This window comes from Dendrobates tinctorius, unplaced genomic scaffold (assembly GCF_039654945.1).
Source record: "Dendrobates tinctorius isolate UK_male_01 unplaced genomic scaffold, ASM3965494v1 ptg000019l, whole genome shotgun sequence".
Classification (NCBI taxonomy): Eukaryota; Metazoa; Chordata; class Amphibia; order Anura; family Dendrobatidae; genus Dendrobates; species Dendrobates tinctorius.
In genome coordinates, this window is record NW_027361687.1 from 15052393 (window position 1) to 15124481 (window position 72089).

Here is a 72089-nt window from a genome sequence, read left to right on the forward strand (position 1 = left end):
ATGTCATAATCATTGGATGATGTCATAATCATTTTGTTGATGTCATAATCATTTGATGTCATAATCATTGGATGATGTCATAATCATTTTGTTGATGTCATAATCATTTGATGATGTCATAATCATTTGATGTCATAATCATTGGATGATGTCATAATCATTTTGTTGATGTCATAATCATTTGATGATGTCATAATCATTAGATGATGTCATAATCATTTTGTTGATGTCATAATCATTTGATGATGTCATAATCATTAGATGATGTCATAATCATTTTGTGATGTCATAATCATTTGATGATGTCATAATCATTTGATGTCATAATCATTGGATGATGTCATAATCATTTTGTTGATGTCATAATCATTTGATAATGTCATAATCATTAGATGATGTCATAATCATTTTGTTGATGTCATAATCATTTTGTTGATGTCATAATCATTTGATGATGTCATAATCATTTTGGTGATGTCATAATTATTTGATGATGTCATAATCATTTGATGTCATAATCATTGGATGATGTCATAATCATTTTGTTGATGTCATAATGATTTGATGATGTCATAATCATTGGATGATGTCATAATCATTGGATGATGTCATAATCATTTTGTTGATGTCATAATCATTTGATGATGTCATAATCATTAGATGATGTCATAATCATTTTGTGATGTCATAATCATTTGATGATGTCATAATCATTAGATGATGTCATAATCATTTTGTTGATGTCATAATGATTTGATGATGTCATAATCATTGGATGATGTCATAATCATTGGATGATGTCATCATCATTTTGTTGATGTCATAATCATTTGATGATGTCATAATCATTTGATGTCATAATCATTTGATGATGTCATAATCATTTTGTTGATGTCATAATCATTTTGTTGATGTCATAATGATTTGATGATGTCAAAATCATTGGATGATGTCATAATCATTTTGTTGATGTCATAATCATTTGATGATGTCATAATCATTTGATGTCATAATCATCGGATGATGTCATAATCATTTTGTTGATGTCATAATCATTTGATGATGTCATAATCATTAGATGATGTCATAATCATTTTGTTGATGTCATAATGATTTGATGATGTCATAATCATTTGATGTCATAATCATTGGATGATGTCATAATCATTTTGTTAATGTCATAATCATTTGATGATGTCATAAACATTTGATGTCATAATCATTGGATGATGTCATAATCATTTTGTTGATGTCATAATCATTTGATGATGTCATAATCATTTGACGTCATAATCATTGTATGATGTCATAATCATTTTGTTGATGTCATAATCATTTGATGATGTCATAACCATTAGATGATGTCATAATCATTTTGTTGATGTCATAATGATTTGATGATGTCATAATCATTGGATGATGTCATAATCATTGGATGATGTCATCATCATTTTGTTGATGTCATAATCATTTGATGATGTCATAATCATTTGATGTCATAATCATTTGATGATGTCATAATCATTTTGTTGATGTCATAATGATTTGATGATGTCAAAATCATTGGATGATGTCATAATCATTTTGATGATGTCATAATCATTGGATGATGTCATAATTATTTTGTTGATGTCATAATCATTTTGTTGATGTCATAATCATTTGATGATGTCATAATCATTTGATGTCATAATCATTGGATGATGTCATAATCATTTTGTTGATGTCATAATCATTTGATGATGTCATAATCATTAGATGATGTCATAATCATTTTGTTGATGTCATAATCATTTGATGATGTCATAATCATTAGATGATGTCATAATCATTTTGTGATGTCATAATCATTTGATGATGTCATAATCATTAGATGATGTCATAATCATTTTGTTGATGTCATAATGATTTGATGATGTCATAATCATTGGATGATGTCATCATCATTTTGTTGATGTCATAATCATTTGATGATGTCATAATCATTTGATGTCATAATCATTTGATGATGTCATAATCTTTTTGTTGATGTCATAATCATTTTGTTGATGTCATAATGATTTGATGATGTCAAAATCATTGGATGATGTCATAATCATTTTGTTGATGTCATAATCATTTGATGTCATAATCATTGGATGATGTCATAATCATTTTGTTGATGTCATAATCATTTGATGATGTCATAATCATTTGATGTCATAATCATTGGATGATGTCATAATCATTTTGTTGATGTCATAATCATTTGATAATGTCATAATCATTAGATGATGTCATAATCATTTTGTTGATGTCATAATCATTTTGTTGATGTCATAATCATTTTATGATGTCATAATCATTTTGTTGATGTCATAATGATTTGATGATGTCATAATCATTTGATGTCATAATCATTGGATGATGTCATAATCATTTTGTTGATGTCATAATCATTTGATGATGCCATAATCATTTTGTTGATGTCGTAATCATTTGATGATGTCATAATCATTTGATATCATAATCATTGGATGATGTCATAATCATTTTGTTGATGTCATAATCATTTGATGATGTCATAATCATTAGATGATGTCATAATCATTTTGTTGATGTCATAATGATTTGATGATGTCATAATCATTTGATGTCATAATCATTTGATGATGTCATAATCATTTTTTTATGTCATAATCATTTGATGATGTCATAATCATTAGATGATGTCATAATCATTTTGTTGATGTCATAATGATTTGATGATGTCATAATCATTGGATGATGTCATAATCATTGGATGATGTCATCATCATTTTGTTGATGTCATAATCATTTGATGATGTCATAATCATTTGATGTCATAATCATTTGATGATGTCATAATCATTTTGTTGATGTCATAATCATTTTGTTGATGTCATAATGATTTGATGATGTCAAAATCATTGGATGATGTCATAATCATTTTGTTGATGTCATAATCATTTGATGTCATAATCATTGGATGATGTCATAATCATTTTGTTGATGTCATAATCAATTGATGATGTCATAATCATTTGATGTCATAATCATTGGATGATGTCATAATCATTTTGTTGATGTCATAATCATTTGATGATGTCATAATCATTAGATGATGTCATAATCATTTTGTTGATGTCATAATCATTTGATGATGTCATAATCATTAGATGATGTCATAATCATTTTGTGATGTCATAATCATTTGATGATGTCATAATCATTTGATGTCATAATAATTGGATGATGTCATAATCATTTTGTTGATGTCATAATCATTTGATAATGTCATAATCATTAGATGATGTCATAATCATTTTGTTGATGTCATAATCATTTTGTTGATGTCATAATCATTTGATGATGTCATAATCATTTTGGTGATGTCATAATCATTTGATGATGTCATAATCATTTGATGTCATAATCATTGGATGATGTCATAATCATTTTGTTGATGTCATAATCATTTGATGATGTCATAATCATTAGATGATGTCATAATCATTTTGTTGATGTCATAATGATTTGATGATGTCATAATCATTTGATGTCATAATCATTGAATGAAGTCATAATCATTTTGTTGATGTCATAATCATTTGATGATGTCATAAACGTTTGATGTCATAATCATTGGATGATGTCATAATCATTTTGTTGATGTCATAATCATTGGATGATGTCATAATCATTTGATGTCATAATCATTGGATGATGTCATAATCATTTTGTTGATGTCATAATAATTTGATGATGTCATAATCATTTGATGTCATAATCATTGGATGATGTCATAATCATTTTGTTGATGTCATAATCATTTGATGATGTCATAATCATTAGATGATGTCATAATCATTTTGTTGATGTCATAATGATTTGATGATGTCATAATCATTGGATGATGTCATAATCATTGGATGATGTCATCATCATTTTGTTGATGTCATAATCATTTGATGATGTCATAATCATTTGATGTCATAATCATTTGATGATGTCATAATCATTTTGTTGATGTCATAATCATTTTGTTGATGTCATAATGATTTGATGATGTCAAAATCATTGGATGATGTCATAATCATTTTGTTGATGTCATAATCATTTGATGTCATAATCATTGGATGATGTCATAATCATTTTGTTGATGTCATAATCATTTGATGATGTCATAATCATTTGATGTCATAATAATTGGATGATGTCATAATCATTTTGTTGATGTCATAATCATTTGATGATGTCATAATCATTAGATGATGTCATAATCATTTTGTGATGTCATAATCATTTGATGATGTCATAATCATTAGATGATGTCATAATCGTTTTGTTGATGTCATAATGATTTGATGATGTCATAATCATTGGATGATGTCATAATCTTTGGATGATGTCATCATCATTTTGTTGATGTCATAATCATTTGATGATGTCATAATAATTTGATGTCATAATCATTTGATGATGTCATAATCATTTTGTTGATGTCATAATCATTTTGTTGATGTCATAATGATTTGATGATGTCAAAATCATTGGATGATGTCATAATCATTTTGTTGATGTCATAATCATTTGATGTCATAATCATTGGATGATGTCATAATCATTTTGTTGATGTCATAATCATTTGATGATGTCATAATCATTGGATGATGTCATAATCATTTTGTTGATGTCATAATCATTTGATGATGTCATAATCATTTGATGTCATAATCATTTGATGATGTCATAATCATTTTGTTGATGTCATAATCATTTTGTTGATGTCATAATCATTTGATGATGTCATAATCATTTTGGTGATGTCATAATCATTTGATGATGTCATTATCATTTGATGTCATAATCATTGGATGATGTCATAATCATTTTGTTGATGTCATAATCATTTGATGATGTCATAATCATTAGATGATGTCATAATCATTTTGTTGATGTCATAATGATTTGATGATGTCATAATCATTGGATGATGTCATAATCATTGGATGATGTCATAATCATTTTGTTGATGTCATAATCATTTGATGATGTCATAATCATTAGATGATGTCATAATCATTTTGTTGATGTCATAATGATTTGATGATGTCATAATCATTTGATGTCATAATCATTGGATGATGTCATAATCATTTTGTTGATGTCATAATCATTGGATGATGTCATAATCATTTGATGTCATAATCATTGGATGATGTCATAATCATTTTGTTGATGTCATAATCATTTGATGATGTCATAATCATTTGATGTCATAATCATTGGATGATGTCATAATCATTTTGTTGATGTCATAATCATTTGATGATGTCATAATCATTAGATGATGTCATAATAATTTTGTTGATGTCATAATGATTTGATGATGTCATAATCATTGGATGATGTCATAATCATTGGATGATGTCATCATCATTTTGTTGATGTCATAATCATTTGATGATGTCATAATCATTTGATGTCATAATCATTGGATGATGTCATAATCATTAGATGATGTCATAATCATTTGATGATGTCATAATCATTAGATGATGTCATAATCATTTGATGATGTCATAATCATTAGATGATGTCATAATCATTTTGTGATGTCATAATCATTTGATGATGTCATAATCATTAGATGATGTCATAATCGTTTTGTTGATGTCATAATGATTTGAAGATGTCATAATCATTGGATGATGTCATAATCATTGGATGATGTCATCATCATTTTGTTGATGTCATAATCATTTGATGATGTCATAATCATTTGATGTCAAAATCATTTGATAATGTCATAATCATTTTGTTGATGTCATAATCATTTTGTTGATGTCATAATGATTTGATGATGTCAAAATCATTGGATGATGTCATAATCATTTTGTTGATGTCATAATCATTTGATGATGTCATAATCATTGGATGATGTCATAATCATTTTGTTGATGTCATAATCATTTGATGATGTCATAATCATTGGATGATGTCATAATCATTTTGTTGATGTCATAATCATTTGATGATGTCATAATCATTAGATGATGTCATAATCATTTTGTGATGTCATAATCATTTGATGATGTCATAATCATTAGATGATGTCATAATCATTTTGTTGATGTCATAATGATTTGATGATGTCATAATCATTGGATGATGTCATAATCACTGGATGATGTCATCATAATTTTGTTGATGTCATAATCATTTGATGATGTCATAATCATTTGATGTCATAATCATTGGATGATGTCATAATCATTTTGTTGATGTCATAATCATTTGATGTCATAATCATTGGATGATGTCATAATCATTTTGTTGATGTCATAATCATTTGATGATGTCATAATCATTTGATGTCATAATCATTGGATGATGTCATAATCATTTTGTTGATGTCATAATCATTTGATGATGTCATAATCATTAGATGATGTCATAATCATTTTGTTGATGTCATAATCATTTGATGATGTCATAATCATTAGATGATGTCATAATCATTTTGTGATGTCATAATCATTTGATGATGTCGTAATCATTTGATGTCATAATCATTGGATGATGTCATAATCATTTTGTTGATGTCATAATCATTTGATAATGTCATAATCATTAGATGATGTCATAATCATTTTGTTGATGTCATAATCATTTTGTTGATGTCATAATCATTTGATGATGTCATAATCATTTTGGTGATGTCATAATTATTTGATGATGTCATAATCATTTGATGTCATAATCATTGGATGATGTCATAATCATTTTGTTGATGTCATAATCATTTGATGATGTCATAATCATTAGATGATGTCATAATCATTTTGTTGATGTCATAATGATTTGATGATGTCATAATCATTGGATGATGTCATAATCATTGGATGATGTCATAATCATTTTGTTGATGTCATAATCATTTGATGATGTCATAATCATTAGATGATGTCATAATCATTTTGTGATGTCATAATCATTTGATGATGTCATAATCATTAGATGATGTCATAATCATTTTGTTGATGTCATAATGATTTGATGATGTCATAATCATTGGATGATGTCATAATCATTGGATGATGTCATCATCATTTTGTTGATGTCATAATCATTTGATGATGTCATAATCATTTGATGTCATAATCATTTGATGATGTCATAATCATTTTGTTGATGTCATAATCATTTTGTTGATGTCATAATGATTTGATGATGTCAAAATCATTGGATGATGTCATAATCATTTTGTTGATGTCATAATCATTTGATGATGTCATAATCATTTGATGTCATAATCATCGGATGATGTCATAATCATTTTGTTGATGTCATAATCATTTGATGATGTCATAATCATTAGATGATGTCATAATCATTTTGTTGATGTCATAATGATTTGATGATGTCATAATCATTTGATGTCATAATCATTGGATGATGTCATAATCATTTTGTTGATGTCATAATCATTTGATGATGTCATAAACATTTGATGTCATAATCATTGGATGATGTCATAATCATTTTGTTGATGTCATAATCATTTGATGATGTCAAAATGATTTGACGTCATAATCATTGTATGATGTCATAATCATTTTGTTGATGTCATAATCATTTGATGATGTCATAATCATTAGATGATGTCATAATCATTTTGTTGATGTCATAATGATTTGATGATGTCATAATCATTGGATGATGTCATAATCATTGGATGATGTCATCATCATTTTGTTGATGTCATAATCATTTGATGATGTCATAATCATTTGATGTCATAATCATTTGATGATGTCATAATCATTTTGTTGATGTCATAATGATTTGATGATGTCAAAATCATTGGATGATGTCATAATCATTTTGTTGATGTCATAATCATTGGATGATGTCATAATCATTTTGTTGATGTCATAATCATTTTGTTGATGTCATAATCATTTGATGATGTCATAATCATTTGATGTCATAATCATTGGATGATGTCATAATCATTTTGTTGATGTCATAATCATTTGATGATGTCATAATCATTAGATGATGTCATAATCATTTTGTTGATGTCATAATCATTTGATGATGTCATAATCATTAGATGATGTCATAATCATTTTGTTGATGTCATAATCATTTGATGATGTCATAATCATTAGATGATGTCATAATCATTTTGTGATGTCATAATCATTTGATGATGTCATAATCATTAGATGATGTCATAATCATTTGATGATGTCATAATCATTAGATGATGTCATAATCATTTTGTTGATGTCATAATGATTTGATGATGTCATAATCATTGGATGATGTCATCATCATTTTGTTGATGTCATAATCATTTGATGATGTCATAATCATTTGATGTCATAATCATTTGATGATGTCATAATCATTTTGTTGATGTCATAATCATTTTGTTGATGTCATAATGATTTGATGATGTCAAAATCATTGGATGATGTCATAATCATTTTGTTGATGTCATAATCATTTGATGTCATAATCATTGGATGATGTCATAATCATTTTGTTGATGTCATAATCATTTGATGATGTCATAATCATTTGATGTCATAATCATTTGATGTCATAATCATTTTGTTGATGTCATAATCATTTGATAATGTCATAATCATTAGATGATGTCATAATCATTTTGTTGATGTCATAATCATTTTGTTGATGTCATAATCATTTGATGATGTCATAATCATTTTGGTGATGTCATAATCATTTGATGATGTCATAATCATTTGACGTCATAATCATTGTATGATGTCATAATCATTTTGTTGATGTCATAATCATTTGATGATGTCATAACCATTAGATGATGTCATAATCATTTTGTTGATGTCATAATGATTTGATGATGTCATAATCATTGGATGATGTCATAATCATTGGATGATGTCATCATCATTTTGTTGATGTCATAATCATTTGATGATGTCATAATCATTTGATGTCATAATCATTTGATGATGTCATAATCATTTTGTTGATGTCATAATGATTTGATGATGTCAAAATCATTGGATGATGTCATAATCATTTTGTTGATGTCATAATCATTGGATGATGTCATAATCATTTTGTTGATGTCATAATCATTTTGTTGATGTCATAATCATTTGATGATGTCATAATCATTTGATGTCATAATCATTGGATGATGTCATAATCATTTTGTTGATGTCATAATCATTTGATGATGTCATAATCATTAGATGATGTCATAATCATTTTGTTGATGTCATAATCATTTGATGATGTCATAATCATTAGATGATGTCATAATCATTTTGTTGATGTCATAATCATTTGATGATGTCATAATCATTAGATGATGTCATAATCATTTTGTGATGTCATAATCATTTGATGATGTCATAATCATTAGATGATGTCATAATCATTTGATGATGTCATAATCATTAGATGATGTCATAATCATTTTGTTGATGTCATAATGATTTGATGATGTCATAATCATTGGATGATGTCATCATCATTTTGTTGATGTCATAATCATTTGATGATGTCATAATCATTTGATGTCATAATCATTTGATGATGTCATAATCATTTTGTTGATGTCATAATCATTTTGTTGATGTCATAATGATTTGATGATGTCAAAATCATTGGATGATGTCATAATCATTTTGTTGATGTCATAATCATTTGATGTCATAATCATTGGATGATGTCATAATCATTTTGTTGATGTCATAATCATTTGATGATGTCATAATCATTTGATGGCATAATCATTTGATGTCATAATCATTTTGTTGATGTCATAATCATTTGATAATGTCATAATCATTAGATGATGTCATAATCATTTTGTTGATGTCATAATCATTTTGTTGATGTCATAATCATTTGATGATGTCATAATCATTTTGGTGATGTCATAATCATTTGATGATGTCATAATCATTTGACGTCATAATCATTGTATGATGTCATAATCATTTTGTTGATGTCATAATCATTTGATGATGTCATAACCATTAGATGATGTCATAATCATTTTGTTGATGTCATAATGATTTGATGATGTCATAATCATTGGATGATGTCATAATCATTGGATGATGTCATCATCATTTTGTTGATGTCATAATCATTTGATGATGTCATAATCATTTGATGTCATAATCATTTGATGATGTCATAATCATTTTGTTGATGTCATAATGATTTGATGATGTCAAAATCATTGGATGATGTCATAATCATTTTGTTGATGTCATAATCATTGGATGATGTCATAATCATTTTGTTGATGTCATAATCATTTTGTTGATGTCATAATCATTTGATGATGTCATAATCATTTGATGTCATAATCATTGGATGATGTCATAATCATTTTGTTGATGTCATAATCATTTGATGATGTCATAATCATTAGATGATGTCATAATCATTTTGTTGATGTCATAATCATTTGATGATGTCATAATCATTAGATGATGTCATAATCATTTTGTGATGTCATAATCATTTGATGATGTCATAATCATTAGATGATGTCATAATCATTTTGTTGATGTCATAATGATTTGATGATGTCATAATCATTGGATGATGTCATAATCATTTGATGATGTCATAATCATTTGATGTCATAATCATTTGATGATGTCATAATCATTTTGTTGATGTCATAATCATTTTGTTGATGTCATAATGATTTGATGATGTCAAAATCATTGGATGATGTCATAATCATTTTGTTGATGTCATAATCATTTGATGTCATAATCATTGGATGATGTCATAATCATTTTGTTGATGTCATAATCATTTGATGATGTCATAATCATTTGATGTCATAATCATTGGATGATGTCATAATCATTTTGTTGATGTCATAATCATTTGATAATGTCATAATCATTAGATGATGTCATAATCATTTTGTTGATGTCATAATCATTTTGTTGATGTCATAATCATTTTATGATGTCATAATCATTTTGTTGATGTCATAATGATTTGATGATGTCATAATCATTTGATGTCATAATCATTGGATGATGTCATAATCATTTTGTTGATGTCATAATCATTTGATGATGCCATAATCATTTTGTTGATGTCGTAATCATTTGATGATGTCATAATCATTTGATGTCATAATCATTGGATGATGTCATAATCATTTTGTTGATGTCATAATCATTTGATGATGTCATAATCATTAGATGATGTCATAATCATTTTGTTGATGTCATAATGATTTGATGATGTCATAATCATTTGATGTCATAATCATTTGATGATGTCATAATCATTTTGTTGATGTCATAATGATTTGATGATGTCATAATCATTGGATGATGTCATAATCATTGGATGATGTCATCATCATTTTGTTGATGTCATAATCATTTGATGATGTCATAATCATTTGATGTCATAATCATTTGATGATGTCATAATCATTTTGTTGATGTCATAATCATTTTGTTGATGTCATAATGATTTGATGATGTCATAATCATTGGATGATGTCATAATCATTTTGTTGATGTCATAATCATTTGATGTCATAATCATTGGATGATGTCATAATCATTTTGTTGATGTCATAATCAATTGATGATGTCATAATCATTTGATGTCATAATCATTGGATGATGTCATAATCATTTTGTTGATGTCATAATCATTTGATGATGTCATAATCATTAGATGATGTCATAATCATTTTGTTGATGTCATAATCATTTGATGATGTCATAATCATTAGATGATGTCATAATCATTTTGTGATGTCATAATCATTTGATGATGTCATAATCATTTGATGTCATAATAATTGGATGATGTCATAATCATTTTGTTGATGTCATAATCATTTGATAATGTCATAATCATTAGATGATGTCATAATCATTTTGTTGATGTCATAATCATTTTGTTGATGTCATAATCATTTGATGATGTCATAATCATTTTGGTGATGTCATAATCATTTGATGATGTCATAATCATTTGATGTCATAATCATTGGATGATGTCATAATCATTTTGTTGATGTCATAATCATTTGATGATGTCATAATCATTAGATGATGTCATAATCATTTTGTTGATGTCATAATGATTTGATGATGTCATAATCATTTGATGTCATAATCATTGAATGAAGTCATAATCATTTTGTTGATGTCATAATCATTTGATGATGTCATAAACATTTTGTTGCTGTCATAATCATTGGATGATGTCATAATCATTTGATGTCATAATCATTGGATGATGTCATAATCATTGGATGATGTCATAATCATTTTGTTGATGTCATAATCATTTGATGATGTCATAATCATTTGATGTCATAATCATTGGATGATGTCATAATCATTTTGTTGATGTCATAATCATTTGATGATGTCATAATCATTAGATGATGTCATAATCATTTTGTTGATGTCATAATGATTTGATGATGTCATAATCATTGGATGATGTCATAATCATTGGATGATGTCATCATCATTTTGTTGATGTCATAATCATTTGATGATGTCATAATCATTTGATGTCATAATCATTTGATGATGTCATAATCATTTTGTTGATGTCATAATCATTTTGTTGATGTCATAATGATTTGATGATGTCAAAATCAATGGATGATGTCATAATCATTTTGTTGATGTCATAATCATTTGATGTCATAATCATTGGATGATGTCATAATCATTTTGTTGATGTCATAATCATTTGATGATGTCATAATCATTTGATGTCATAATAATTGGATGATGTCATAATCATTTTGTTGATGTCATAATCATTTGATGATGTCATAATCATTAGATGATGTCATAATCATTTTGTGATGTCATAATCATTTGATGATGTCATAATCATTAGATGATGTCATAATCGTTTTGTTGATGTCATAATGATTTGATGATGTCATAATCATTGGATGATGTCATCATCTTTGGATGATGTCATCATCATTTTGTTGATGTCATAATCATTTGATGATGTCATAATAATTTGATGTCATAATCATTTGATGATGTCATAATCATTTTGTTGATGTCATAATCATTTTGTTGATGTCATAATGATTTGATGATGTCAAAATCATTGGATGATGTCATAATCATTTTGTTGATGTCATAATCATTTGATGTCATAATCATTGGATGATGTCATAATCATTTTGTTGATGTCATAATCATTTGATGATGTCATAATCATTTGATGATGTCATAATCATTTTGTTGATGTCATAATCATTTTGTTGATGTCATAATCATTTGATGATGTCATAATCATTTTGGTGATGTCATAATCATTTGATGTCATAATCATTGGATGATGTCATAATCATTTTGTTGATGTCATAATCATTTGATGATGTCATAATCATTAGATGATGTCATAATCATTTTGTTGATGTCATAATGATTTGATGATGTCATAATCATTGGATGATGTCATAATCATTGGATGATGTCATAATCATTTTGTTGATGTCATAATCATTTGATGATGTCATAATCATTAGATGATGTCATAATCATTTTGTTGATGTCATAATGATTTGATGATGTCATAATCATTTGATGTCATAATCATTGGATGATGTCATAATCATTTTGTTGATGTCATAATCATTGGATGATGTCATAATCATTTGATGTCATAATCATTGGATGATGTCATAATCATTTTGTTGATGTCATAATCATTTGATGATGTCATAATCATTTGATGTCATAATCATTGGATGATGTCATAATCATTTTGTTGATGTCATAATCATTTGATGATGTCATAATCATTAGATGATGTCATAATAATTTTGTTGATGTCATAATGATTTGATGATGTCATAATCATTGGATGATGTCATAATCATTGGATGATGTCATCATCATTTTGTTGATGTCATAATCATTTGATGATGTCATAATCATTTGATGTCATAATCATTGGATGATGTCATAATCATTTTGTTGATGTCATAATCATTTGATGATGTCATAATCATTAGATGATGTCATAATCATTTTGTTGATGTCATAATCATTTGATGATGTCATAATCATTAGATGATGTCATAATCATTTTGTGATGTCATAATCATTTGATGATGTCATAATCATTAGATGATGTCATAATCGTTTTGTTGATGTCATAATGATTTGAAGATGTCATAATCATTGGATGATGTCATAATCATTGGATGATGTCATCATCATTTTGTTGATGTCATAATCATTTGATGATGTCATAATCATTTGATGTCAAAATCATTTGATAATGTCATAATCATTTTGTTGATGTCATAATCATTTTGTTGATGTCATAATGATTTGATGATGTCAAAATCATTGGATGATGTCATAATCATTTTGTTGATGTCATAATCATTTGATGATGTCATAATCATTGGATGATGTCATAATCATTTTGTTGATGTCATAATCATTTGATGATGTCATAATCATTGGATGATGTCATAATCATTTTGTTGATGTCATAATCATTTGATGATGTCATAATCATTAGATGATGTCATAATCATTTTGTGATGTCATAATCATTTGATGATGTCATAATCATTAGATGATGTCATAATCATTTTGTTGATGTCATAATGATTTGATGATGTCATAATCATTGGATGATGTCATAATCACTGGATGATGTCATCATGATTTTGTTGATGTCATAATCATTTGATGATGTCATAATCATTTGATGTCATAATCATTGGATGATGTCATAATCATTTTGTTGATGTCATAATCATTTGATGTCATAATCATTGGATGATGTCATAATCATTTTGTTGATGTCATAATCATTTGATGATGTCATAATCATTTGATGTCATAATCATTGGATGATGTCATAATCATTTTGTTGATGTCATAATCATTTGATGATGTCATAATCATTAGATGATGTCATAATCATTTTGTTGATGTCATAATCATTTGATGATGTCATAATCATTAGATGATGTCATAATCATTTTGTGATGTCATAATCATTTGATGATGTCGTAATCATTTGATGTCATAATCATTGGATGATGTCATAATCATTTTGTTGATGTCATAATCATTTGATAATGTCATAATCATTAGATGATGTCATAATCATTTTGTTGATGTCATAATCATTTTGTTGATGTCATAATCATTTGATGATGTCATAATCATTTTGGTGATGTCATAATTATTTGATGATGTCATAATCATTTGATGTCATAATCATTGGATGATGTCATAATCATTTTGTTGATGTCATAATCATTTGATGATGTCATAATCATTAGATGATGTCATAATCATTTTGTTGATGTCATAATGATTTGATGATGTCATAATCATTGGATGATGTCATAATCATTGGATGATGTCATAATCATTTTGTTGATGTCATAATCATTTGATGATGTCATAATCATTAGATGATGTCATAATCATTTTGTGATGTCATAATCATTTGATGATGTCATAATCATTAGATGATGTCATAATCATTTTGTTGATGTCATAATGATTTGATGATGTCATAATCATTGGATGATGTCATAATCATTGGATGATGTCATCATCATTTTGTTGATGTCATAATCATTTGATGATGTCATAATCATTTGATGTCATAATCATTTGATGATGTCATAATCATTTTGTTGATGTCATAATCATTTTGTTGATGTCATAATGATTTGATGATGTCAAAATCATTGGATGATGTCATAATCATTTTGTTGATGTCATAATCATTTGATGATGTCATAATCATTTGATGTCATAATCATCGGATGATGTCATAATCATTTTGTTGATGTCATAATCATTTGATGATGTCATAATCATTAGATGATGTCATAATCATTTTGTTGATGTCATAATGATTTGATGATGTCATAATCATTTGATGTCATAATCATTGGATGATGTCATAATCATTTTGTTGATGTCATAATCATTTGATGATGTCATAAACATTTGATGTCATAATCATTGGATGATGTCATAATCATTTTGTTGATGTCATAATGATTTGATGATGTCATAATCATTGGATGATGTCATAATCATTGGATGATGTCATCATCATTTTGTTGATGTCATAATCATTTGATGATGTCATAATCATTTGATGTCATAATCATTTGATGATGTCATAATCATTTTGTTGATGTCATAATGATTTGATGATGTCAAAATCATTGGATGATGTCATAATCATTTTGTTGATGTCATAATCATTGGATGATGTCATAATCATTTTGTTGATGTCATAATCATTTGATGATGTCATAATCATTTGATGTCATAATCATTGGATGATGTCATAATCATTTTGTTGATGTCATAATCATTTGATGATGTCATAATCATTAGATGATGTCATAATCATTTTGTTGATGTCATAATCATTTGATGATGTCATAATCATTAGATGATGTCATAATCATTTTGTTGATGTCATAATCATTTGATGATGTCATAATCATTAGATGATGTCATAATCATTTTGTTGATGTCATAATGATTTGATGATGTCATAATCATTGGATGATGTCATAATCACTGGATGATGTCATCATAATTTTGTTGATGTCATAATCATTTGATGATGTCATAATCATTTGATGTCATAATCATTGGATGATGTCATAATCATTTTGTTGATGTCATAATCATTTGATGTCATAATCATTGGATGATGTCATAATCATTTTGTTGATGTCATAATCATTTGATGATGTCATAATCATTTGATGTCATAATCATTGGATGATGTCATAATCATTTTGTTGATGTCATAATCATTTGATGATGTCATAATCATTAGATGATGTCATAATCATTTTGTTGATGTCATAATCATTTGATGATGTCATAATCATTAGATGATGTCATAATCATTTTGTGATGTCATAATCATTTGATGATGTCGTAATCATTTGGTGTCATAATCATTGGATGATGTCATAATCATTTTGTTGATGTCATAATCATTTGATAATGTCATAATCATTAGATGATGTCATAATCATTTTGTTGATGTCATAATCATTTTGTTGATGTCATAATCATTTGATGATGTCATAATCATTTTGGTGATGTCATAATTATTTGATGATGTCATAATCATTTGATGTCATAATCATTGGATGATGTCATAATCATTTTGTTGATGTCATAATCATTTGATGATGTCATAATCATTAGATGATGTCATAATCATTTTGTTGATGTCATAATGATTTGATGATGTCATAATCATTGGATGATGTCATAATCATTGGATGATGTCATAATCATTTTGTTGATGTCATAATCATTTGATGATGTCATAATCATTAGATGATGTCATAATCATTTTGTGATGTCATAATCATTTGATGATGTCATAATCATTAGATGATGTCATAATCATTTTGTTGATGTCATAATGATTTGATGATGTCATAATCATTGGATGATGTCATAATCATTGGATGATGTCATCATCATTTTGTTGATGTCATAATCATTTGATAATGTCATAATCATTTGATGTCATAATCATTTGATGATGTCATAATCATTTTGTTGATGTCATAATCATTTTGTTGATGTCATAATGATTTGATGATGTCAAAATCATTGGATGATGTCATAATCATTTTGTTGATGTCATAATCATTTGATGATGTCATAATCATTTGATGTCATAATCATCGGATGATGTCATAATCATTTTGTTGATGTCATAATCATTTGATGATGTCATAATCATTAGATGATGTCATAATCATTTTGTTGATGTCATAATGATTTGATGATGTCATAATCATTTGATGTCATAATCATTGGATGATGTCATAATCATTTTGTTGATGTCATAATCATTTGATGATGTCATAAACATTTGATGTCATAATCATTGGATGATGTCATAATCATTTTGTTGATGTCATAATCATTTGATGATGTCAAAATGATTTGACGTCATAATCATTGTATGATGTCATAATCATTTTGTTGATGTCATAATCATTTGATGATGTCATAATCATTAGATGATGTCATAATCATTTTGTTGATGTCATAATGATTTGATGATGTCATAATCATTGGATGATGTCATTATCATTGGATGATGTCATCATCATTTTGTTGATGTCATAATCATTTGATGATGTCATAATCATTTGATGTCATAATCATTTGATGATGTCATAATCATTTTGTTGATGTCATAATGATTTGATGATGTCAAAATCATTGGATGATGTCATAATCATTTTGTTGATGTCATAATCATTGGATGATGTCATAATCATTTTGTTGATGTCATAATCATTTTGTTGATGTCATAATCATTTGATGATGTCATAATCATTTGATGTCATAATCATTGGATGATGTCATAATCATTTTGTTGATGTCATAATCATTTGATGATGTCATAATCATTAGATGATGTCATAATCATTTTGTTGATGTCATAATCATTTGATGATGTCATAATCATTAGATGATGTCATAATCATTTTGTGATGTCATAATCATTTGATGATGTCATAATCATTAGATGATGTCATAATCATTTGATGATGTCATAATCATTAGATGATGTCATAATCATTTTGTTGATGTCATAATGATTTGATGATGTCATAATCATTGGATGATGTCATCATCATTTTGTTGATGTCATAATCATTTGATGATGTCATAATCATTTGATGTCATAATCATTTGATGATGTCATAATCATTTTGTTGATGTCATAATCATTTTGTTGATGTCATAATGATTTGATGATGTCAAAATCATTGGATGATGTCATAATCATTTTGTTGATGTCATAATCATTTGATGTCATAATCATTGGATGATGTCATAATCATTTTGTTGATGTCATAATCATTTGATGATGTCATAATCATTTGATGGCATAATCATTTGATGTCATAATCATTTTGTTGATGTCATAATCATTTGATAATGTCATAATCATTAGATGATGTCATAATCATTTTGTTGATGTCATAATCATTTTGTTGATGTCATAATCATTTGATGATGTCATAATCATTTTGGTGATGTCATAATCATTTGATGATGTCATAATCATTTGACGTCATAATCATTGTATGATGTCATAATCATTTTGTTGATGTCATAATCATTTGATGATGTCATAACCATTAGATGATGTCATAATCATTTTGTTGATGTCATAATGATTTGATGATGTCATAATCATTGGATGATGTCATAATCATTGGATGATGTCATCATCATTTTGTTGATGTCATAATCATTTGATGATGTCATAATCATTTGATGTCATAATCATTTGATGATGTCATAATCATTTTGTTGATGTCATAATGATTTGATGATGTCAAAATCATTGGATGATGTCATAATCATTTTGTTGATGTCATAATCATTGGATGATGTCATAATCATTTTGTTGATGTCATAATCATTTTGTTGATGTCATAATCATTTGATGATGTCATAATCATTTGCTGTCATGATCATTGGATGATGTCATAATCATTTTGTTGATGTCATAATCATTTGATGATGTCATAATCATTAGATGATGTCATAATCATTTTGTGATGTCATAATCATTTGATGATGTCATAATCATTAGATGATGTCATAATCATTTTGTTGATGTCATAATGATTTGATGATGTCATAATCATTGGATGATGTCATAATCATTTGATGATGTCATAATCATTTGATGTCATAATCATTTGATGATGTCATAATCATTTTGTTGATGTCATAATCATTTTGTTGATGTCATAATGATTTGATGATGTCAAAATCATTGGATGATGTCATAATCATTTTGTTGATGTCATAATCATTTGATGTCATAATCATTGGATGATGTCATAATCATTTTGTTGATGTCATAATCATTTGATGATGTCATAATCATTTGATGTCATAATCATTGGATGATGTCATAATCATTTTGTTGATGTCATAATCATTTGATAATGTAATAATCATTAGATGATGTCATAATCATTTTGTTGATGTCATAATCATTTTGTTGATGTCATAATCATTTTATGATGTCATAATCATTTTGTTGATGTCATAATGATTTGATGATGTCATAATCATTTGATGTCATAATCATTGGATGATGTCATAATCATTTTGTTGATGTCATAATCATTTTATGATGCCATAATCATTTTGTTGATGTCGTAATCATTTGATGATGTCATAATCATTTGATGTCATAATCATTGGATGATGTCATAATCATTTTGTTGATGTCATAATCATTTGATGATGTCATAATCATTAGATGATGTCATAATCATTTTGTTGATGTCATAATGATTTGATGATGTCATAATCATTTGATGTCATAATCATTTGATGATGTCATAATCATTTTGTGATGTCATAATCATTTGATGATGTCATAATCATTAGATGATGTCATAATCATTTTGTTGATGTCATAATGATTTGATGATGTCATAATCATTGGATGATGTCATAATCATTGGATGATGTCATCATCATTTTGTTGATGTCATAATCATTTGATGATGTCATAATCATTTGATGTCATAATCATTTGATGATGTCATAATCATTTTGTTGATGTCATAATCATTTTGTTGATGTCATAATGATTTGATGATGTCAAAATCATTGGATGATGTCATAATCATTTTGTTGATGTCATAATCATTTGATGTCATAATCATTGGATGATGTCATAATCATTTTGTTGATGTCATAATCAATTGATGATGTCATAATCATTTGATGTCATAATCATTGGATGATGTCATAATCATTTTGTTGATGTCATAATCATTTGATGATGTCATAATCATTAGATGATGTCATAATCATTTTGTTGATGTCATAATCATTTGATGATGTCATAATCATTAGATGATGTCATAATCATTTTGTGATGTCATAATCATTTGATGATGTCATAATCATTTGATGTCATAATAATTGGATGATGTCATAATCATTTTGTTGATGTCATAATCATTTGATAATGTCATAATCATTAGATGATGTCATAATCATTTTGTTGATGTCATAATCATTTTCTTGATGTCATAATCATTTGATGATGTCATAATCATTTTGGTGATGTCATAATCATTTGATGATGTCATAATCATTTGATGTCATAATCATTGGATGATGTCATAATCATTTTGTTGATGTCATAATCATTTGATGATGTCATAATCATTAGATGATGTCATAATCATTTTGTTGATGTCATAATGATTTGATGATGTCATAATCATTTGATGTCATAATCATTGAATGAAGTCATAATCATTTTGTTGATGTCATAATCATTTGATGATGTCATAAACATTTGATGTCATAATCATTGGATGATGTCATAATCATTTTGTTGATGTCATAATCATTGGATGATGTCATAATCATTTGATGTCATAATCATTGGATGATGTCATAATCATTTTGTTGATGTCATAATAATTTGATGATGTCATAATCATTTGATGTCATAATCATTGGATGATGTCATAATCATTTTGTTGATGTCATAATCATTTGATGATGTCATAATCATTAGATGATGTCGTAATCATTTTGTTGATGTCATAATGATTTGATGATGTCATAATCATTGGATGATGTCATTATCATTGGATGATGTCATCATCATTTTGTTGATGTCATAATCATTTGATGATGTCATAATCATTTGATGTCATAATTATTTGATGATGTCATAATCATTTTGTTGATGTCATAATCATTTTGTTGATGTCATAATGATTTGATGATGTCAAAATCATTGGATGATGTCATAATCATTTTGTTGATGTCATAATCATTTGATGTCATAATCATTGGATGATGTCATAATCATTTTGTTGATGTCATAATCATTTGATGATGTCATAATCATTTGATGTCATAATAATTGGATGATGTCATAATCATTTTGTTGATGTCATAATCATTTGATGATGTCATAATCATTAGATGATGTCATAATCATTTTGTGATGTCATAATCATTTGATGATGTAATAATCATTAGATGATGTCATAATCGTTTTGTTGATGTCATAATGATTTGATGATGTCATAATCATTGGATGATGTCATAATCTTTGGATGATGTCATCATCATTTTGTTGATGTCATAATCATTTGATGATGTCATAATAATTTGATGTCATAATCATTTGATGATGTCATAATCATTTTGTTGATGTCATAATCATTTTGTTGATGTCATAATGATTTGATGATGTCAAAATCATTGGATGATGTCATAATCATTTTGTTGATGTCATTATCATTTGATGTCATAATCATTGGATGATGTCATAATCATTTTGTTGATGTCATAATCATTTGATGATGTCATAATCATTTGATGATGTCATAATCATTTTGTTGATGTCATAATCATTTTGTTGATGTCATAATCATTTGATGATGTCATAATCATTTTGGTGATGTCATAATCATTTGATGTCATAATCATTGGATGATGTCATAATCATTTTGTTGATGTCATAATCATTTGATGATGTCATAATCATTAGATGATGTCATAATCATTTTGTTGATGTCATAATGATTTGATGATGTCATAATCATTGGATGATGTCATAATCATTGGATGATGTCATAATCATTTTGTTGATGTCATAATCATTTGATGATGTCATAATCATTAGATGATGTCATAATCATTTTGTTGATGTCATAATGATTTGATGATGTCATAATCATTTGATGTCATAATCATTGGATGATGTCATAATCATTTTGTTGATGTCATAATCATTGGATGATGTCATAATCATTTGATGTCATAATCATTGGATGATGTCATAATCATTTTGTTGATGTAATAATCATTTGATGATGTCATAATCATTTGATGTCATAATCATTGGATGATGTCATAATCATTTTGTTGATGTCATAATCATTTGATGATGTCATAATCATTAGATGATGTCATAATAATTTTGTTGATGTCATAATGATTTGATGATGTCATAATCATTGGATGATGTCATAATCATTGGATGATGTCATCATCATTTTGTTGATGTCATAATCATTTGATGATGTCATAATCATTTGATGTCATAATCATTGGATGATGTCATAATCATTTTGTTGATGTCATAATCATTTGATGATGTCATAATCATTAGATGATGTCATAATCATTTTGTTGATGTCATAATCATTTGATGATGTCATAATCATTAGATGATGTCATAATCATTTTGTGATGTCATAATCATTTGATGATGTCATAATCATTAGATGATGTCATAATCGTTTTGTTGATGTCATAATGATTTGAAGATGTCATAATCATTGGATGATGTCATAATCATTGGATGATGTCATCATCATTTTGTTGATGTCATAATCATTTGATGATGTCATAATCATTTGATGTCAAAATCATTTGATAATGTCATAATCATTTTGTTGATGTCATAATCATTTTGTTGATGTCATAATGATTTGATGATGTCAAAATCATTGGATGATGTCATAATCATTTTGTTGATGTCATAATCATTTGATGATGTCATAATCATTGGATGATGTCATAATCATTTTGTTGATGTCATAATCATTTGATGATGTCATAATCATTGGATGATGTCATAATCATTTTGTTGATGTCATAATCATTTGATGATGTCATAATCATTAGATGATGTCATAATCATTTTGTGATGTCATAATCATTTGATGATGTCATAATCATTAGATGATGTCATAATCATTTTGTTGATGTCATAATGATTTGATGATGTCATAATCATTGGATGATGTCATAATCATTGGATGATGTCATAATCATTTTGTTGATGTCATAATCATTTGATGTCATAATCATTGGATGATGTCATAATCATTTTGTTGATGTCATAATCATTTGATGATGTCATAATCATTTGATGTCATAATCATTGGATGATGTCATAATCATTTTGTTGATGTCATAATCATTTGATGATGTCATAATCATTAGATGATGTCATAATCATTTTGTTGATGTCATAATCATTTGATGATGTCATAATCATTAGATGATGTCATAATCATTTTGTGATGTCATAATCATTTGATGATGTCGTAATCATTTGATGTCATAATCATTGGATGATGTCATAATCATTTTGTTGATGTCATAATCATTTGATAATGTCATAATCATTAGATGATGTCATAATCATTTTGTTGATGTCATAATCATTTTGTTGATGTCATAATCATTTGATGATGTCATAATCATTTTGGTGATGTCATAATTATTTGATGAAGTCATAATCATTTGATGTCATAATCATTGGATGATGTCATAATCATTTTGTTGATGTCATAATCATTTGATGATGTCATAATCATTAGATGATGTCATAATCATTTTGTTGATGTCATAATGATTTGATGATGTCATAATCATTGGATGATGTCATAATCATTGGATGATGTCATAATCATTTTGTTGATGTCATAATCATTTGATGATGTCATAATCATTAGATGATGTCATAATCATTTTGTGATGTCATAATCATTTGATGATGTCATAATCATTAGATGATGTCATAATCATTTTGTTGATGTCATAATGATTTGATGATGTCATAATCATTGGATGATGTCATAATCATTGGATGATGTCATCATCATTTTGTTGATGTCATAATCATTTGATGATGTCATAATCATTTGATGTCATAATCATTTGATGATGTCATAATCATTTTGTTGATGTCATAATCATTTTGTTGATGTCATAATGATTTGATGATGTCAAAATCATTGGATGATGTCATAATCATTTTGTTGATGTCATAATCATTTGATGATGTCATAATCATTTGATGTCATAATCATCGGATGATGTCATAATCATTTTGTTGATGTCATAATCATTTGATGATGTCATAATCATTAGATGATGTCATAATCATTTTGTTGATGTCATAATGATTTGATGATGTCATAATCATTTGATGTCATAATCATTGGATGATGTCATAATCATTTTGTTGATGTCATAATCATTTGATGATGTCATAAACATTTGATGTCATAATCATTGGATGATGTCATAATCATTTTGTTGATGTCATAATCATTTGATGATGTCATAATGATTTGACGTCATAATCATTGTATGATGTCATAATCATTTTGTTGATGTCATAATCATTTGATGATGTCATAATCATTAGATGATGTCATAATCATTTTGTTGATGTCATAATGATTTGATGATGTCATAATCATTGGATGATGTCATAATCATTGGATGATGTCATCATCATTTTGTTGATGTCATAATCATTTGATGATGTCATAATCATTTGATGTCATAATCATTTGATGATGTCATAATCATTTTGTTGATGTCATAATGATTTGATGATGTCAAAATCATTGGATGATGTCATAATCATTTTGTTGATGTCATAATCATTGGATGATGTCATAATCATTTTGTTGATGTCATAATCATTTTGTTGATGTCATAATCATTTGATGATGTCATAATCATTTGATGTCATAATCATTGGATGATGTCATAATCATTTTGTTGATGTCATAATCATTTGATGATGTCATAATCATTAGATGATTGATAATCATTTTGTTGATGTCATAATCATTTGATGATGTCATAATCATTAGATGATGTCATAATCATTTTGTTGATGTCATAATCATTTGATGATGTCATAATCATTAGATGATGTCATAATCATTTTGTGATGTCATAATCATTTGATGATGTCATAATCATTAGATGATGTCATAATCATTTGATGATGTCATAATCATTAGATGATGTCATAATCATTTTGTTGATGTCATAATGATTTGATGATGTCATAATCATTGGATGATGTCATCATCATTTTGTTGATGTCATAATCATTTGATGATGTCATAATCATTTGATGTCATAATCATTTGATGATGTCATAATCATTTTGTTGATGTCATAATCATTTTGTTGATGTCATAATGATTTGATGATGTCAAAATCATTGGATGATGTCATAATCATTTTGTTGATGTCATAATCATTTGATGTCATAATCATTGGATGATGTCATAATCATTTTGTTGATGTCATAATCATTTGATGATGTCATAATCATTTGATGTCATAATCATTTGATGTCATAATCATTTTGTTGATGTCATAATCATTTGATAATGTCATAATCATTAGATGATGTCATAATCATTTTGTTGATGTCATAATCATTTTGTTGATGTCATAATCATTTGATGATGTCATAATCATTTTGGTGATGTCATAATCATTTGATGATGTCATAATCATTTGATGTCATAATCATTGGATGATGTCATAATCATTTTGTTGATGTCATAATCATTTGATGATGTCATAATCATTAGATGATGTCATAATCATTTGATGATGTCATAATCATTTTGTTGATGTCATAATCATTTTGTTGATGTCATAATCATTTGATGATGCCATTATCATTTTGTTGATGTCATAATCATTTTATGATGTCATAATCATTTTGTTGATGTCATAATGATTTGATGATGTCATAATCATTTGATGTCATAATCATTGGATGATGTCATAATCATTTTGTTGATGTCATAATCATTTGATGATGCCATAATCATTTTGTTGATGTCGTAATCATTTGATGATGTCATAATCATTTGATGTCATAATCATTGGATGATGTCATAATCATTTTGTTGATGTCATAATCATTTGATGATGTCATAATCATTAGATGATGTCATAATCATTTTGTTGATGTCATAATGATTTGATGATGTCATAATCATTTGATGTCATAATCATTGGATGATGTCATAATCATTTTGTTGATGTCATAATCATTTGATGATGTCATAAACATTTGATGTCATAATCATTGGATGATGTCATAATCATTTTGTTGATGTCATAATCATTGGATGATGTCATAATCATTTTGTTGATGTCATAATCATTTGATGATGTCATAAACATTAGATGATGTCATAATCATTTTGTTGATGTCATAATCATTTGATGATGTCATAATCATTAGATGATGTCATAATCATTTTGTTGATGTCATAACCATTTGATGATGTCATAATCATTTGATGTCATAATCATCGGATGATGTCATAATCATTTTGTTGATGTCATAATCATTTGATAATGTCATAATCATTAGATGATGTCATAATCATTTTGTTGATGTCATAATCATTTTTTTATGTCATAATCATTTGATGATGTCATAATCATTTTGTTGATGTCATAATCATTTGATGATGTCATAATCATTTGATGTCATAATCATTGGATGATGTCATAATCATTTTGTTGATGTCATAATCATTTGATGATGTCATAATCATTTTGTTGATGTCATAATGATTTGATGATGTCATAATCATTGGATGATGTCATAATCATTGGATGATGTCATCATCATTTTGTTGATGTCATAATCAATTGATGATGTCATAATCATTTGATGTCATAATCATTTGATGATGTCATAATCATTTTGTTGATGTCATAATCATTTTGTTGATGTCATAATGATTTGATGATGTCAAAATCATTGGATGATGTCATAATCATTTTGTTGATGTCATAATCATTTGATGTCATAATCATTGGATGATGTCATAAACATTTTGTTGATGTCATAATCATTTGATGATGTCATAATCATTTGATGTCATAATCATTGGATGATGTCATAATCATTTTGTTGATGTCATAATCATTTGATGATGTCATAATCATTAGATGATGTCATAATCATTTTGTTGATGTCATAATGATTTGATGATGTCATAATCATTGTATGATGTCATAATCATTGGATGATGTCATCATCATTTTGTTGATGTCATAATCATTTGATATCATAATCATTGGATGATGTCATAATCATTTTGTTGATGTCATAATCATTTGATGATGTCATAATCATTAGATGATGTCATAATCATTTTGTTGATGTCATAATCATTTGATGATGTCATAATCATTAGATGATGTCATAATCATTTTGTGATGTCATAATCATTTGATGATGTCATAATCATTTGATGTCATAATCATTGGATGATGTCATAATCATTTTGTTGATGTCATAATCATTTTGTTGATGTCATAATGATTTGATGATGTCAAAATCATTGGATGATGTCATAATCATTTTGTTGATGTCATAATCATTTGATGTCATAATCATTGGATGATGTCATAATCATTTTGTCGATGTCATAATCATTTGATGATGTCATAATCATTTGATGTCATAATCATTTGATGTCATAATCATTTTGTTGATGTCATAATCATTAGATGATGTCATAATCATTTTGTTGATGTCATAATCATTTTGTTGATGTCATAATCATTTGATGATGTCATAATCATTTTGGTGATGTCATAATCATTTGATGATGTCATAATCATTTGATGTCATAATCATTGGATGATGTCATAATCATTTTGTTGATGTCATAATCATTTGATGATGTCATAATCATTAGATGATGTCATAATCATTTGATGATGTCATAATCATTTTGTTGATGTCATAATCATTTTGTTGATGTCATAATCATTTGATGATGCCATTATCATTTTGTTGATGTCATAATCATTTTATGATGTCATAATCATTTTGTTGATGTCATAATGATTTGATGATGTCATAATCATTTGATGTCATAATCATTGGATGATGTCATAATCATTTTGTTGATGTCATAATCATTTGATGATGCCATAATCATTAGATGATGTCATAATCATTTTGTTGATGTCATAATGATTTGATGATGTCATAATCATTGGATGATGTCATAATCATTGGATGATGTCATCATCATTTTGTTGATGTCATAATCATTTGATGATGTCATAATCATTTGATGTCATAATCATTTGATGATGTCATAATCATTTTGTTGATGTCATAATCATTTTGTTGATGTCATAATGATTTGATGATGTCAAAATCATTGGATGATGTCATAATCATTTTGTTGATGTCATAATCATTTGATGTCATAATCATTGGATGATGTCATAATCATTTTGTTGATGTCATAATCATTTGATGATGTCATAATCATTTGATGTCATAATAATTGGATGATGTCATAATCATTTTGTTGATGTCATAATCATTTGATGATGTCATAATCATTAGATGATGTCATAATCATTTTGTGATGTCATAATCATTTGATGATGTCATAATCATTAGATGATGTCATAATCGTTTTGTTGATGTCATAATGATTTGATGATGTCATAATCATTGGATGATGTCATAATCTTTGGATGATGTCATCATCATTTTGTTGATGTCATAATCATTTGATGATGTCATAATAATTTGATGTCATAATCATTTGATGATGTCATAATCATTTTGTTGATGTCATAATCATTTTGTTGATGTCATAATGATTTGATGATGTCAAAATCATTGGATGATGTCATAATCATTTTGTTGATGTCATTATCATTTGATGTCATAATCATTGGATGATGTCATAATCATTTTGTTGATGTCATAATCATTTGATGATGTCATAATCATTTGATGATGTCATAATCATTTTGTTGATGTCATAATCATTTTGTTGATGTCATAATCATTTGATGATGTCATAATCATTTTGGTGATGTCATAATCATTTGATGTCATAATCATTTTGTTGATGTCATAATCATTTGATGATGTCATAAACATTTGATGTCATAATCATTGGATGATGTCATAATCATTTTGTTGATGTCATAATCATTGGATGATGTCATAATCATTTTGTTGATGTCATAATCATTTGATGATGTCATAAACATTAGATGATGTCATAATCATTTTGTTGATGTCATAATCATTTGATGATGTCATAATCATTAGATGATGTCATAATCATTTTGTTGATGTCATAACCATTTGATGATGTCATAATCATTTGATGTCATAATCATCGGATGATGTCATAATCATTTTGTTGATGTCATAATCATTTGATAATGTCATAATCATTAGATGATGTCATAATCATTTTGTTGATGTCATAATCATTTTTTTATGTCATAATCATTTGATGATGTCATAATCATTTTGTTGATGTCATAATCATTTGATGATGTCATAATCATTTGATGTCATAATCATTGGATGATGTCATAATCATTTTGTTGATGTCATAATCATTTGATGATGTCATAATCATTTTGTTGATGTCATAATGATTTGATGATGTCATAATCATTGGATGATGTCATAATCATTGGATGATGTCATCATCATTTTGTTGATGTCATAATCAATTGATGATGTCATAATCATTTGATGTCATAATCATTTGATGATGTCATAATCATTTTGTTGATGTCATAATCATTTTGTTGATGTCATAATGATTTGATGATGTCAAAATCATTGGATGATGTCATAATCATTTTGTTGATGTCATAATCATTTGATGTCATAATCATTGGATGATGTCATAAACATTTTGTTGATGTCATAATCATTTGATGATGTCATAATCATTTGATGTCATAATCATTGGATGATGTCATAATCATTTTGTTGATGTCATAATCATTTGATGATGTCATAATCATTAGATGATGTCATAATCATTTTGTTGATGTCATAATGATTTGATGATGTCATAATCATTGTATGATGTCATAATCATTGGATGATGTCATCATCATTTTGTTGATGTCATAATCATTTGATATCATAATCATTGGATGATGTCATAATCATTTTGTTGATGTCATAATCATTTGATGATGTCATAATCATTAGATGATGTCATAATCATTTTGTTGATGTCATAATCATTTGATGATGTCATAATCATTAGATGATGTCATAATCATTTTGTGATGTCATAATCATTTGATGATGTCATAATCATTTGATGTCATAATCATTGGATGATGTCATAATCATTTTGTTGATGTCATAATCATTTTGTTGATGTCATAATGATTTGATGATGTCAAAATCATTGGATGATGTCATAATCATTTTGTTGATGTCATAATCATTTGATGTCATAATCATTGGATGATGTCATAATCATTTTGTCGATGTCATAATCATTTGATGATGTCATAATCATTTGATGTCATAATCATTTGATGTCATAATCATTTTGTTGATGTCATAATCATTAGATGATGTCATAATCATTTTGTTGATGTCATAATCATTTTGTTGATGTCATAATCATTTGATGATGTCATAATCATTTTGGTGATGTCATAATCATTTGATGATGTCATAATCATTTGATGTCATAATCATTGGATGATGTCATAATCATTTTGTTGATGTCATAATCATTTGATGATGTCATAATCATTAGATGATGTCATAATCATTTGATGATGTCATAATCATTTTGTTGATGTCATAATCATTTTGTTGATGTCATAATCATTTGATGATGCCATTATCATTTTGTTGATGTCATAATCATTTTATGATGTCATAATCATTTTGTTGATGTCATAATGATTTGATGATGTCATAATCATTTGATGTCATAATCATTGGATGATGTCATAATCATTTTGTTGATGTCATAATCATTTGATGATGCCATAATCATTAGATGATGTCATAATCATTTTGTTGATGTCATAATGATTTGATGATGTCATAATCATTGGATGATGTCATAATCATTGGATGATGTCATCATCATTTTGTTGATGTCATAATCATTTGATGATGTCATAATCATTTGATGTCATAATCATTTGATGATGTCATAATCATTTTGTTGATGTCATAATCATTTTGTTGATGTCATAATGATTTGATGATGTCAAAATCATTGGATGATGTCATAATCATTTTGTTGATGTCATAATCATTTGATGTCATAATCATTGGATGATGTCATAATCATTTTGTTGATGTCATAATCATTTGATGATGTCATAATCATTTGATGTCATAATAATTGGATGATGTCATAATCATTTTGTTGATGTCATAATCATTTGATGATGTCATAATCATTAGATGATGTCATAATCATTTTGTGATGTCATAATCATTTGATGATGTCATAATCATTAGATGATGTCATAATCGTTTTGTTGATGTCATAATGATTTGATGATGTCATAATCATTGGATGATGTCATAATCTTTGGATGATGTCATCATCATTTTGTTGATGTCATAATCATTTGATGATGTCATAATAATTTGATGTCATAATCATTTGATGATGTCATAATCATTTTGTTGATGTCATAATCATTTTGTTGATGTCATAATGATTTGATGATGTCAAAATCATTGGATGATGTCATAATCATTTTGTTGATGTCATTATCATTTGATGTCATAATCATTGGATGATGTCATAATCATTTTGTTGATGTCATAATCATTTGATGATGTCATAATCATTTGATGATGTCATAATCATTTTGTTGATGTCATAATCATTTTGTTGATGTCATAATCATTTGATGATGTCATAATCATTTTGGTGATGTCATAATCATTTGATGTCATAATCATTGGATGATGTCATAATCATTTTGTTGATGTCATAATCATTTGATGATGTCATAATCATTAGATGATGTCATAATCATTTTGTTGATGTCATAATGATTTGATGATGTCATAATCATTGGATGATGTCATAATCATTGGATGATGTCATAATCATTTTGTTGATGTCATAATCATTTGATGATGTCATAATCATTAGATGATGTCATAATCATTTTGTTGATGTCATAATGATTTGATGATGTCATAATCATTTGATGTCATAATCATTGGATGATGTCATAATCATTTTGTTGATGTCATAATCATTGGATGATGTCATAATCATTTGATGTCATAATCATTGGATGATGTCATAATCATTTTGTTGATGTAATAATCATTTGATGATGTCATAATCATTTGATGTCATAATCATTGGATGATGTCATAATCATTTTGTTGATGTCATAATCATTTGATGATGTCATAATCATTAGATGATGTCATAATAATTTTGTTGATGTCATAATGATTTGATGATGTCATAATCATTGGATGATGTCATAATCATTGGATGATGTCATCATCATTTTGTTGATGTCATAATCATTTGATGATGTCATAATCATTTGATGTCATAATCATTGGATGATGTCATAATCATTTTGTTGATGTCATAATCATTTGATGATGTCATAATCATTAGATGATGTCATAATCATTTTGTTGATGTCATAATCATTTGATGATGTCATAATCATTAGATGATGTCATAATCATTTTGTGATGTCATAATCATTTGATGATGTCATAATCATTAGATGATGTCATAATCGTTTTGTTGATGTCATAATGATTTGAAGATGTCATAATCATTGGATGATGTCATAATCATTGGATGATGTCATCATCATTTTGTTGATGTCATAATCATTTGATGATGTCATAATCATTTGATGTCAAAATCATTTGATAATGTCATAATCATTTTGTTGATGTCATAATCATTTTGTTGATGTCATAATGATTTGATGATGTCAAAATCATTGGATGATGTCATAATCATTTTGTTGATGTCATAATCATTTGATGATGTCATAATCATTGGATGATGTCATAATCATTTTGTTGATGTCATAATCATTTGATGATGTCATAATCATTGGATGATGTCATAATCATTTTGTTGATGTCATAATCATTTGATGATGTCATAATCATTAGATGATGTCATAATCATTTTGTGATGTCATAATCATTTGATGATGTCATAATCATTAGATGATGTCATAATCATTTTGTTGATGTCATAATGATTTGATGATGTCATAATCATTGGATGATGTCATAATCATTGGATGATGTCATAATCATTTTGTTGATGTCATAATCATTTGATGTCATAATCATTGGATGATGTCATAATCATTTTGTTGATGTCATAATCATTTGATGATGTCATAATCATTTGATGTCATAATCATTGGATGATGTCATAATCATTTTGTTGATGTCATAATCATTTGATGATGTCATAATCATTAGATGATGTCATAATCATTTTGTTGATGTCATAATCATTTGATGATGTCATAATCATTAGATGATGTCATAATCATTTTGTGATGTCATAATCATTTGATGATGTCGTAATCATTTGATGTCATAATCATTGGATGATGTCATAATCATTTTGTTGATGTCATAATCATTTGATAATGTCATAATCATTAGATGATGTCATAATCATTTTGTTGATGTCATAATCATTTTGTTGATGTCATAATCATTTGATGATGTCATAATCATTTTGGTGATGTCATAATTATTTGATGAAGTCATAATCATTTGATGTCATAATCATTGGATGATGTCATAATCATTTTGTTGATGTCATAATCATTTGATGATGTCATAATCATTAGATGATGTCATAATCATTTTGTTGATGTCATAATGATTTGATGATGTCATAATCATTGGATGATGTCATAATCATTGGATGATGTCATAATCATTTTGTTGATGTCATAATCATTTGATGATGTCATAATCATTAGATGATGTCATAATCATTTTGTGATGTCATAATCATTTGATGATGTCATAATCATTAGATGATGTCATAATCATTTTGTTGATGTCATAATGATTTGATGATGTCATAATCATTGGATGATGTCATAATCATTGGATGATGTCATCATCATTTTGTTGATGTCATAATCATTTGATGATGTCATAATCATTTGATGTCATAATCATTTGATGATGTCATAATCATTTTGTTGATGTCATAATCATTTTGTTGATGTCATAATGATTTGATGATGTCAAAATCATTGGATGATGTCATAATCATTTTGTTGATGTCATAATCATTTGATGATGTCATAATCATTTGATGTCATAATCATCGGATGATGTCATAATCATTTTGTTGATGTCATAATCATTTGATGATGTCATAATCATTAGATGATGTCATAATCATTTTGTTGATGTCATAATGATTTGATGATGTCATAATCATTTGATGTCATAATCATTGGATGATGTCATAATCATTTTGTTGATGTCATAATCATTTGATGATGTCATAAACATTTGATGTCATAATCATTGGATGATGTCATAATCATTTTGTTGATGTCATAATCATTTGATGATGTCATAATGATTTGACGTCATAATCATTGTATGATGTCATAATCATTTTGTTGATGTCATAATCATTTGATGATGTCATAATCATTAGATGATGTCATAATCATTTTGTTGATGTCATAATGATTTGATGATGTCATAATCATTGGATGATGTCATAATCATTGGATGATGTCATCATCATTTTGTTGATGTCATAATCATTTGATGATGTCATAATCATTTGATGTCATAATCATTTGATGATGTCATAATCATTTTGTTGATGTCATAATGATTTGATGATGTCAAAATCATTGGATGATGTCATAATCATTTTGTTGATGTCATAATCATTGGATGATGTCATAATCATTTTGTTGATGTCATAATCATTTTGTTGATGTCATAATCATTTGATGATGTCATAATCATTTGATGTCATAATCATTGGATGATGTCATAATCATTTTGTTGATGTCATAATCATTTGATGATGTCATAATCATTAGATGATTGATAATCATTTTGTTGATGTCATAATCATTTGATGATGTCATAATCATTAGATGATGTCATAATCATTTTGTTGATGTCATAATCATTTGATGATGTCATAATCATTAGATGATGTCATAATCATTTTGTGATGTCATAATCATTTGATGATGTCATAATCATTAGATGATGTCATAATCATTTGATGATGTCATAATCATTAGATGATGTCATAATCATTTTGTTGATGTCATAATGATTTGATGATGTCATAATCATTGGATGATGTCATCATCATTTTGTTGATGTCATAATCATTTGATGATGTCATAATCATTTGATGTCATAATCATTTGATGATGTCATAATCATTTTGTTGATGTCATAATCATTTTGTTGATGTCATAATGATTTGATGATGTCAAAATCATTGGATGATGTCATAATCATTTTGTTGATGTCATAATCATTTGATGTCATAATCATTGGATGATGTCATAATCATTTTGTTGATGTCATAATCATTTGATGATGTCATAATCATTTGATGTCATAATCATTTGATGTCATAATCATTTTGTTGATGTCATAATCATTTGATAATGTCATAATCATTAGATGATGTCATAATCATTTTGTTGATGTCATAATCATTTTGTTGATGTCATAATCATTTGATGATGTCATAATCATTTTGGTGATGTCATAATCATTTGATGATGTCATAATCATTTGATGTCATAATCATTGGATGATGTCATAATCATTTTGTTGATGTCATAATCATTTGATGATGTCATAATCATTAGATGATGTCATAATCATTTGATGATGTCATAATCATTTTGTTGATGTCATAATCATTTTGTTGATGTCATAATCATTTGATGATGCCATTATCATTTTGTTGATGTCATAATCATTTTATGATGTCATAATCATTTTGTTGATGTCATAATGATTTGATGATGTCATAATCATTTGATGTCATAATCATTGGATGATGTCATAATCATTTTGTTGATGTCATAATCATTTGATGATGCCATAATCATTTTGTTGATGTCGTAATCATTTGATGATGTCATAATCATTTGATGTCATAATCATTGGATGATGTCATAATCATTTTGTTGATGTCATAATCATTTGATGATGTCATAATCATTAGATGATGTCATAATCATTTTGTTGATGTCATAATGATTTGATGATGTCATAATCATTTGATGTCATAATCATTGGATGATGTCATAATCATTTTGTTGATGTCATAATCATTTGATGATGTCATAAACATTTGATGTCATAATCATTGGATGATGTCATAATCATTTTGTTGATGTCATAATCATTGGATGATGTCATAATCATTTTGTTGATGTCATAATCATTTGATGATGTCATAAACATTAGATGATGTCATAATCATTTTGTTGATGTCATAATCATTTGATGATGTCATAATCATTAGATGATGTCATAATCATTTTGTTGATGTCATAACCATTTGATGATGTCATAATCATTTGATGTCATAATCATCGGATGATGTCATAATCATTTTGTTGATGTCATAATCATTTGATAATGTCATAATCATTAGATGATGTCATAATCATTTTGTTGATGTCATAATCATTTTTTTATGTCATAATCATTTGATGATGTCATAATCATTTTGTTGATGTCATAATCATTTGATGATGTCATAATCATTTGATGTCATAATCATTGGATGATGTCATAATCATTTTGTTGATGTCATAATCATTTGATGATGTCATAATCATTTTGTTGATGTCATAATGATTTGATGATGTCATAATCATTGGATGATGTCATAATCATTGGATGATGTCATCATCATTTTGTTGATGTCATAATCAATTGATGATGTCATAATCATTTGATGTCATAATCATTTGATGATGTCATAATCATTTTGTTGATGTCATAATCATTTTGTTGATGTCATAATGATTTGATGATGTCAAAATCATTGGATGATGTCATAATCATTTTGTTGATGTCATAATCATTTGATGTCATAATCATTGGATGATGTCATAATCATTTTGTTGATGTCATAATCATTTGATGATGTCATAATCATTTGATGTCATAATCATTGGATGATGTCATAATCATTTTGTTGATGTCATAATCATTTGATGATGTCATAATCATTAGATGATGTCATAATCATTTTGTTGATGTCATAATGATTTGATGATGTCATAATCATTGTATGATGTCATAATCATTGGATGATGTCATCATCATTTTGTTGATGTCATAATCATTTGATATCATAATCATTGGATGATGTCATAATCATTTTGTTGATGTCATAATCATTTGATGATGTCATAATCATTAGATGATGTCATAATCATTTTGTTGATGTCATAATCATTTGATGATGTCATAATCATTAGATGATGTCATAATCATTTTGTGATGTCATAATCATTTGATGATGTCATAATCATTTGATGTCATAATCATTGGATGATGTCATAATCATTTTGTTGATGTCATAATCATTTTGTTGATGTCATAATGATTTGATGATGTCAAAATCATTGGATGATGTCATAATCATTTTGTTGATGTCATAATCATTTGATGTCATAATCATTGGATGATGTCATAATCATTTTGTCGATGTCATAATCATTTGATGATGTCATAATCATTTGATGTCATAATCATTTGATGTCATAATCATTTTGTTGATGTCATAATCATTAGATGATGTCATAATCATTTTGTTGATGTCATAATCATTTTGTTGATGTCATAATCATTTGATGATGTCATAATCATTTTGGTGATGTCATAATCATTTGATGATGTCATAATCATTTGATGTCATAATCATTGGATGATGTCATAATCATTTTGTTGATGTCATAATCATTTGATGATGTCATAATCATTAGATGATGTCATAATCATTTGATGATGTCATAATCATTTTGTTGATGTCATAATCATTTTGTTGATGTCATAATCATTTGATGATGCCATTATCATTTTGTTGATGTCATAATCATTTTATGATGTCATAATCATTTTGTTGATGTCATAATGATTTGATGATGTCATAATCATTTGATGTCATAATCATTGGATGATGTCATAATCATTTTGTTGATGTCATAATCATTTGATGATGCCATAATCATTAGATGATGTCATAATCATTTTGTTGATGTCATAATGATTTGATGATGTCATAATCATTGGATGATGTCATAATCATTGGATGATGTCATCATCATTTTGTTGATGTCATAATCATTTGATGATGTCATAATCATTTGATGTCATAATCATTTGATGATGTCATAATCATTTTGTTGATGTCATAATCATTTTGTTGATGTCATAATGATTTGATGATGTCAAAATCATTGGATGATGTCATAATCATTTTGTTGATGTCATAATCATTTGATGTCATAATCATTGGATGATGTCATAATCATTTTGTTGATGTCATAATCATTTGATGATGTCATAATCATTTGATGTCATAATAATTGGATGATGTCATAATCATTTTGTTGATGTCATAATCATTTGATGATGTCATAATCATTAGATGATGTCATAATCATTTTGTGATGTCATAATCATTTGATGATGTCATAATCATTAGATGATGTCATAATCGTTTTGTTGATGTCATAATGATTTGATGATGTCATAATCATTGGATGATGTCATAATCTTTGGATGATGTCATCATCATTTTGTTGATGTCATAATCATTTGATGATGTCATAATAATTTGATGTCATAATCATTTGATGATGTCATAATCATTTTGTTGATGTCATAATCATTTTGTTGATGTCATAATGATTTGATGATGTCAAAATCATTGGATGATGTCATAATCATTTTGTTGATGTCATAATCATTTGATGTCATAATCATTGGATGATGTCATAATCATTTTGTTGATGTCATAATCATTTGATGATGTCATAATCATTGGATGATGTCATAATCATTTTGTTGATGTCATAATCATTTGATGATGTCATAATCATTTGATGTCATAATCATTTGATGATGTCATAATCATTTTGTTGATGTCATAATCATTTTGTTGATGTCATAATCATTTGATGATGTCATAATCATTTTGGTGATGTCATAATCATTTGATGATGTCATAATCATTTGATGTCATAATCATTGGATGATGTCATAATCATTTTGTTGATGTCATAATCATTTGATGATGTCATAATCATTAGATGATGTCATAATCATTTTGTTGATGTCATAATGATTTGATGATGTCATAATCATTGGATGATGTCATAATCATTGGATGATGTCATAATCATTTTGTTGATGTCATAATCATTTGATGATGTCATAATCATTAGATGATGTCATAATCATTTTGTTGATGTCATAATGATTTGATGATGTCATAATCATTTGATGTCATAATCATTGGATGATGTCATAATCATTTTGTTGATGTCATAATCATTGGATGATGTCATAATCATTTGATGTCATAATCATTGGATGATGTCATAATCATTTTGTTGATGTCATAATCATTTGATGATGTCATAATCATTTGATGTCATAATCATTGGATGATGTCATAATCATTTTGTTGATGTCATAATCATTTGATGATGTCATAATCATTAGATGATGTCATAATAATTTTGTTGATGTCATAATGATTTGATGATGTCATAATCATTGGATGATGTCATAATCATTGGATGATGTCATCATCATTTTGTTGATGTCATAATCATTTGATGATGTCATAATCATTTGATGTCATAATCATTGGATGATGTCATAATCATTTTGTTGATGTCATAATCATTTGATGATGTCATAATCATTAGATGATGTCATAATCATTTTGTTGATGTCATAATCATTTGATGATGTCATAATCATTTTGTGATGTCATAATCATTTGATGATGTCATAATCATTAGATGATGTCATAATCGTTTTGTTGATGTCATAATGATTTGAAGATGTCATAATCATTGGATGATGTCATAATCATTGGATGATGTCATCATCATTTTGTTGATGTCATAATCATTTGATGATGTCATAATCATTTGATGTCAAAATCATTTGATAATGTCATAATCATTTTGTTGATGTCATAATCATTTTGTTGATGTCATAATGATTTGATGATGTCAAAATCATTGGATGATGTCATAATCATTTTGTTGATGTCATAATCATTTGATGATGTCATAATCATTGGATGATGTCATAATCATTTTGTTGATGTCATAATCATTTTGTTGATGTCATAATCATTTGATGATGTCATAATCATTAGATGATGTCATAATCATTTTGTTGATGTCATAATCATTTGATGATGTCATAATCATTAGATGATGTCATAATCATTTTGTGATGTCATAATCATTTGATGATGTCATAATCATTAGATGATGTCATAATCATTTTGTTGATGTCATAATGATTTGATGATGTCATAATCATTGGATGATGTCATCATCATTTTGTTGATGTCATAATCATTTGATGATGTCATAATCATTTGATGTCATAATCATTTGATGATGTCATAATCATTTTGTTGATGTCATAATCATTTTGTTGATGTCATAATGATTTGATGATGTCAAAATCATTGGATGATGTCATAATCATTTTGTTGATGTCATAATCATTTTTTTGATGTCATAATCATTTGATGATGTCATAATCATTTTGTTGATGTCACAATCATTTGATGATGTCATAATCATTTGATGTCATAATCTTTGGATGATGTCATAATCATTTTGTTGATGTCATAATCATTTGATGATGTCATAATCATTAGATGATGTCATAATCATTTTGTTGATGTCATAATGATTTGATGATGTCATAATCATTGTATGATGTCATAATCATTGGATGATGTCATCATCATTTTGTTGATATCATAATCATTTGATGATGTCATAATCATTTGATGTCATAATCATTTGATGATGTCATAATCATTTTGTTGATGTCATAATCATTTTGTTGATGTCATAATAATTTGATGATGTCAAAATCATTGGATGATGTCATAATCATTTTGTTGATGTCATAATCATTTGATGTCATAATCATTGGATGATGTCATAATCATTTTGTTGATGTCATAATCATTTGATGATGTCATAATCATTTGATGTCATAATCATTGGATGATGTCATAATCATTTTGTTGATGTCATAATCATTTGAAAATGTCATAATCATTAGATGATGTCATAATCATTTTGTTGATGTCATAATCATTTTGTTGATGTCATAATCATTTGATGATGTCATAATCATTTTGGTGATGTCATAATGATTTGATGATGTCATAATCATTTGATGTCATAATCATTGGATGATGTCATAATCATTTTGTTGATGTCATAATCATTTGATGATGCCATAATCATTTTGTTGATGTCGTAATCATTTGATGATGTCATAATCATTTGATGTCATAATCATTGGATGATGTCATAATCATTTTGTTGATGTCATAATCATTTGATGATGTCATAATCATTAGATGATGTCATAATCATTTTGTTGATGTCATAATGATTTGATGATGTCATAATCATTTGATGTCATAATCATTGGATGATGTCATAATCATTTTGTTGATGTCATAATCATTTGATGATGTCATAAACATTTGATGTCATAATCATTGGATGATGTCATAATCATTTTGTTGATGTCATAATCATTGGATGATGTCATAATCATTTTGTTGATGTCATAATCATTTGATGATGTCATAATCATTAGATGATGTCATAATCATTTTGTTGATGTCATAATCATTTGATGATGTCATAATCATTAGATGATGTCATAATCATTTTGTTGATGTCATAATCAATTGATGTCATAATCATCGGATGATGTCATAATCATTTTGTTGATGTCATAATCATTTGATAATGTCATAATCATTAGATGATGTCATAATCATTTTGTTGATGTCATAATCATTTGATAATGTCATAATCATTAGATGATGTCATAATAATTTGATGATGTCATAATCATTAGATGATGTCATAATCATTTTGTTGATTTCATAATTATTTGATGATGTCATAATCATTGTATGATGTCATAATCATTGGATGATGTCATCATCATTTTGTTGATATCATAATCATTTGATGATGTCATAATCATTTGATGTCATAATCATTTGATGATGTCATAATCATTTTGTTGATGTCATAATCATTTTGTTGATGTCATAATGATTTGAGGATGTCATAATCATTTTGTTGATGTCATAATCATTTGATGATGTCATAATCATTTGATGTCATAATCATTGGATGATGCCATAATCATTTTGTTGATGTCATAATCATTTGATGATGTTATAATCATTAGATGATGTCATAATCATTTTGTTGATGTCATAATCATTTGATGATGTCATAATCATTAGATGATGTCATATTCATTTGATGATGTCATAATCATTTGATGATGTCATAATCATTTGATGTCATAATCATTGGATGATGTCATAATCATTTTGTTGATGTCATAATCATTTGATAATGTCATAATCATTAGATGATGTCATAATCATTTTGTTGATGTCATAATCATTTTGTTGATGTCATAATCATTTGATGATGTCATAATCATTTTGGTGATGTCATAATCATTTGATGATGTCATAATCATTTGATGTCATAATCATTTGATGATGTCATAATCATTTTGTTGATGTCATAATCATTTGATGATGTCATAATCATTAGATGATGTCATAATCATTTTGTTGATGTCATAATGATTTGATGATGTCATAATCATTGGATGATGTCATAATCATTGGATGATGTCATAATCATTTTGTTGATGTCATAATCATTTGATGATGTCATAATCATTAGATGATGTCATAATCATTTTGTGATGTCATAACACAGGTCAACGAAAAAAATTTTTTTTTCTGGTGTCCAAAATATTTTAATGAATTTGGGGTATTTTTGGGGTGCTGATTCTGAATATGTCATCAGTTTTGCCAGATTGGCTCAAGTTTTTGAGATTTTTGGTATCTTATTTATAGCACTTGTTGGTAAATGCGACGCATCATCTCATTAATTTCTTTGGATTAGTACTTGAACTGAGCAGTTCTCAATATAGTTTTGTGTTAATTAGTGTTCTAAAAGTTTGTTCATAGCTTGATTTTTGCACTAACTTTATGTTGTTGTCTGTTTTCCAGTGAAAAGCATGAACTCATCATGAAGAAGTTGTCTTAACGATCCAGACTCATTCTGTTACATTTGTGGTGAATATACACTGCCAAAACATAGAAGAAACATAACACACTTCGTAAAAAAAGTGTATTTTGCCTATTTTGGGGTTATGCTTGGGGACCAAGACAAGTTTTGGGCACCACACATAGTGTGCAAAGCATGTATCGAATTATTACGAAAATGGAGCAAAGGACAAAGAAAAAGCTTCAAATTTGGTGTTCCAATGGTGTGGAGAGAGCCAAAAAATCATCATGATGACTGTTATTTCTGTGCAGTGCAAGTGCAAGGATTCAATAAGCATAAGAAACGAAAATGGGAGTAACATGGAATCTGCAAGAAGGCCTGTCCCTCATTGTGAAGATGTGCCTGTACCTGTGTTTACCATAAATAACAGTCATCATGATGATTTTTTGGCTCTCTCCACACCATTGGAACACCAAATTTGAAGCTTTTTCTTTGTCCTTTGCTCCATTTTCGTAATAATTCGATACATGCTTTGCACACTATGTGTGGTGCCCAAAACTTGTCTTGGTCCCCAAGCATAACCCCAAAATAGGCAAAATACACTTTTTTTACGAAGTCTGTTATGTTTCTTCTATGTTTTGGCAGTGTATATTCACCACAAATGTAACAGAATGAGTCTGGATCGTTAAGACAACTTCTTCATGATGAGTTCATGCTTTTCACTGGAAAACAGACAACAACATAAAGTTAGTGCAAAAATCAAGCTATGAACAAACTTTTAGAACACTAATTAACACAAAACTATATTGAGAACTGCTCAGTTCAAGTACTAATCCAAAGAAATTAATGAGATGATGCGTCGCATTTACCAACAAGTGCTATAAATAAGATACCAAAAATCTCAAAAACTTGAGCCAATCTGGCAAAACTGATGACATATTCAGAATCAGCACCCCAAAAATACCCTAAATTCGATGAAATATCTTTGGCACCAAAAATGCTGTTGACCAGTGTAATCATTTGATGATGTCATAATCATTAGATGATGTCATAATCATTTTGTTGATGTCATAATGATTTGATGATGTCATAATCATTGGATGATGTCATAATCATTGGATGATGTCATCATAATTTTGTTGATGTCATAATCATTTGATGATGTCATAATCATTTGATGTCATAATCATTGGATGATGTCATAATCATTTTGTTGATGTCATAATCATTTGATAATGTCATAATCATTAGATGATGTCATAATCATTTTGTGATGTCATAATCATTTGATGATGTCATAATCATTTGATGTCATAATCATTGGATGATGTCATAATCATTTTGTTGATGTCATAATCATTTGATAATGTCATAATCATTAGATGATGTCATAATCATTTTGTTGATGTCATAATCATTTTGTTGATGTCATAATCATTTGATGATGTCATAATCATTTTGGTGATGTCATAATTATTTGATGATGTCATAATCATTTGATGTCATAATCATTGGATGATGTCATAATCATTTTGTTGATGTCATAATGATTTGATGATGTCATAATCATTGGATGATGTCATAATCATTGGATGATGTCATAATCATTTTGTTGATGTCATAATCATTTGATGATGTCATAATCATTAGATGATGTCATATTCATTTTGTGATGTCATAATCATTTGATGATGTCATAATCATTAGATGATGTCATAATCATTTTGTTGATGTCATAATGATTTGATGATGTCATAATCATTGGATGATGTCATAATCATTGGATGATGTCATCATCATTTTGTTGATGTCATAATCATTTGATGATGTCATAATCATTTGATGTCATAATCATTTGATGATGTCATAATCATTTTGTTGATGTCATAATCATTTTGTTGATGTCATAATGATTTGATGATGTCAAAATCATTGGATGATGTCATAATCATTTTGTTGATGTCATAATCATTTGATGATGTCATAATCATTTGATGTCATAATCATCGGATGATGTCATAATCATTTTGTTGATGTCATAATCATTTGATGATGTCATAATCATTAGATGATGTCATAATCATTTTGTTGATGTCATAATGATTTGATGATGTCATAATCATTTGATGTCATAATCATTGGATGATGTCATAATCATTTTGTTAATGTCATAATCATTTGATGATGTCATAAACATTTGATGTCATAATCATTGGATGATGTCATAATCATTTTGTTGATGTCATAATCATTTGATGATGTCATAATCATTTGACGTCATAATCATTGTATGATGTCATAATCATTTTGTTGATGTCATAATCATTTGATGATGTCATAACCATTAGATGATGTCATAATCATTTTGTTGATGTCATAATGATTTGATGATGTCATAATCATTGGATGATGTCATAATCATTGGATGATGTCATCATCATTTTGTTGATGTCATAATCATTTGATGATGTCATAATCATTTGATGTCATAATCATTTGATGATGTCATAATCATTTTGTTGATGTCATAATGATTTGATGATGTCAAAATCATTGGATGATGTCATAATCATTTTGTTGATGTCATAATCATTGGATGATGTCATAATTATTTTGTTGATGTCATAATCATTTTGTTGATGTCATAATCATTTGATGATGTCATAATCATTTGATGTCATAATCATTGGATGATGTCATAATCATTTTGTTGATGTCATAATCATTTGATGATGTCATAATCATTAGATGATGTCATAATCATTTTGTTGATGTCATAATCATTTGATGATGTCATAATCATTAGATGATGTCATAATCATTTTGTGATGTCATAATCATTTGATGATGTCATAATCATTAGATGATGTCATAATCATTTTGTTGATGTCATAATGATTTGATGATGTCATAATCATTGGATGATGTCATCATCATTTTGTTGATGTCATAATCATTTGATGATGTCATAATCATTTGATGTCATAATCATTTGATGATGTCATAATCTTTTTGTTGATGTCATAATCATTTTGTTGATGTCATAATGATTTGATGATGTCAAAATCATTGGATGATGTCATAATCATTTTGTTGATGTCATAATCATTTGATGTCATAATCATTGGATGATGTCATAATCATTTTGTTGATGTCATAATCATTTGATGATGTCATAATCATTTGATGTCATAATCATTGGATGATGTCATAATCATTTTGTTGATGTCATAATCATTTGATAATGTCATAATCATTAGATGATGTCATAATCATTTTGTTGATGTCATAATCATTTTGTTGATGTCATAATCATTTGATGATGTCATAATCATTTTGTTGATGTCATAATGATTTGATGATGTCATAATCATTTGATGTCATAATCATTGGATGATGTCATAATCATTTTGTTGATGTCATAATCATTTGATGATGCCATAATCATTTTGTTGATGTCGTAATCATTTGATGATGTCATAATCATTTGATATCATAATCATTGGATGATGTCATAATCATTTTGTTGATGTCATAATCATTTGATGATGTCATAATCATTAGATGATGTCATAATCATTTTGTTGATGTCATAATGATTTGATGATGTCATAATCATTTGATGTCATAATCATTTGATGATGTCATAATCATTTTTTTTATGTCATAATCATTTGATGATGTCATAATCATTAGATGATGTCATAATCATTTTGTTGATGTCATAATGATTTGATGATGTCATAATCATTGGATGATGTCATAATCATTGGATGATGTCATCATCATTTTGTTGATGTCATAATCATTTGATGATGTCATAATCATTTGATGTCATAATCATTTGATGATGTCATAATCATTTTGTTGATGTCATAATCATTTTGTTGATGTCATAATGATTTGATGATGTCAAAATCATTGGATGATGTCATAATCATTTTGTTGATGTCATAATCATTTGATGTCATAATCATTGGATGATGTCATAATCATTTTGTTGATGTCATAATCAATTGATGATGTCATAATCATTTGATGTCATAATCATTGGATGATGTCATAATCATTTTGTTGATGTCATAATCATTTGATGATGTCATAATCATTAGATGATGTCATAATCATTTTGTTGATGTCATAATCATTTGATGATGTCATAATCATTAGATGATGTCATAATCATTTTGTGATGTCATAATCATTTGATGATGTCATAATCATTTGATGTCATAATAATTGGATGATGTCATAATCATTTTGTTGATGTCATAATCATTTGATAATGTCATAATCATTAGATGATGTCATAATCATTTTGTTGATGTCATAATCATTTTGTTGATGTCATAATCATTTGATGATGTCATAATCATTTTGGTGATGTCATAATCATTTGATGATGTCATAATCATTTGATGTCATAATCATTGGATGATGTCATAATCATTTTGTTGATGTCATAATCATTTGATGATGTCATAATCATTAGATGATGTCATAATCATTTTGTTGATGTCATAATGATTTGATGATGTCATAATCATTTGATGTCATAATCATTGAATGAAGTCATAATCATTTTGTTGATGTCATAATCATTTGATGATGTCATAAACGTTTGATGTCATAATCATTGGATGATGTCATAATCATTTTGTTGATGTCATAATCATTGGATGATGTCATAATCATTTGATGTCATAATCATTGGATGATGTCATAATCATTTTGTTGATGTCATAATAATTTGATGATGTCATAATCATTTGATGTCATAATCATTGGATGATGTCATAATCATTTTGTTGATGTCATAATCATTTGATGATGTCATAATCATTAGATGATGTCATAATCATTTTGTTGATGTCATAATGATTTGATGATGTCATAATCATTGGATGATGTCATAATCATTGGATGATGTCATCATCATTTTGTTGATGTCATAATCATTTGATGATGTCATAATCATTTGATGTCATAATCATTTGATGATGTCATAATCATTTTGTTGATGTCATAATCATTTTGTTGATGTCATAATGATTTGATGATGTCAAAATCATTGGATGATGTCATAATCATTTTGTTGATGTCATAATCATTTGATGTCATAATCATTGGATGATGTCATAATCATTTTGTTGATGTCATAATCATTTGATGATGTCATAATCATTTGATGTCATAATAATTGGATGATGTCATAATCATTTTGTTGATGTCATAATCATTTGATGATGTCATAATCATTAGATGATGTCATAATCATTTTGTGATGTCATAATCATTTGATGATGTCATAATCATTAGATGATGTCATAATCGTTTTGTTGATGTCATAATGATTTGATGATGTCATAATCATTGGATGATGTCATAATCTTTGGATGATGTCATCATCATTTTGTTGATGTCATAATCATTTGATGATGTCATAATAATTTGATGTCATAATCATTTGATGATGTCATAATCATTTTGTTGATGTCATAATCATTTTGTTGATGTCATAATGATTTGATGATGTCAAAATCATTGGATGATGTCATAATCATTTTGTTGATGTCATAATCATTTGATGTCATAATCATTGGATGATGTCATAATCATTTTGTTGATGTCATAATCATTTGATGATGTCATAATCATTGGATGATGTCATAATCATTTTGTTGATGTCATAATCATTTGATGATGTCATAATCATTTGATGTCATAATCATTTGATGATGTCATAATCATTTTGTTGATGTCATAATCATTTTGTTGATGTCATAATCATTTGATGATGTCATAATCATTTTGGTGATGTCATAATCATTTGATGATGTCATAATCATTTGATGTCATAATCATTGGATGATGTCATAATCATTTTGTTGATGTCATAATCATTTGATGATGTCATAATCATTAGATGATGTCATAATCATTTTGTTGATGTCATAATGATTTGATGATGTCATAATCATTGGATGATGTCATAATCATTGGATGATGTCATAATCATTTTGTTGATGTCATAATCATTTGATGATGTCATAATCATTAGATGATGTCATAATCATTTTGTTGATGTCATAATGATTTGATGATGTCATAATCATTTGATGTCATAATCATTGGATGATGTCATAATCATTTTGTTGATGTCATAATCATTGGATGATGTCATAATTATTTGATGTCATAATCATTGGATGATGTCATAATCATTTTGTTGATGTCATAATCATTTGATGATGTCATAATCATTTGATGTCATAATCATTGGATGATGTCATAATCATTTTGTTGATGTCATAATCATTTGATGATGTCATAATCATTAGATGATGTCATAATAATTTTGTTGATGTCATAATGATTTGATGATGTCATAATCATTGGATGATGTCATAATCATTGGATGATGTCATCATCATTTTGTTGATGTCATAATCATTTGATGATGTCATAATCATTTGATGTCATAATCATTGGATGATGTCATAATCATTTTGTTGATGTCATAATCATTTGATGATGTCATAATCATTAGATGATGTCATAATCATTTTGTTGATGTCATAATCATTTGATGATGTCATAATCATTTTGTGATGTCATAATCATTTGATGATGTCATAATCATTAGATGATGTCATAATCGTTTTGTTGATGTCATAATGATTTGAAGATGTCATAATCATTGGATGATGTCATAATCATTGGATGATGTCATCATCATTTTGTTGATGTCATAATCATTTGATGATGTCATAATCATTTGATGTCAAAATCATTTGATAATGTCATAATCATTTTGTTGATGTCATAATCATTTTGTTGATGTCATAATGATTTGATGATGTCAAAATCATTGGATGATGTCATAATCATTTTGTTGATGTCATAATCATTTGATGATGTCATAATCATTGGATGATGTCATAATCATTTTGTTGATGTCATAATCATTTGATGATGTCATAATCATTGGATGATGTCATAATCATTTTGTTGATGTCATAATCATTTGATGATGTCATAATCATTAGATGATGTCATAATCATTTTGTGATGTCATAATCATTTGATGATGTCATAATCATTAGATGATGTCATAATCATTTTGTTGATGTCATAATGATTTGATGATGTCATAATCATTGGATGATGTCATAATCACTGGATGATGTCATCATAATTTTGTTGATGTCATAATCATTTGATGATGTCATAATCATTTGATGTCATAATCATTGGATGATGTCATAATCATTTTGTTGATGTCATAATCATTTGATGTCATAATCATTGGATGATGTCATAATCATTTTGTTGATGTCATAATCATTTGATGATGTCATAATCATTTGATGTCATAATCATTGGATGATGTCATAATCATTTTGTTGATGTCATAATCATTTGATGATGTCATAATCATTAGATGATGTCATAATCATTTTGTTGATGTCATAATCATTTGATGATGTCATAATCATTAGATGATGTCATAATCATTTTGTGATGTCATAATCATTTGATGATGTCGTAATCATTTGATGTCATAATCATTGGATGATGTCATAATCATTTTGTTGATGTCATAATCATTTGATAATGTCATAATCATTAGATGATGTCATAATCATTTTGTTGATGTCATAATCATTTTGTTGATGTCATAATCATTTGATGATGTCATAATCATTTTGGTGATGTCATAATTATTTGATGATGTCATAATCATTTGATGTCATAATCATTGGATGATGTCATAATCATTTTGTTGATGTCATAATCATTTGATGATGTCATAATCATTAGATGATGTCATAATCATTTTGTTGATGTCATAATGATTTGATGATGTCATAATCATTGGATGATGTCATAATCATTGGATGATGTCATAATCATTTTGTTGATGTCATAATCATTTGATGATGTCATAATCATTAGATGATGTCATAATCATTTTGTGATGTCATAATCATTTGATGATGTCATAATCATTAGATGATGTCATAATCATTTTGTTGATGTCATAATGATTTGATGATGTCATAATCATTGGATGATGTCATAATCATTGGATGATGTCATCATCATTTTGTTGATGTCATAATCATTTGATGATGTCATAATCATTTGATGTCATAATCATTTGATGATGTCATAATCATTTTGTTGATGTCATAATCATTTTGTTGATGTCATAATGATTTGATGATGTCAAAATCATTGGATGATGTCATAATCATTTTGTTGATGTCATAATCATTTGATGATGTCATAATCATTTGATGTCATAATCATCGGATGATGTCATAATCATTTTGTTGATGTCATAATCATTTGATGATGTCATAATCATTAGATGATGTCATAATCATTTTGTTGATGTCATAATGATTTGATGATGTCATAATCATTTGATGTCATAATCATTGGATGATGTCATAATCATTTTGTTGATGTCATAATCATTTGATGATGTCGTAAACATTTGATGTCATAATCATTGGATGATGTCATAATCATTTTGTTGATGTCATAATCATTTGATGATGTCAAAATGATTTGACGTCATAATCATTGTATGATGTCATAATCATTTTGTTGATGTCATAATCATTTGATGATGTCATAATCATTAGATGATGTCATAATCATTTTGTTGATGTCATAATGATTTGATGATGTCATAATCATTGGATGATGTCATAATCATTGGATGATGTCATCATCATTTTGTTGATGTCATAATCATTTGATGATGTCATAATCATTTGATGTCATAATCATTTGATGATGTCATAATCATTTTGTTGATGTCATAATGATTTGATGATGTCAAAATCATTGGATGATGTCATAATCATTTTGTTGATGTCATAATCATTGGATGATGTCATAATCATTTTGTTGATGTCATAATCATTTTGTTGATGTCATAATCATTTGATGATGTCATAATCATTTGATGTCATAATCATTGGATGATGTCATAATCATTGTGTTGATGTCATAATCATTTGATGATGTCATAATCATTAGATGATGTCATAATCATTTTGTTGATGTCATAATCATTTGATGATGTCATAATCATTAGATGATGTCATAATCATTTTGTTGATGTCATAATCATTTGATGATATCATAATCATTAGATGATGTCATAATCATTTTGTGATGTCATAATCATTTGATGATGTCATAATCATTAGATGATGTCATAATCATTTGATGATGTCATAATCATTAGATGATGTCATAATCATTTTGTTGATGTCATAATGATTTGATGATGTCATAATCATTGGATGATGTCATCATCATTTTGTTGATGTCAAAATCATTTGATGATGTCATAATCATTTGATGTCATAATCATTTGATGATGTCATAATCATTTTGTTGATGTCATAATCATTTTGTTGATGTCATAATGATTTGATGATGTCAAAATCATTGGATGATGTCATAATCATTTTGTTGATGTCATAATCATTTGATGTCATAATCATTGGATGATGTCATAATCATTTTGTTGATGTCATAATCATTTGATGATGTCATAATCATTTGATGGCATAATCATTTGATGTCATAATCATTTTGTTGATGTCATAATCATTTGATAATGTCATAATCATTAGATGATGTCATAATCATTTTGTTGATGTCATAATCATTTTGTTGATGTCATAATCATTTGATGATGTCATAATCATTTTGGTGATGTCATAATCATTTGATGATGTCATAATCATTTGACGTCATAATCATTGTATGATGTCATAATCATTTTGTTGATGTCATAATCATTTGATGATGTCATAACCATTAGATGATGTCATAATCATTTTGTTGATGTCATAATGATTTGATGATGTCATAATCATTGGATGATGTCATAATCATTGGATGATGTCATCATCATTTTGTTGATGTCATAATCATTTGATGATGTCATAATCATTTGATGTCATAATCATTTGATGATGTCATAATCATTTTGTTGATGTCATAATGATTTGATGATGTCAAAATCATTGGATGATGTCATAATCATTTTGTTGATGTCATAATCATTGGATGATGTCATAATCATTTTGTTGATGTCATAATCATTTTGTTGATGTCATAATCATTTGATGATGTCATAATCATTTGATGTCATAATCATTGGATGATGTCATAATCATTTTGTTGATGTCATAATCATTTGATGATGTCATAATCATTAGATGATGTCATAATCATTTTGTTGATGTCATAATCATTTGATGATGTCATAATCATTAGATGATGTCATAATCATTTTGTTGATGTCATAATCATTTGATGATGTCATAATCATTAGATGATGTCATAATCATTTTGTGATGTCATAATCATTTGATGATGTCATAATCATTAGATGATGTCATAATCATTTGATGATGTCATAATCATTAGATGATGTCATAATCATTTTGTTGATGTCATAATGATTTGATGATGTCATAATCATTGGATGATGTCATCATCATTTTGTTGATGTCATAATCATTTGATGATGTCATAATCATTTGATGTCATAATCATTTGATGATGTCATAATCATTTTGTTGATGTCATAATCATTTTGTTGATGTCATAATGATTTGATGATGTCAAAATCATTGGATGATGTCATAATCATTTTGTTGATGTCATAATCATTTGATGTCATAATCATTGGATGATGTCATAATCATTTTGTTGATGTCATAATCATTTGATGATGTCATAATCATTTGATGGCATAATCATTTGATGTCATAATCATTTTGTTGATGTCATAATCATTTGATAATGTCATAATCATTAGATGATGTCATAATCATTTTGTTGATGTCATAATCATTTTGTTGATGTCATAATCATTTGATGATGTCATAATCATTTTGGTGATGTCATAATCATTTGATGATGTCATAATCATTTGACGTCATAATCATTGTATGATGTCATAATCATTTTGTTGATGTCATAATCATTTGATGATGTCATAACCATTAGATGATGTCATAATCATTTTGTTGATGTCATAATGATTTGATGATGTCATAATCATTGGATGATGTCATAATCATTGGATGATGTCATCATCATTTTGTTGATGTCATAATCATTTGATGATGTCATAATCATTTGATGTCATAATCATTTGATGATGTCATAATCATTTTGTTGATGTCATAATGATTTGATGATGTCAAAATCATTGGATGATGTCATAATCATTTTGTTGATGTCATAATCATTGGATGATGTCATAATCATTTTGTTGATGTCATAATCATTTTGTTGATGTCATAATCATTTGATGATGTCATAATCATTTGATGTCATAATCATTGGATGATGTCATAATCATTTTGTTGATGTCATAATCATTTGATGATGTCATAATCATTAGATGATGTCATAATCATTTTGTTGATGTCATAATCATTTGATGATGTCATAATCATTAGATGATGTCATAATCATTTTGTGATGTCATAATCATTTGATGATGTCATAATCATTAGATGATGTCATAATCATTTTGTTGATGTCATAATGATTTGATGATGTCATAATCATTGGATGATGTCATAATCATTTGATGATGTCATAATCATTTGATGTCATAATCATTTGATGATGTCATAATCATTTTGTTGATGTCATAATCATTTTGTTGATGTCATAATGATTTGATGATGTCAAAATCATTGGATGATGTCATAATCATTTTGTTGATGTCATAATCATTTGATGTCATAATCATTGGATGATGTCATAATCATTTTGTTGATGTCATAATCATTTGATGATGTCATAATCATTTGATGTCATAATCATTGGATGATGTCATAATCATTTTGTTGATGTCATAATCATTTGATAATGTAATAATCATTAGATGATGTCATAATCATTTTGTTGATGTCATAATCATTTTGTTGATGTCATAATCATTTTATGATGTCATAATCATTTTGTTGATGTCATAATGATTTGATGATGTCATAATCATTTGATGTCATAATCATTGGATGATGTCATAATCATTTTGTTGATGTCATAATCATTTGATGATGCCATAATCATTTTGTTGATGTCGTAATCATTTGATGATGTCATAATCATTTGATGTCATAATCATTGGATGATGTCATAATCATTTTGTTGATGTCATAATCATTTGATGATGTCATAATCATTAGATGATGTCATAATCATTTTGTTGATGTCATAATGATTTGATGATGTCATAATCATTTGATGTCATAATCATTTGATGATGTCATAATCATTTTGTGATGTCATAATCATTTGATGATGTCATAATCATTAGATGATGTCATAATCATTTTGTTGATGTCATAATGATTTGATGATGTCATAATCATTGGATGATGTCATAATCATTGGATGATGTCATCATCATTTTGTTGATGTCATAATCATTTGATGATGTCATAATCATTTGATGTCATAATCATTTGATGATGTCATAATCATTTTGTTGATGTCATAATCATTTTGTTGATGTCATAATGATTTGATGATGTCAAAATCATTGGATGATGTCATAATCATTTTGTTGATGTCATAATCATTTGATGTCATAATCATTGGATGATGTCATAATCATTTTGTTGATGTCATAATCAATTGATGATGTCATAATCATTTGATGTCATAATCATTGGATGATGTCATAATCATTTTGTTGATGTCATAATCATTTGATGATGTCATAATCATTAGATGATGTCATAATCATTTTGTTGATGACATAATCATTTGATGATGTCATAATCATTAGATGATGTCATAATCATTTTGTGATGTCATAATCATTTGATGATGTCATAATCATTTGATGTCATAATAATTGGATGATGTCATAATCATTTTGTTGATGTCATAATCATTTGATAATGTCATAATCATTAGATGATGTCATAATCATTTTGTTGATGTCATAATCATTTTCTTGATGTCATAATCATTTGATGATGTCATAATCATTTTGGTGATGTCATAATCATTTGATGATGTCATAATCATTTGATGTCATAATCATTGGATGATGTCATAATCATTTTGTTGATGTCATAATCATTTGATGATGTCATAATCATTAGATGATGTCATAATCATTTTGTTGATGTCATAATGATTTGATGATGTCATAATCATTTGATGTCATAATCATTGAATGAAGTCATAATCATTTTGTTGATGTCATAATCATTTGATGATGTCATAAACATTTGATGTCATAATCATTGGATGATGTCATAATCATTTTGTTGCTGTCATAATCATTGGATGATGTCATAATCATTTGATGTCATAATCATTGGATGATGTCATAATCATTTTGTTGATGTCATAATAATTTGATGATGTCATAATCATTTGATGTCATAATCATTGGATGATGTCATAATCATTTTGTTGATGTCATAATCATTTGATGATGTCATAATCATTAGATGATGTCGTAATCATTTTGTTGATGTCATAATGATTTGATGATGTCATAATCATTGGATGATGTCATAATCATTGGATGATGTCATCATCATTTTGTTGATGTCATAATCATTTGATGATGTCATAATCATTTGATGTCATAATCATTTGATGATGTCATAATCATTTTGTTGAAGTCATAATCATTTTGTTGATGTCATAATGATTTGATGATGTCAAAATCATTGGATGATGTCATAATCATTTTGTTGATGTCATAATCAATTGATGTCATAATCATTGGATGATGTCATAATCATTTTGTTGATGTCATAATCATTTGATGATGTCATAATCATTTGATGTCATAATAATTGGATGATGTCATAATCATTTTGTTGATGTCATAATCATTTGATGATGTCATAATCATTAGATGATGTCATAATCATTTTGTGATGTCATAATCATTTGATGATGTCATAATCATTAGATGATGTCATAATCGTTTTGTTGATGTCATAATGATTTGATGATGTCATAATCATTGGATGATGTCATAATCTTTGGATGATGTCATCATCATTTTGTTGATGTCATAATCATTTGATGATGTCATAATAATTTGATGTCATAATCATTTGATGATGTCATAATCATTTTGTTGATGTCATAATCATTTTGTTGATGTCATAATGATTTGATGATGTCAAAATCATTGGATGATGTCATAATCATTTTGTTGATGTCATAATCATTTGATGTCATAATCATTGGATGATGTCATAATCATTTTGTTGATGTCATAATCATTTGATGATGTCATAATCATTTGATGATGTCATAATCATTTTGTTGATGTCATAATCATTTTGTTGATGTCATAATCATTTGATGATGTCATAATCATTTTGGTGATGTCATAATCATTTGATGTCATAATCATTGGATGATGTCATAATCATTTTGTTGATGTCATAATCATTTGATGATGTCATAATCATTAGATGATGTCATAATCATTTTGTTGATGTCATAATGATTTGATGATGTCATAATCATTGGATGATGTCATAATCATTGGATGATGTCATAATCATTTTGTTGATGTCATAATCATTTGATGATGTCATAATCATTAGATGATGTCATAATCATTTTGTTGATGTCATAATGATTTGATGATGTCATAATCATTTGATGTCATAATCATTGGATGATGTCATAATCATTTTGTTGATGTCATAATCATTGGATGATGTCATAATCATTTGATGTCATAATCACTGGATGATGTCATAATCATTTTGTTGATGTCATAATCATTTGATGATGTCATAATCATTTGATGTCATAATCATTGGATGATGTCATAATCATTTTGTTGATGTCATAATCATTTGATGATGTCATAATCATTAGATGATGTCATAATAATTTTGTTGATGTCATAATGATTTGATGATGTCATAATCATTGGATGATGTCATAATCATTGGATGATGTCATCATCATTTTGTTGATGTCATAATCATTTGATGATGTCATAATCATTTGATGTCATAATCATTGGATGATGTCATAATCATTTTGTTGATGTCATAATCATTTGATGATGTCATAATCATTAGATGATGTCATAATCATTTTGTTGATGTCATAATCATTTGATGATGTCATAATCATTAGATGATGTCATAATCATTTTGTGATGTCATAATCATTTGATGATGTCATAATCATTAGATGATGTCATAATCGTTTTGTTGATGTCATAATGATTTGAAGATGTCATAATCATTGGATGATGTCATAATCATTGGATGATGTCATCATCATTTTGTTGATGTCATAATCATTTGATGATGTCATAATCATTTGATGTCAAAATCATTTGATAATGTCATAATCATTTTGTTGATGTCATAATCATTTTGTTGATGTCATAATGATTTGATGATGTCAAAATCATTGGATGATGTCATAATCATTTTGTTGATGTCATAATCATTTGATGATGTCATAATCATTGGATGATGTCATAATCATTTTGTTGATGTCATAATCATTTGATGATGTCATAATCATTGGATGATGTCATAATCATTTTGTTGATGTCATAATCATTTGATGATGTCATAATCATTAGATGATGTCATAATCATTTTGTGATGTCATAATCATTTGATGATGTCATAATCATTAGATGATGTCATAATCATTTTGTTGATGTCATAATGATTTGATGATGTCATAATCATTGGATGATGTCATAATCACTGGATGATGTCATCATGATTTTGTTGATGTCATAATCATTTGATGATGTCATAATCATTTGATGTCATAATCATTGGATGATGTCATAATCATTTTGTTGATGTCATAATCATTTGATGTCATAATCATTGGATGATGTCATAATCATTTTGTTGATGTCATAATCATTTGATGATGTCATAATCATTTGATGTCATAATCATTGGATGATGTCATAATCATTTTGTTGATGTCATAATCATTTGATGATGTCATAATCATTAGATGATGTCATAATCATTTTGTTGATGTCATAATCATTTGATGATGTCATAATCATTAGATGATGTCATAATCATTTTGTGATGTCATAATCATTTGATGATGTCGTAATCATTTGATGTCATAATCATTGGATGATGTCATAATCATTTTGTTGATGTCATAATCATTTGATAATGTCATAATCATTAGATGATGTCATAATCATTTTGTTGATGTCATAATCATTTTGTTGATGTCATAATCATTTGATGATGTCATAATCATTTTGGTGATGTCATAATTATTTGATGATGTCATAATCATTTGATGTCATAATCATTGGATGATGTCATAATCATTTTGTTGATGTCATAATCATTTGATGATGTCATAATCATTAGATGATGTCATAATCATTTTGTTGATGTCATAATGATTTGATGATGTCATAATCATTGGATGATGTCATAATCATTGGATGATGTCATAATCATTTTGTTGATGTCATAATCATTTGATGATGTCATAATCATTAGATGATGTCATAATCATTTTGTGATGTCATAATCATTTGATGATGTCATAATCATTAGATGATGTCATAATCATTTTGTTGATGTCATAATGATTTGATGATGTCATAATCATTGGATGATGTCATAATCATTGGATGATGTCATCATCATTTTGTTGATGTCATAATCATTTGATGATGTCATAATCATTTGATGTCATAATCATTTGATGATGTCATAATCATTTTGTTGATGTCATAATCATTTTGTTGATGTCATAATGATTTGATGATGTCAAAATCATTGGATGATGTCATAATCATTTTGTTGATGTCATAATCATTTGATGATGTCATAATCATTTGATGTCATAATCATCGGATGATGTCATAATCATTTTGTTGATGTCATAATCATTTGATGATGTCATAATCATTAGATGATGTCATAATCATTTTGTTGATGTCATAATGATTTGATGATGTCATAATCATTTGATGTCATAATCATTGGATGATGTCATAATCATTTTGTTGATGTCATAATCATTTGATGATGTCATAAACATTTGATGTCATAATCATTGGATGATGTCATAATCATTTTGTTGATGTCATAATGATTTGATGATGTCATAATCATTGGATGATGTCATAATCATTGGATGATGTCATCATCATTTTGTTGATGTCATAATCATTTGATGATGTCATAATCATTTGATGTCATAATCATTTGATGATGTCATAATCATTTTGTTGATGTCATAATGATTTGATGATGTCAAAATCATTGGATGATGTCATAATCATTTTGTTGATGTCATAATCATTGGATGATGTCATAATCATTTTGTTGATGTCATAATCATTTTGTTGATGTCATAATCATTTGATGATGTCATAATCATTTGATGTCATAATCATTGGATGATGTCATAATCATTTTGTTGATGTCATAATCATTTGATGATGTCATAATCATTAGATGATGTCATAATCATTTTGTTGATGTCATAATCATTTGATGATGTCATAATCATTAGATGATGTCATAATCATTTTGTTGATGTCATAATCATTTGATGATGTCATAATCATTAGATGATGTCATAATCATTTTGTTGATGTCATAATGATTTGATGATGTCATAATCATTGGATGATGTCATAATCACTGGATGATGTCATCATAATTTTGTTGATGTCATAATCATTTGATGATGTCATAATCATTTGATGTCATAATCATTGGATGATGTCATAATCATTTTGTTGATGTCATAATCATTTGATGTCATAATCATTGGATGATGTCATAATCATTTTGTTGATGTCATAATCATTTGATGATGTCATAATCATTTGATGTCATAATCATTGGATGATGTCATAATCATTTTGTTGATGTCATAATCATTTGATGATGTCATAATCATTAGATGATGTCATAATCATTTTGTTGATGTCATAATCATTTGATGATGTCATAATCATTAGATGATGTCATAATCATTTTGTGATGTCATAATCATTTGATGATGTCGTAATCATTTGATGTCATAATCATTGGATGATGTCATAATCATTTTGTTGATGTCATAATCATTTGATAATGTCATAATCATTAGATGATGTCATAATCATTTTGTTGATGTCATAATCATTTTGTTGATGTCATAATCATTTGATGATGTCATAATCATTTTGGTGATGTCATAATTATTTGATGATGTCATAATCATTTGATGTCATAATCATTGGATGATGTCATAATCATTTTGTTGATGTCATAATCATTTGATGATGTCATAATCATTAGATGATGTCATAATCATTTTGTTGATGTCATAATGATTTGATGATGTCATAATCATTGGATGATGTCATAATCATTGGATGATGTCATAATCATTTTGTTGATGTCATAATCATTTGATGATGTCATAATCATTAGATGATGTCATAATCATTTTGTGATGTCATAATCATTTGATGATGTCATAATCATTAGATGATGTCATAATCATTTTGTTGATGTCATAATGATTTGATGATGTCATAATCATTGGATGATGTCATAATCATTGGATGATGTCATCATCATTTTGTTGATGTCATAATCATTTGATGATGTCATAATCATTTGATGTCATAATCATTTGATGATGTCATAATCATTTTGTTGATGTCATAATCATTTTGTTGATGTCATAATGATTTGATGATGTCAAAATCATTGGATGATGTCATAATCATTTTGTTGATGTCATAATCATTTGATGATGTCATAATCATTTGATGTCATAATCATCGGATGATGTCATAATCATTTTGTTGATGTCATAATCATTTGATGATGTCATAATCATTAGATGATGTCATAATCATTTTGTTGATGTCATAATGATTTGATGATGTCATAATCATTTGATGTCATAATCATTGGATGATGTCATAATCATTTTGTTGATGTCATAATCATTTGATGATGTCATAAACATTTGATGTCATAATCATTGGATGATGTCATAATCATTTTGTTGATGTCATAATCATTTGATGATGTCAAAATGATTTGACGTCATAATCATTGTATGATGTCATAATCATTTTGTTGATGTCATAATCATTTGATGATGTCATAATCATTAGATGATGTCATAATCATTTTGTTGATGTCATAATGATTTGATGATGTCATAATCATTGGATGATGTCATAATCATTGGATGATGTCATCATCATTTTGTTGATGTCATAATCATTTGATGATGTCATAATCATTTGATGTCATAATCATTTGATGATGTCATAATCATTTTGTTGATGTCATAATGATTTGATGATGTCAAAATCATTGGATGATGTCATAATCATTTTGTTGATGTCATAATCATTGGATGATGTCATAATCATTTTGTTGATGTCATAATCATTTTGTTGATGTCATAATCATTTGATGATGTCATAATCATTTGATGTCATAATCATTGGATGATGTCATAATCATTTTGTTGATGTCATAATCATTTGATGATGTCATAATCATTAGATGATGTCATAATCATTTTGTTGATGTCATAATCATTTGATGATGTCATAATCATTAGATGATGTCATAATCATTTTGTTGATGTCATAATCATTTGATGATGTCATAATCATTAGATGATGTCATAATCATTTTGTGATGTCATAATCATTTGATGATGTCATAATCATTAGATGATGTCATAATCATTTGATGATGTCACAATCATTAGATGATGTCATAATCATTTTGTTGATGTCATAATGATTTGATGATGTCATAATCATTGGATGATGTCATCATCATTTTGTTGATGTCATAATCATTTGATGATGTCATAATCATTTGATGTCATAATCATTTGATGATGTCATAATCATTTTGTTGATGTCATAATCATTTTGTTGATGTCATAATGATTTGATGATGTCAAAATCATTGGATGATGTCATAATCATTTTGTTGATGTCATAATCATTTGATGTCATAATCATTGGATGATGTCATAATCATTTTGTTGATGTCATAATCATTTGATGATGTCATAATCATTTGATGGCATAATCATTTGATGTCATAATCATTTTGTTGATGTCATAATCATTTGATAATGTCATAATCATTAGATGATGTCATAATCATTTTGTTGATGTCATAATCATTTTGTTGATGTCATAATCATTTGATGATGTCATAATCATTTTGGTGATGTCATAATCATTTGATGATGTCATAATCATTTGACGTCATAATCATTGTATGATGTCATAATCATTTTGTTGATGTCATAATCATTTGATGATGTCATAACCATTAGATGATGTCATAATCATTTTGTTGATGTCATAATGATTTGATGATGTCATAATCATTGGATGATGTCATAATCATTGGATGATGTCATCATCATTTTGTTGATGTCATAATCATTTGATGATGTCATAATCATTTGATGTCATCATCATTTGATGATGTCATAATCATTTTGTTGATGTCATAATGATTTGATGATGTCAAAATCATTGGATGATGTCATAATCATTTTGTTGATGTCATAATCATTGGATGATGTCATAATCATTTTGTTGATGTCATAATCATTTTGTTGATGTCATAATCATTTGATGATGTCATAATCATTTGATGTCATAATCATTGGATGATGTCATAATCATTTTGTTGATGTCATAATCATTTGATGATGTCATAATCATTAGATGATGTAATAATCATTTTGTTGATGTCATAATCATTTGATGATGTCATAATCATTAGATGATGTCATAATCATTTTGTTGATGTCATAATCATTTGATGATGTCATAATCATTAGATGATGTCATAATCATTTTGTGATGTCATAATCATTTGATGATGTCATAATCATTAGATGATGTCATAATCATTTGATGATGTCATAATCATTAGATGATGTCATAATCATTTTGTTGATGTCATAATGATTTGATGATGTCATAATCATTGGATGATGTCATCATCATTTTGTTGATGTCATAATCATTTGATGATGTCATAATCATTTGATGTCATAATCATTTGATGATGTCATAATCATTTTGTTGATGTCATAATCATTTTGTTGATGTCATAATGATTTGATGATGTCAAAATCATTGGATGATGTCATAATCATTTTGTTGATGTCATAATCATTTGATGTCATAATCATTGGATGATGTCATAATCATTTTGTTGATGTCATAATCATTTGATGATGTCATAATCATTTGATGGCATAATCATTTGATGTCATAATCATTTTGTTGATGTCATAATCATTTGATAATGTCATAATCATTAGATGATGTCATAATCATTTTGTTGATGTCATAATCATTTTGTTGATGTCATAATCATTTGATGATGTCATAATCATTTTGGTGATGTCATAATCATTTGATGATGTCATAATCATTTGACGTCATAATCATTGTATGATGTCATAATCATTTTGTTGATGTCATAATCATTTGATGATGTCATAACCATTAGATGATGTCATAATCATTTTGTTGATGTCATAATGATTTGATGATGTCATAATCATTGGATGATGTCATAATCATTGGATGATGTCATCATCATTTTGTTGATGTCATAATCATTTGATGATGTCATAATCATTTGATGTCATAATCATTTGATGATGTCATAATCATTTTGTTGATGTCATAATGATTTGATGATGTCAAAATCATTGGATGATGTCATAATCATTTTGTTGATGTCATAATCATTGGATGATGTCATAATCATTTTGTTGATGTCATAATCATTTTGTTGATGTCATAATCATTTGATGATGTCATAATCATTTGATGTCATAATCATTGGATGATGTCATAATCATTTTGTTGATGTCATAATCATTTGATGATGTCATAATCATTAGATGATGTCATAATCATTTTGTTGATGTCATAATCATTTGATGATGTCATAATCATTAGATGATGTCATAATCATTTTGTGATGTCATAATCATTTGATGATGTCATAATCATTAGATGATGTCATAATCATTTTGTTGATGTCATAATGATTTGATGATGTCATAATCATTGGATGATGTCATAATCATTTGATGATGTCATAATCATTTGATGTCATAATCATTTGATGATGTCATAATCATTTTGTTGATGTCATAATCATTTTGTTGATGTCATAATGATTTGATGATGTCAAAATCATTGGATGATGTCATAATCATTTTGTTGATGTCATAATCATTTGATGTCATAATCATTGGATGATGTCATAATCATTTTGTTGATGTCATAATCATTTGATGATGTCATAATCATTTGATGTCATAATCATTGGATGATGTCATAATCATTTTGTTGATGTCATAATCATTTGATAATGTCATAATCATTAGATGATGTCATAATCATTTTGTTGATGTCATAATCATTTTGTTGATGTCATAATCATTTTATGATGTCATAATCATTTTGTTGATGTCATAATGATTTGATGATGTCATAATCATTTGATGTCATAATCATTGGATGATGTCATAATCATTTTGTTGATGTCATAATCATTTGATGATGCCATAATCATTTTGTTGATGTCGTAATCATTTGATGATGTCATAATCATTTGATGTCATAATCATTGGATGATGTCATAATCATTTTGTTGATGTCATAATCATTTGATGATGTCATAATCATTAGATGATGTCATAATCATTTTGTTGATGTCATAATGATTTGATGATGTCATAATCATTTGATGTCATAATCATTTGATGATGTCATAATCATTTTGTGATGTCATAATCATTTGATGATGTCATAATCATTAGATGATGTCATAATCATTTTGTTGATGTCATAATGATTTGATGATGTCATAATCATTGGATGATGTCATAATCATTGGATGATGTCATCATCATTTTGTTGATGTCATAATCATTTGATGATGTCATAATCATTTGATGTCATAATCATTTGATGATGTCATAATCATTTTGTTGATGTCATAATCATTTTGTTGATGTCATAATGATTTGATGATGTCAAAATCATTGGATGATGTCATAATCATTTTGTTGATGTCATAATCATTTGATGTCATAATCATTGGATGATGTCATAATCATTTTGTTGATGTCATAATCAATTGATGATGTCATAATCATTTGATGTCATAATCATTGGATGATGTCATAATCATTTTGTTGATGTCATAATCATTTGATGATGTCATAATCATTAGATGATGTCATAATCATTTTGTTGATGTCATAATCATTTGATGATGTCATAATCATTAGATGATGTCATAATCATTTTGTGATGTCATAATCATTTGATGATGTCATAATCATTTGATGTCATAATAATTGGATGATGTCATAATCATTTTGTTGATGTCATAATCATTTGATAATGTCATAATCATTAGATGATGTCATAATCATTTTGTTGATGTCATAATCATTTTGTTGATGTCATAATCATTTGATGATGTCATAATCATTTTGGTGATGTCATAATCATTTGATGATGTCATAATCATTTGATGTCATAATCATTGGATGATGTCATAATCATTTTGTTGATGTCATAATCATTTGATGATGTCATAATCATTAGATGATGTCATAATCATTTTGTTGATGTCATAATGATTTGATGATGTCATAATCATTTGATGTCATAATCATTGAATGAAGTCATAATCATTTTGTTGATGTCATAATCATTTGATGATGTCATAAACATTTGATGTCATAATCATTGGATGATGTCATAATCATTTTGTTGATGTCATAATCATTGGATGATGTCATAATCATTTGATGTCATAATCATTGGATGATGTCATAATCATTTTGTTGATGTCATAATAATTTGATGATGTCATAATCATTTGATGTCATAATCATTGGATGATGTCATAATCATTTTGTTGATGTCATAATCATTTGATGATGTCATAATCATTAGATGATGTCGTAATCATTTTGTTGATGTCATAATGATTTGATGATGTCATAATCATTGGATGATGTCATAATCATTGGATGATGTCATCATCATTTTGTTGATGTCATAATCATTTGATGATGTCATAATCATTTGATGTCATAATCATTTGATGATGTCATAATCATTTTGTTGATGTCATAATCATTTTGTTGATGTCATAATGATTTGATGATGTCAAAATCATTGGATGATGTCATAATCATTTTGTTGATGTCATAATCATTTGATGTCATAATCATTGGATGATGTCATAATCATTTTGTTGATGTCATAATCATTTGATGATGTCATAATCATTTGATGTCATAATAATTGGATGATGTCATAATCATTTTGTTGATGTCATAATCATTTGATGATGTCATAATCATTAGATGATGTCATAATCATTTTGTGATGTCATAATCATTTGATGATGTCATAATCATTAGATGATGTCATAATCGTTTTGTTGATGTCATAATGATTTGATGATGTCATAATCATTGGATGATGTCATAATCTTTGGATGATGTCATCATCATTTTGTTGATGTCATAATCATTTGATGATGTCATAATAATTTGATGTCATAATCATTTGATGATGTCATAATCATTTTGTTGATGTCATAATCATTTTGTTGATGTCATAATGATTTGATGATGTCAAAATCATTGGATGATGTCATAATCATTTTGTTGATGTCATAATCATTTGATGTCATAATCATTGGATGATGTCATAATCATTTTGTTGATGTCATAATCATTTGATGATGTCATAATCATTTGATGATGTCATAATCATTTTGTTGATGTCATAATCATTTTGTTGATGTCATAATCATTTGATGATGTCATAATCATTTTGGTGATGTCATAATCATTTGATGTCATAATCATTGGATGATGTCATAATCATTTTGTTGATGTCATAATCATTTGATGATGTCATAATCATTAGATGATGTCATAATCATTTTGTTGATGTCATAATGATTTGATGATGTCATAATCATTGGATGATGTCATAATCATTGGATGATGTCATAATCATTTTGTTGATGTCATAATCATTTGATGATGTCATAATCATTAGATGATGTCATAATCATTTTGTTGATGTCATAATGATTTGATGATGTCATAATCATTTGATGTCATAATCATTGGATGATGTCATAATCATTTTGTTGATGTCATAATCATTGGATGATGTCATAATCATTTGATGTCATAATCATTGGATGATGTCATAATCATTTTGTTGATGTCATAATCATTTGATGATGTCATAATCATTTGATGTCATAATCATTGGATGATGTCATAATCATTTTGTTGATGTCATAATCATTTGATGATGTCATAATCATTAGATGATGTCATAATAATTTTGTTGATGTCATAATGATTTGATGATGTCATAATCATTGGATGATGTCATAATCATTGGATGATGTCATCATCATTTTGTTGATGTCATAATCATTTGATGATGTCATAATCATTTGATGTCATAATCATTGGATGATGTCATAATCATTTTGTTGATGTCATAATCATTTGATGATGTCATAATCATTAGATGATGTCATAATCGTTTTGTTGATGTCATAATCATTTGATGATGTCATAATCATTAGATGATGTCATAATCATTTTGTGATGTCATAATCATTTGATGATGTCATAATCATTAGATGATGTCATAATCGTTTTGTTGATGTCATAATGATTTGAAGATGTCATAATCATTGGATGATGTCATAATCATTGGATGATGTCATCATCATTTTGTTGATGTCATAATCATTTGATGATGTCATAATCATTTGATGTCAAAATCATTTGATAATGTCATAATCATTTTGTTGATGTCATAATCATTTTGTTGATGTCATAATGATTTGATGATGTCAAAATCATTGGATGATGTCATAATCATTTTGTTGATGTCATAATCATTTGATGATGTCATAATCATTGGATGATGTCATAATCATTTTGTTGATGTCATAATCATTTGATGATGTCATAATCATTGGATGATGTCATAATCATTTTGTTGATGTCATAATCATTTGATGATGTCATAATCATTAGATGATGTCATAATCATTTTGTGATGTCATAATCATTTGATGATGTCATAATCATTAGATGATGTCATAATCATTTTGTTGATGTCATAATGATTTGATGATGTCATAATCATTGGATGATGTCATAATCACTGGATGATGTCATCATGATTTTGTTGATGTCATAATCATTTGATGATGTCATAATCATTTGATGTCATAATCATTGGATGATGTCATAATCATTTTGTTGATGTCATAATCATTTGATGTCATAATCATTGGATGATGTCATAATCATTTTGTTGATGTCATAATCATTTGATGATGTCATAATCATTTGATGTCATAATCATTGGATGATGTCATAATCATTTTGTTGATGTCATAATCATTTGATGATGTCATAATCATTAGATGATGTCATAATCATTTTGTTGATGTCATAATCATTTGATGATGTCATAATCATTAGATGATGTCATAATCATTTTGTGATGTCATAATCATTTGATGATGTCGTAATCATTTGATGTCATAATCATTGGATGATGTCATAATCATTTTGTTGATGTCATAATCATTTGATAATGTCATAATCATTAGATGATGTCATAATCATTTTGTTGATGTCATAATCATTTTGTTGATGTCATAATCATTTGATGATGTCATAATCATTTTGGTGATGTCATAATTATTTGATGATGTCATAATCATTTGATGTCATAATCATTGGATGATGTCATAATCATTTTGTTGATGTCATAATCATTTGATGATGTCATAATCATTAGATGATGTCATAATCATTTTGTTGATGTCATAATGATTTGATGATGTCATAATCATTGGATGATGTCATAATCATTGGATGATGTCATAATCATTTTGTTGATGTCATAATCATTTGATGATGTCATAATCATTAGATGATGTCATAATCATTTTGTGATGTCATAATCATTTGATGATGTCATAATCATTAGATGATGTCATAATCATTTTGTTGATGTCATAATGATTTGATGATGTCATAATCATTGGATGATGTCATAATCATTGGATGATGTCATCATCATTTTGTTGATGTCATAATCATTTGATGATGTCATAATCATTTGATGTCATAATCATTTGATGATGTCATAATCATTTTGTTGATGTCATAATCATTTTGTTGATGTCATAATGATTTGATGATGTCAAAATCATTGGATGATGTCATAATCATTTTGTTGATGTCATAATCATTTGATGATGTCATAATCATTTGATGTCATAATCATCGGATGATGTCATAATCATTTTGTTGATGTCATAATCATTTGATGATGTCATAATCATTAGATGATGTCATAATCATTTTGTTGATGTCATAATGATTTGATGATGTCATAATCATTTGATGTCATAATCATTGGATGATGTCATAATCATTTTGTTGATGTCATAATCATTTGATGATGTCATAAACATTTGATGTCATAATCATTGGATGATGTCATAATCATTTTGTTGATGTCATAATGATTTGATGATGTCATAATCATTGGATGATGTCATCATCATTTTGTTGATGTCATAATCATTTGATGATGTCATAATCATTTGATGTCATAATCATTTGATGATGTCATAATCATTTTGTTGATGTCATAATGATTTGATGATGTCAAAATCATTGGATGATGTCATAATCATTTTGTTGATGTCATAATCATTGGATGATGTCATAATCATTTTGTTGATGTCATAATCATTTTGTTGATGTCATAATCATTTGATGATG